Source organism: Camellia sinensis, chromosome 15 (genome assembly GCF_055761805.1).
Source record: "Camellia sinensis isolate YWXY chromosome 15, ASM5576180v1, whole genome shotgun sequence".
Lineage (NCBI taxonomy): Eukaryota > Viridiplantae > Streptophyta > Magnoliopsida > Ericales > Theaceae > Camellia > Camellia sinensis.
The window spans coordinates 16,489,123-16,561,211 of record NC_138975.1 but is presented as its reverse complement, the minus strand read 5'-3'; the positions used below and the strand labels follow the sequence as shown (position 1 = coordinate 16,561,211).

General features: G+C 36.9%; 4 protein-coding genes across 5 annotated transcripts in view; 2 read left to right on the top strand and 2 right to left on the bottom strand.

Annotated features, from left to right (window-relative positions):
• The window catches only part of LOC145812823 (uncharacterized), a 642-nt gene extending 135 nt beyond the window's left edge, over positions 1 to 507 (bottom strand). Inside the window, exon 1 of the mRNA XM_082908048.1 lies at positions 1 to 507. This exon is cut by the window's left edge and continues 135 nt beyond it. Coding sequence (XP_082764174.1) covers positions 1 to 507 — 507 coding nt within the window.
• Positions 508 to 7,220: 6,713 nt separating this feature from the next.
• Positions 7,221 to 9,388, top strand: LOC114316482 (inorganic pyrophosphatase 2). The gene is made up of 4 exons (XM_028263139.2): positions 7,221 to 7,636; positions 8,055 to 8,176; positions 8,272 to 8,473; positions 8,942 to 9,388. Exons 1-4 carry the CDS (start codon positions 7,499 to 7,501, stop codon positions 9,290 to 9,292), a joined length of 813 nt encoding a protein of 270 aa, XP_028118940.1. The 5' UTR covers positions 7,221 to 7,498; the 3' UTR covers positions 9,293 to 9,388.
• A 20,013-nt stretch (positions 9,389 to 29,401) lies between these two features.
• On the top strand, positions 29,402 to 35,717 carry LOC114315020 (C2 domain-containing protein At1g53590). Of its 2 annotated transcripts, XM_082908890.1 has the most exons (8): positions 29,402 to 29,633; positions 30,496 to 30,993; positions 31,258 to 31,410; positions 31,513 to 31,554; positions 32,649 to 32,696; positions 34,621 to 34,783; positions 35,171 to 35,246; positions 35,412 to 35,717. In XM_082908890.1, exons 2-6 carry the CDS (start codon positions 30,901 to 30,903, stop codon positions 34,660 to 34,662), a joined length of 378 nt encoding a protein of 125 aa, XP_082765016.1. In that variant the 5' UTR covers positions 29,402 to 29,633; positions 30,496 to 30,900; the 3' UTR covers positions 34,663 to 34,783; positions 35,171 to 35,246; positions 35,412 to 35,717. The 2 variants fall into 2 exon arrangements, with proteins under 2 accessions (XP_082765016.1, XP_082765014.1); XM_082908888.1 differs by lacking the exons at positions 29,402 to 29,633; positions 30,496 to 30,993; positions 31,258 to 31,410; positions 31,513 to 31,554; positions 32,649 to 32,696 and adding exons at positions 33,048 to 33,634; positions 34,021 to 34,128.
• A 22,418-nt stretch (positions 35,718 to 58,135) lies between these two features.
• LOC114316481 (serine acetyltransferase 5) lies at positions 58,136 to 59,382 on the bottom strand. Its single transcript, XM_028263138.2, has one exon. The coding sequence runs from the start codon at positions 59,148 to 59,150 to the stop codon at positions 58,266 to 58,268; it is 885 nt and encodes a 294-aa protein (XP_028118939.1). The 5' UTR covers positions 59,151 to 59,382; the 3' UTR covers positions 58,136 to 58,265.
• Positions 59,383 to 72,089: the final 12,707 nt, after the last annotated feature.

Sequence of the window (72,089 nt, the reverse complement as noted above, 5' to 3'; positions counted from 1 at the left end):
TAGGGCTCTACACCCTTGAGTCAGATGCCCATTCTCATTATGGTAGGCGCAGTGCTTTCCCAGGCTTCGTCCCATAAACTCGCCAGGAGCCTTCTCTGGTGCCCTATAATATGGTTGGTTTCTGATCCTCTCTAGGACTTTGTAGATCGGAATCCAAAATACAGTAGTGACTGCTTGAGTGGCCCTCAGGCCTGTTTCTTGCTTGTTGTATCCTCCATCACCTTGGCTTCGCTTTGTCGAGCCGTTTTTCTTCTCTTGTTTTGACATCTTTGTTCCCGGCGTATCCTCCTCGGCCCTGGCATATTTTTCTATCCTGGCCATAAGTTCCTTCTTTTTTTTTGGCAATGTTTTCGCCAATGACTTTCGAAGTAGGCAGTCATCCTTCAAGCTGTTCTTAAAAGATACGACCACCACCTCCTGGTTATATCTTGGTATTCGGTTGAATACCTCGTAATATCTTTTAGCATAGGCTCTAAGGCTTTCGTCCTCGCCAATTCTTAGAGCCATCAGAGCGTCCACCCTTAATGGCTGTAGTTTGTTTGTCACGAACATGGCCACAAACATCTTGGCCAGGCCTTCCCAGGTTTTCACAATTCCTTTCGGCAACTTGTGAAACCAATCTGATGCAATTTCCCCGAAGGATGAGGAGAACACCTTGCAGAGCACAGCTCGTTCCCAGTGTACAATGCCATTGAGTTCAGGTACAACCCGACGTGAAAGTTAGGGTCTGACTTGCCGTCGTATATCTGTAACCTCGACATATTAAACCTTTTCGAGGCTTCAAATTTCTCTAACTCCACTGAGAATAGTGTTTTCGGCTTGGCCGGAGAGGTTACCTCGGCATCTTGTTGCTTCCTCTGGAAGTAACCCCTCAAATCCTCCTTGGTCCGTTCAGGAGCTCGGCTATCAACGGATTTCAGCCTTTTTGGTATGCTGCTCCCAGTATCATTGTGAGTTCGTTTGGACCTTTCTCTGTTGGTTGCATCGAAACACAACTCCTTCCCCTGAACATGCCGATGTTCTTTGGGGTCAGCTTCCTTGGTGCGATGCGTCCTCCGTGAATCTCCCTTTCTTGATTCTCCTCGCCCGACCTCCCTTGAAGGCTGGTGAGAATGTTTCTCGGCTCTATCGTGTTGAGGAGCTGCAGGAATTGTCCTTTACCCCCCTGGTTGGGCATCTTTTTTGACCGCTGGAATCGGCGTATCTTGTAACGAAAACGGTGGTTGCATAACGTTGTTTTGCATCATGAAATTGACGACCAATTATAGGTCCTCCAATTTGTTTGCCAGTTCCTTCATCTCGTCGTCCTTCCGCAGGCATCCATCTTTCCATACCTGGAGGTCGTCTTCGTTATAATACCCCCCTCGGTCTGATTTCTTTGGTACGTCGCCCTGCTGGCCGACGTCTTTCTCTCCGTGATTCTTATCACGAGTCTCTTTGTTGTAGTTGTCTTCTTCAACATCAAGGTCAATAGGTTTCCCACTTCCAGTAGGAGTGTCGTTCCCAACCTTCTCTTTCTGTCCATTACTGGCCATCTATTCTCTTTTCTTTCCCACAGACGACGCCAAATTGTGTGAGTAGATTTCTGACCACACTTTCAAATTAGTATTCAACCAGAGAGCACTGGCAGAATAGATGACGCCTGAATGACCTGTAACAGAAAGAAGAGATTCCGGCGGTGGTTCGTCCACCCGGGGGCACTCCGACGGTCAAGTCAGTTACCTCTCAAAGATAGCAAAAGTGTTTGACTCACTATTCAGAGTATAAAATGTGTACCTTAGACCCATGTGGGTGTCTTTCTTTTATAGTCAACACAAACCTAGTCCCAACAGAAGCCTTGTTTCAATAGACTCTGGATTACTGCTAATCTTGGACTCCCAGTAGGATTAGGATAAACTCTCTAAGAATCTTATTTTTACCAAAACTGAAGTCTTCTCCTATTCTAGGACTCTTATCCCTTATCCACTTATCCCGCATTCCGGTATTCTCGCAGATAATCTCGGCCTAACCGAGATGATCTCGGCATCATAACTAGGACACGTAGCACCTCGGCTATCACTTTGATGATACTTTAGCCACGTGTTGTCACTATCTCTTTTTTATTGACATTTTATTTTTCTTACTTATATAAATGCTTTATTATTGCGTCGAGCAAAATCTTTTAAACAAATTAAAGTAATGAGATGAGATTATAGAATTCTTTGAATCACTCAAATTGAGATTCGGAAAAAAACTACATTTCATTGGTTTCATGTTCCAAAACTAGAGATGTATGCATCATGTGAAATTGTCAGTACTATATTTGTTTAATAGATTCATTACACATGATAAACTAAATATGATATAGAAATGTAATTATTGTAACATATTGCAAATATCATTTCAGTGGTGAAATTTGAAGTTCCATCAAAATTCAACAAATGACAAATTATATCGATAGTCTTTAATTTTTATTCATTGTGTCATTTGGACTAATTGATAACGCTATTAGAATTTTTTACGAAAAATAATTATTGAGTTAGTTGAGATTAACTCATTGAATTGAATAATTTTATTATTTTACGTGTAAAAGCATGACATGTTTTGTTTATGTGCATATTTTTTATTAAAAAAATTGATAATTGTAATCAATTAAATCAAATTAAAATAAATTCATAAATTTAAAATCAAAATCGAACTAATAAAAATTATATAAATTAAAATGACATAAAAACCAAAGTTGAGAGACTGTTGGCATTATTTGCCTATCAACAAATCTAATAAACAAATAACAAACGTTTGTCTTGAAGTACAGTAGATTTACATACAAACAATAAAAATGAAAATAATTTAAAATATATTCTCAAGTCATTAATTCAAACTTAAAAATAAATTAATTAAAATTACAAAGATCAAAATGATGGAAGAACTAAAGTTGAGAGACTACTGACGTAATTTACTCTTAAACAAATCTAATAAATATATAAGAAAGTTTAACAAATTTACATACCAACAATAAAAATGAAAAAGACTTACAACATATTCCCAAGCGTTTCCTTGAGATCTTCAGCTTACTTTTTGTCCCTTCTCCAATGCTCATTTCCCATCTCCCAAACATATCTCCCCAATACACTAGTAGCAGTATTTATCTCTCAGATTGTATCTAGATTATAAATTTAAGTAAGAATTTAAAAAGAAAAAAATGAAGAAAGAAATATCTACTCAAATTTATAATTCAAATACAATCTAACAGTACTCATCAAACTAAACACTAGATATGGAGAGAGATTGAATAAATTTTTGAAGGAAGGATTGAAGCAATTACATAGATCTTGATGATAATTGAATTTGGGAGATGTGATATTATACTATGGCCCCGTTTGGTAGAGTTGTGGGAAAGTGATTATATTATAACTTATAACCTAACAGCTTATAGCTTATAACTGTGAATATAAGCTGATTTTTTACTTATAAATTAAGTTTTTCTTCCCCCACTCAAAGAATAAGTTGATTTTTGACTTACAAAAAGTTATAAGCTGTATTATTAAGCTAAACCAAACATATCAAAATAACTTAAATTAAACTAAAAGATGAAATAAGTTAGAAATAAACCCTACCAAACAGGACTTATATGTTTACCCATTTGGCTAATAAAAGTGGACTCATGTTGGATGGTTTAATAGATAACAACTTCAAATTGAACTCGTGTTCTCTCTCTGTGTGTGTATAGTAGTATAATATAAAGTAAAGATAATAATAACAAATAAGAATTATAATTCGTATACTTAATACAATTCACACGTGACACCAAACCTCTTCATTGCAAATTTGATTTAGAATCGGGCATCTTAGTATAATAATATGTATATGAAAATTACGAATGTCGTTTTTATTTTATTTTTTTACCAAATAAACAATTTATTTGATTGCCAAAATGGGGCCTTAATTGTAAATCTATTTAACGTAATTTTCATAGAGATATGTTATATGTCGCTTTTAATTTTTTAATTTTTATTACTGTTTTGTATCACCACCTATATTACTGTTTTTGTTTGAAAACTATCATCTAAAAAATAATAAAAACAAATAATATAGTATCATATAAAACAAGAAAGAAAACAAGTGATACATGAGTTGGATTTGTTTGGTTTATTAAATTGTCACATATATTTTTCTGGTGCCACGATAACTTTAAAAGTTGTAATGAAGATAAACAAAATATGACTATTTTGTTCATACGTATTTAAGAATTTTAAATAAATTAAAAAAGTTATAAATTCTAACTCAAATAAATTATAATTTAAAATTACAATCGAACATTATTAGTGACTTTTTTTAAAATAAATTAATAAATAAGTTATATTAATTGACTTATAAATAAATAAATAATACCAAACAAAATCATTTTCATTTTTCAATTATTTTTGTTTTAATTGTTATTTAATTGGGTGCTTAAAGCTAATTACCAATACAAAATACTGACTCGGATCGGTTTTTACTAAAAAGTTGGGCCGCCATACATGGCCGACAGAACCGCATCGGAATATTCCGATTCCGATTCCGATTCCGATTCCGATTCCAATTCCATGCGAAAAAAGTGCATTTCACAACTGAGAGAATTTAATTCCTCATACCCCGAATATTCCCTCATATTCCCCACTTTCCCTCCCGCCTCAAGGGTCACCAGTGTTTGGGAGGAAGGGGTCATATTATCTTTAAAAAAAAAAATCAAAAAATTAATATAATATATTATTTTTTTTTTACATTTTTTATAAAAAAATTAAAAAATTATTAAAATTAATTAACTTTCAATGAATTTAATGGCTGGTTTGTCATGTTATAAAAAAGATAAAAAGTCAAAAAGTTATTAAAAAAGTCAAAAAATTATTACTATTCACAAAAAAAAAATAAATAAATAAATTTACACAAAAAAATACAAACTAACTTTTTATGACATGACAATTAGAGGTGCAACTCGGGCGGGCTCAACCCGAGCAACTCGAGCCCAGCTCGAGTTTTTTTAGGACTTGGGCAACTATATCTTGTAATCTGGACGGGCTTGGGCAGATTTTTGATACCCGAATTGCAATTCGGGCCGGGCTTGGGCAGAACCAATGGCCAACCCGAGCAACCCGAACCCGAATTGAATTTAATATATTATATAAATTATATAATATATAATATATAATATATATATATAATTTAATAAATTATATAATATATATAAATTAAGTAAAAGAGTTAGTCTTAATTTTTATTTTTTATTTTTTTTTGGTTAGTCTTCTACCATTAGATTAGCATCTTTTATGTCTACCCTTAGATCTACCTACAGGTTTCTGGACTCGGGCAATTCGGGCTAACCCGAGTTCAAAATACAAAGCTTGGGCCGGGCTTGGGCAGCAATGCTCGGGTTCATGGTCGGGCTTGGACGGGCTTGGGCACTGCCAAATACAATTCGGGTCGGGCTTAGGCAGACCCCCAACCCGACCGAACCCGCCCGAGTTGCACCCCTAATGCTAATGGTACAGTCTGAAGTGATGTTTGCTCAAAAGAAAAAAAAAAAAGTCTCAAATGATGGTACAAATTACACAGGTGGTGCACAACACAGGACGGTACTATTAGGCCAGTGGGGGCCTATCACGAGTTTCGTTTTGATAATCTGAACTATCAATATGTAGAACTCGTTGAGTACTATATGCCTCACGTTGATCGGATATCGATAACTATATGATCAAATCAGTTTTGTATAAAAAAAAAATGAACGTTCAACAAATTAACAGTTGACAAAAAACTAATTCGACCAGATAGATATCGATATTCGATCAACGTGATTTTTTACAAACATGTAATACTCGACGACTTCTACATATTGAACGGTTCCGATTATCAAAACGGGACCTGTGGTGCGCCCCATAGGCCGAACAACACCGTCCTGTGTTGTGCTCGGACTGGAGGCACCGTCCAGTTCTGAAGTATGCAACATATGGTACTGACTTCATGGTACAAGGGATGTCAGTACGCATTTATATATTTAGGGGTAATATGGTAATTTTATTATTTTATACAATATTTTAATACACATTTTTTCATAAAAAGTTAAAAAGTTATCCCAAACAATCATATTTTTTTCCTCTATTTTTTTATTCAAAAGGTCAAAAAGTGCACTTATTTAGTTCATTTCAAACAACCCTTAAGTTACGAAATACCATTCAATCAGCACTATTAAGATTTATTTTGAAGGACTTTTTAAATTTGGTCAGATACTTATTGGGGGTATTTGTTTCAGCTTTTCAGAGCTAACTTATGCCTTTTGGCTTTTGGCTTTGAAAAAGTTATTTTGGACTGTTTGGTTAAACTTATTTCAAACAGCTTCTGATTCTAACAGCTTATTTTAACTCAAAAAAGCTGATTCTGAGAAGCTGCTCACCCCTTGCTTCTGATTATCAGCTTCTGCTGTGAACATGTTAATTTATGGTTATACTTTTAAATTTTTTTATTTTTTATTTTTTTTAAAATAGAAAAAGACCTAAATGGACTATAGATTATTATTATTTTTTTTTTATGAGAAATGTAGACAAACAAAAAATAAAAATTATTTGAAAAAGTTATTTCATAGCTTATTTAACAAACACTACTCAGCAACTTAAATCCATAATCCAACAGCTACACCAAACAGATTAACAACTTCTGATTAAAGTCATAATCTATAATCTGTAATCTGTTAAGCTATAATCTATAAACTGTTTTAACAGCTACACCAAACGGGACCATTATAGTTAGCATTATCATATTTTAATATTTTAACGAGCTAATTATTACAATAATAATTTTAATAATTTTTTTTTTAAATTGGTTACATTTGAAGAGCGGTCTTTAAACATTTTGTGTGTATAAATACATAAAATAAAAAATGAATTAGGCAAAATAAAGAATATACAATATTTTTTAATATTTTACTTAGCAAAAAATGAAGAGTATGGTTAGAATTGTTTTTTAAGGCACCTATATTTTCATGTTTTCAACACATAATCATGATCTCACTCCTTTTACCAATCATAACCTCCCTAGAATCTCCTGACCGTGTCTTACGAGCACCGAATAACCTCTCCCCCATCATCACTACCCCCCTCACCCTCCGATTCCTTGACCACTCCTCAGAGTCATCAAATCAAACGGTGTAAAACATAAGAGCCCACACTATCAAGCTATCCACGAAAATAATGGGATATATGTAGACATGTTGATTTCTAGAGAATGTCCCAACTGAGAAAAGAGACTTGAATGGCTTTCCCTAACTTACCACAAACTCATCCTTGTAATATTCCATTGGCATCTTTATAAAAAATTCACACAAAACTGTTATCCATCACATGCTCTATCCTCCTATATATACCCTTCTTTCACGGGACTCTTTCAAAACCAACAACAACAACAACTGTACCTGGTGTGTGTAGCTATATCAAACACCGTTTGTTTCTCGAGAAAAAAAAAAAAAAAACCCAGTATCTGATCTTAGAAAATGGCAGGAATTGTGGTGGTTTTCGACTTCGACAAGACGATTATCGACTTGGATAGCGATAATTGGGTTATTGATGAGTTGGGTGCCACTGATTTGTTCAATCAACTCCTCCCTACTATGCCTTGGAACTCCCTCATGGTCAGTTTTTTTTTTTTTTTTCTTCACTATCATATTGAAACTTTCTCATTTTTAATTTTTTTTACTTTTTGAGTTTTAATGCATTTTAGTCGTACGTACTCAATGCATTTCAATTAGGAGAATCTCATAATTTATGAATTTTGATATATGATCGTATAATTAAAAGTACAGAAAAAGAATATTTTTTAATATTCACTTATTTGTCAACATGATTTCAATTTCGTTTTGTTTTCTAGCATTTTAATTCAACACCACCTTCACATTCCTCTTTGTTATGTATATATATATATATATATATTTGGTCCTTTTCCCATTAATTAGAAAATCATAATTCAAATTTTTTAATTTTATTTTTTTAAAATTTTTTTGTTTCCAAAAAACAGAGGATGAGTGTTCATGTTCTGTTTCACATTTACAGGATAGGATGATGATGGAGCTTCATTCACAAGGGAAAACCATTGATGACGTCGCAGAGGTACTCAAACGGGCTCCGATTCATCCCCGGATCGTCCCTGCTATCAAAGCAGCTCATGCTTTAGGGTATACAAATTTTCTTTTCTTTTCTTTTCTTTTTCCTCTGTTTTGTTTTCCTGGAAAATGTATAGTTATGGTGTGGGGAAATGAATTCATTACAGGTGTGATTTGAGGGTAGTAAGTGATGCAAATCTCTTCTTCATTGAGACAATTTTGAATCATCTTGGTCTAAGAGATTGTTTTGCTGAAATCAACACGAATCCAAGCTATGTCGATGAAGAAGGAAGGCTAAGGATCTTCCCATACCATGATTTCCATTCATCTCCCCATGGCTGCAATCTCTGCCCTCCAAACATGTGCAAGGTATCTCAATCAATTCATTAAAAAAAAAATCCGTCAATATGTTAATTATGTCACAAAACTTCTATAAATAAATCGAGAATTGATTCTAAACATTGGATGATTGGGATTCATTTAAAAATGAGTTTTATTGTAGTAAATTGAATCACGACTACACATCAATATTCTGGGTAAATTTTTATACCAACACGTGAAATATTGTACAAGGAACACTATGGTCACCCTATTAATGGGATTGGCAATTCATATTTTTAGCCTCATATTTTTGAACAAAAAAACTCTAAATATGTCAATAATTTTTCTGCGTTGACCACTCTCATGTTGACTCCACTCACTAACCCTGCATTAACCAAATTTCAAAATTTTCTTTTGTAGCAAACAAATTTAATTTTCCAAGATTATAAAAATGCCATTTAGCTATGTTTACAAGATTAAATCTTGCTAAAGATTACTAGATCTTGTCCATTACAGGGTCTGATAATGGAGAGAATACAAGTTTCTGTAGAGGGGAAGAAGAAATTCATCTATCTCGGTGATGGAAAAGGCGATTTTTGCCCGAGCTTAAAGCTGAGAGAAGGAGACTATGTGATGCCAAGGAAGAACTACCCGGTTTGGGATTTGATTTGCCAAAATCGCGCTCTTGTCAAGGCAGAGATCCATGAATGGAGCGATGGGGAAGAGCTCGAGCGTGTCTTGCTCCAACTTATCAACATGATTTCCATGGAAGAGAACGCGAAGTTGTTCGCGGTTGATTGCAAGTTTGAGACAATTCCAATGTCTGCCCATGAAGCTTTGCCACAGGCTCTTTCGGTTCCACATTAGTGGTTTTAATTTGAATGTTTGCTGATGATGCAAATGCTAAATATTTCAAAATTGTTATCTTCAACAATAAAATATTTTTGATATTTTTTAGTCTGATCTTAAGTGGCTGACAAATAGTCTAATGGTTGAGCCATCTCAACTTACATCTTCATTTACCCCATAAATTCAGTGTAGTAGCAAATAGATGTATTTTTTGAGGTATAGAAGCTTAAAATCCTTTATATTATCTATGAACAACTATCATTTTTAATAGGGAGATTTACCAATAAATCCCAAAATGTAAACTTATGAACCAATTGGTCCCATTTTTATTCTAGTAAACCGTTTAGTCCTAGAAAATTCTGAGAGACGTAATTACCATCATTTAGACACCACTCATCTCTCTCAGCATTCTCTCTCTCTCTCTCACATGGATACCCAGCCACACACATATCTTCTCTCTCTAGTAGACACAAGACACCATGCACACACACACACCAAACCCAGCTATCTCTTCTCTCTCTAAGACACACCTAGCGCATAACACACACACACACTAATACACGTGCGCGCGCGCACACACACACACACACACACACTGATGGCTTCAACACACACCCACACATACACACACTGATACACACATACACACACTGATACACACACACAGCACATACAACACACACAGTATACACGGCACAGACTGGGACATCAACACACATGCATCTACACGCACACACTGATACACACACACACACACTAATGGCTTCAACACGCAGACACACACACTGATGGCTTCTGTCTTCTCTCTCTAAGACACACCCAGCGCATAACACACACACACACTGATACACACACACACACACAGAGCACACACCAAACCCAGCTCTGTCTTCTCTCTCTAAGACACACCCAGCGCATAACACACACACACACACACAAAAACAGAGGCAAAAGCTGCAGTGGCTCCGATCCTCTCGGCGTCGTAGTTCTGGGCGATGGGTGCAAGTAAAACCCCTTCTCTGCAATCGCTTTCTCTTCCTCCGAAGAAGAACTCCCAATCGATGGCGAACAAGACTTGTTAAATGGGTCTTCAATCAATGGCGTCACAGGACTCAGAACCAGCGATGGAAAATCTAGTATACTCGGCGATAAGATCTCAGGGTTTCCGATCAAAAACCCAACTCGATTTTCTCTCTCTATAATTCAATTTTCTAAGTGTTTACTCTTTTTGGTTGTGTGGAAGGGTTTGGAGGGAACGAAATTTTAGAGAGAGAGATGCGCGGGTGGGCTTGCAGACAGAAGGGGGGAAGAGTTATAATGTGGGAGATGGTGAAGTGATGGTGAAGTGAGGGATCACATTGATGGCCCCATCAGTATATGGAAACATAACAATAATGGGTAAAATCGTCCACACAGTTACACTAAATATGGAAAATAGGATCAACAAGAAACAAACTTCCCCACTGATAGGACTTATCCGAACAAAAGAATAAAGTTGGGACTAATTGGTTTAATAGTTTATGAAATGGGATTTATTGGTAAATTTTCCTTTTTAATATATATATATATATTTTTTTTTTTGGGTTTCATTGAAGCTAGAGAATTCAAGCTAGATAATTCTATGGTATTAAGAAATGTTACAAATCTTGAAAAGATGGTAAAAAGTGACTTTTGGTTTTTAATCAAGCTTTTGGCTTTTTTAGACAAATGATTTGGAAAGTTGGTAAAATGTGACTGTTGGTTTTTTTGATTAATATTTATTTATGATGTCAAATCATAATAAAATGACCAAACTACTTTTATTTAGTTTAAAATATTTATAACTTTACCAATGTAATACATTTTGATCCATAAATGGTATAATTGTAATTTTACCATTAGCTAAAAACCAACTTCCCAAATGAAAAAAAATTCAAAAAAATCAACTTTTAATTTTTACTACAAACCCAAAAAATGACTAAAAGCCAACTTCCCAAAACAAGCTGTTCTTTGTCTATTTGCTAATTCTATGATCTGATAAAGTAGGGGTCACAGATTACACAAATTGACACATCTTGGGTAGGTTGGCTCGGTAGTTGAGTCAAATTATGAACCAGAATGTGCATATGAATATTCTGTTCTTGATTTTTGTTGAGTTTATTATTTTTAGGAAAAATTTCAAATTAGTGTATAAGTTGAAAAATAATTACAAATTAATGGTAAATTTTATCAATATTAATAATTAAAATTATAACTTTTCCATACATATCTAATAATTTTTGTAATTACCACCTGTAGGCAATTTTCCCTTATTTTTAACAAAAATTCTTCATACCAATATATATTTTACTTAGAAAAGTATCTAAAATTTCATTATATAGTATATATTTAAAATTGATTTTGTTTTTTTGTTTTTGTTTTTGTTTTTGTTAAACTTGGTGTTACACCACACCAAAAATGAATATAATCTACACATCCGTTTGATTTTGAAATTTTCAAAAATAATTTTCAAATTTTCAACGTATATTTTGATCTCTAGTGAATTTTTTTAACATTTTAATCAAATTTGTTTAATCTTGATTCACTTAAAGAATACTTGTGAAAAAATCTTTTAAAATTTCACTAAATACAAAAAATTCAATATAATTTGGTATTTATTGAACTGTTTTTAGATTTATTTACACAAATATTTTACTTTTTTATGTATATATATTTATATTAGATATATCTAAAAAATTTACAAAAAAATTGACTAAAATACGAAAAAGATTCACTGAAGTGAATAAATCATGAAAAAAAAAACTCAAAAATTATTTTTAAAAACTTAGAATTGGAAGTACCTTAAGAAGGGTACCAGATTTAAAATTTGAGTAGAGATTTATGAAGCCAAAAAGAAAATGAAGTAAAAATTTAGGCTGTGTTGGGTATGGAGTTCTAATTATGACTCTACACTCATATTTTAGTGTGGTATTTAGATATAACTTTTAAAAATTGATTCTACATCTATTTTTGAAAACTCGTTCCAGGCAGGGATTTGAATTTTGAAATTTGGCCTATCAGGTCATCCTCCAAGACGTTCAGCTAGTCGTCCGGCCGGTTGACCAGAATAGTACTATTTTATTTATTTATTTATTATTTTTGAGCAATTGGCACATGTTATTTTTTATATTTTAAATAAAAAATATTTTCAAAATTTTTTAAATTTTTTTATGAGCTTTAAATAGAATTTTGGGTCGTGTGTTTAGTTATGAGTTGTAAGTTTTTTAATCAAATATCATATGTCACATCAAAAATTCAAAACTCTTTTCAAAACTTTTAACCAAACGAATTTTTCACACTCAAATCATAATTTCAAAACTCAAAAACTTAGGTTGCGTTTGGTAGAGCTTTCTAACTATGATTTGAGAGTAGGAGTTGTATTTTGAGATTATGATTTGCAGAGCTGCTACAGGGCTCGAAAAATTTCAGGCTCGAATTTGCCCCGAATCCAAAACGACGTCGTTTTGAGATTTTTTTTTTTTTTTTTGTTCTTTTCTTTTTTCTTTTGTTTTGGAATTTTCTCTTTTGAAGATGAAAAGATAACAGAAGCTGAAGCAGAAAGAAGAAGAAGAAGAAGAAGAAGAAGAGAAGAAGAGAAGAAGAAGAACATCAACATCTTCATCAACACATCATCAACAACCAACATCTTCATCAATATCATCAACATCTTCAGATCGTCAACAGCCAACATCTTCATCAACATCATCAACATCTTCACCAAGATCCAGTAGAAGAAAAAAAAAAAAAAATATATATATATATATATCAACATCTTCATTAATAACAACATCTTCATCAACATCATCATCATCAACACATCATCATCACCCAAAAAAAAAAAAAAGATTCAAATCATCAGCCTAAAAAAGAAAAAAAAGAATCAGGTCCGATTCAGATTCAACTCCAGCTCCGATCACCGCCATCACCGGCGATCTTCCTCCTCCGCCATCACTGCCATCACCGTCTTCTTCTCTTCCTCCTCCTTCTCCCCATCTTTTCTCCTTCTCCTCTCTTTCTCTTCTCTTCTCTTCACTTCTCTCATTTCTCTCTCTCGCCTTTGTGCCTATGTTCCAAAACAAGAAAAAGAAAAAAAAGCAAGAAAAGGAAGGGAAAAAAAAAATGAAATCCAAAACGACGTCGTTTTGGATTTCGAGCCAACGATTTTAGGCCCTCAAACAATTTTTTATGATTTGAGTGTGGAAAATTTGTTTGGTGAAAGAGTTTTCAAAAGAGTTTTGAATTGAATAGGGAATTTTTGATGTGACATTTGATATTTGATATAAAAACTTACAACTCATAACCAAACATAGAACTCAAAATTCTATTAAAACACATAATTTTTTTTTTTTAAAATTCGGAAAATATTTTTTTCAAGTATATAAAAATAAAAATATGTCAATCGAAAAAAAAAAAAAAAAATTTGCACTATTTCGGTCAACTGGCCGGACGACCGGTTAGGCCAAATTTAATTTAATTTTTTTGAAAATCGGGCTCACACATAGAGTTCTCTATAGAGTTATGGAAAATTAGTTCCAAAGCTCTATCCAAACATTATATTGGAATGTGAGGGTAGAATCAACGTTTGGAAATCGTTCCAAACACAACCTTAAAATATAACTCTATTTTCAAATTATAATTCTAAAACTTTACCAAACGCTACTTTAATTTCTATTTCATTCATTTTTATTTTTTATTTATTTATTAAATTAAGAAAGATTGTAGCACGGCAAGACGAGTGGAGATCATGGTCAAGGAAGTTTCTTAACATTAGTTGAATCCAAACACCGCCATAATTTTGTACAATCCAATTACCTATCAGTTTTGTTGCAATCCAAATGGATGTGCAATCTATTCTTAAGTTGCCAAGTGTATTGATAACTATCTCTTCCAATCTTAAATCACCTAACATCGCATCTTCACTTTCAACTATTAATGGATACAAATTGTGACCCAATCTTCAATTTCCCAATTGTGATAATAGAATTTTCAACATTTCTTAGGTTTTGTGCGGCTTTCAATAAGTGTCTCATTTAAGTCAGAGACCGATGGTAGAAATTATTGATCAGGACAAAATCTTAATTTCAGTAACCGTTAAAATTGTTAATAAACTTCTCAAATTTTCACTCGTTTTTCAATTTGATCTCTAGACTTCAATTAATATCAATTTTACATCCAAACTTTTAAAATTTTGATCAATTTGACCATTGTCGTCACATTTCATCTACAATAGGACGAAATGTATTAACGTGACACCAAAATTCATTAGAAATTTTATTTTAACCCTCAAACTATACCTTAAAAACTAATTTATCCCCAAATTAAAAATCAATTTGCCCTCCAAATTATACCTTAAAAATCAATTTACCTCCCACATCAGAATATTTTGTCTAATTGTAGACGAAATGTAACGACATGAGCCAAATTCATTAAAACTTTAAAAGTTCAAATACTAAATTGAAATAAATCAAAATATGAGAGTCAAATTAAAAAATACGTGATAATTTGGAGGTAAAATGATATTTTCCTCTTTATTGAATATGATGGGTTTTGTCACATTCGGAAAAGTTTTGAAATTTTTTTTCCATGTGGAGAGAAAAGCTGCAATGTATAGTTGCACCATCTTTTCTATAAATAGAGAGAGGATGACTTTCAAAACGGTGTGTGATATTTCCTTGAACACCGAGAATTATAAAAATAACTAAGCCTCGTTTATTTTGCAAGATAGAACGGAGGGGATTAATAATAAGGGGATTGTTAGTGAAGAGATTGATAGTGAGGAATTGTTAAATTATTTTTATATAAAATAATAAAATAAATAAAAAAATATAAAAAATTAAACATTATATTTAAAAAAAATTCTCAATATATAAAAAATAAAAAAATTTCTAATCTCCTTACTATTTTCTAATACTATCTCTACCTTCTCCTTACCAAACAGGGGCTTTAGTAATACCTTGGTATTATTAGTCCCAATACCCTCCCTATAGCGCAAAACAAACGGGGCTAAGAACTAACTTTGCTACATTTTGGTGGTCTGATCCTCGTGTATGACTCTCACAAAAATCTCAATTTTCACAATGAATTCATTCAACAATTTTCAATAATAAAAAGTACTATTTTAAAGACTAATACATCTATAAAAATCTTACTAACAACTTCTTGGTTTATAACTCCAACCAGAAATAAAAAAAACCAAGAGAAACTAATTAAATTGGGCTTGCACTACAGGAAAAAGTATTTTTTGCGACGGCAAAATGCCGTCGCAAATGATCCGTTAGCCGTCGCCAATATCTTTTGCGACGGTAAGTTGGCTTTTAGCGACGGCAAAGGGGGGGTCGCGACAGAGGGGGTTGCAAAAGGGATTTAGCGACGGTAGGTGCCGTCGCCATTGTTTTTTGCGACGGGAGGCTGTCTTTTTTGCGACGGTAATGTTCTGTCGCCAATAACGCAAGAAAATCTGACTTTTTGCGACGGCTCAGTATTTCCGTCGCTAAAAAAGGTTTTTGAGACGGCAAGAAGGCCGTCGCTAAAAGTGTGGTAGCTTATACTATTGCCGACGGTAGGCTGAGCCGTCGCTAAAAGTTTTATTTTAAATTAAATTTCGTAGCTTTTGCGACAGGATGTCTGCCGTCGCAAAAGCCTCCAAAAATGTTTTTGCGACGGGTTATTATGCCGTCTCAAAAAATTAAAAAAAAAAAAAAACTTGTTGGAAAATTATTAAAAAAATAAAAATAACCTGTATTAAATGAAAAATAACTATAAAAAAATCCAAAAATTACATAAGAATATAAATACATACATAAATAAAAGTTGACAAATAATAAAAATTCATAATGTTGTTCCATTCATAACAATACAGAAATAAAAATGCATAAAAACAAAAATTATGCCACTACATAATGTCGCATACTACATACATAATGTTATTCACAAATTTAAATAACATAAATCAAAATCAAAACCAAAAGTTTTCGTCTTGATGTTATTCACAAGTTTGCGACGGGTTACAAAAAAAAAAGTTGGTAATAATCTTTGTACGCCCACATTCCCCAAGAAGCAAGCTGCTACTCAGGAAATATCTGAAAAAAACAAGATAAAAATAATTAATAACCATATAATGGTGTTAATATTTTAATTACAGAAAAATATAAAAAAAAAATTGACTACTATATAATTAGAAAGATAATTTAGTAAATAATTTTGACTAGACCGAAATCCGGCTCTAACTCCCAAACTGGGAACCCGATTCGAGCCCCGTCTTCTCCCACAAGTCTCTCGTGCCTAGGCGGACGCGTGTGCCAAGTTTCGTGCTAAAGCGACGCCGTTTGGTGATTTTGGAGCATTAACGCCTCGAATTCAAGTTTCTTAAGGAACTAGTTTGCCTAAAGTGAAATCCGGCTCTAACTCCCAAACCGGGAACCCGATTCGAGCCCCGTCTTCTCCCACAAGTCTCTCGTGCCTAGGCGGTCGCGTGTGCCAACTTTCGTGCTCAACCGACGCCGTTTGGTGATTTTAGGGCGTTAACGCCTCGAATTCAAGTTTCTTAAGAAAGTAGTTTACCTAAAGTGAAATCCGGCTCTAACTCCCAAACCGGGAACCCGATTTGAGCCCCGTCTTCTCCCACAAGTCTCTCGTGCCTAGGCGGTCGCGTGTGCCAAGTTTCGTGCTCAACCGACGCCGTTTGGTGATTTTGGGGCGTTAACGCCTCGAATTCAAGTTTCTTAAGGAAGTAGTTTGCCTAAAGTGAAATCCGGCTCTAACTCCCAAACCGGGAACACGATTCGAGCCCCGTCTTCTCCCACAAGTCTCTCGTGCCTAGGCGGTCGCGTGTACCAACTTTCGTGCTCAACCGACGCCGTTTGGTGATTTTGGGGCGTTAACGCCTCGAATTCAAGTTTCTTAAGGAACTAGTTTGCCTAAAGTGAAATCCGGCTCTAACTCCCAAACCGGGAACCCGATTCGAGCCCCGTCTTCTCCCACAAGTCTCTCGTGCCTAGGCGGTCGCGTGTGCCAAGTTTCGTGCTCAACCGACGCCATTTGGTGATTTTGGGGCGTTAACGCCTCGAATTCAAGTTTCTTAAGGAAGTAGTTTGCCTAAAGTGAAATCCGGCTCTAACTCCCAAACCGGGAACCCGATTCGAGCCCCGTCTTCTCCCACAAGTCTCACATGCCTAGGCGGTCGCGTGTGCCAAGTTTCGTGCTCAACCGACGCCGTTTGGTGATTTTGGGGCGTTAACGCCTCGAATTCAAGTTTCTTAAGGAACTAGTTTGCCTAAAGTGAAATCCGGCTCTAACTCCCAAACCGGGAACCCGATTCGAGCCCCGTCTTCTCCCACAAGTCTCTCGTGCCTAGGCGGTCGCGTGTGCCAACTTTCGTGCTCAATCGACGCCGTTTGGTGATTTTGGGGCGTTAACGCCTCGAATTCAAGTTTCTTAAGGAACTAGTTTGCCTAAAGTGAAATCCGGCTCTAACTCCCAAACCGGGAACCCGATTCGAGCCCCGTCTTCTCCCACAGGTCTCTCGTGCCTAGGCGGTCGCGTGTGCCAAGTTTCGTGCTCAACCGACGCCGTTTGGTTATTTTGGGGCGTTAACGCCTCGAATTCAAGTTTCTTAAGGAAGTAGTTTACCTAAAGTGAAATCCGGCTCTAACTCCCAAACCGGGAACCCGATTCGAGCCCCGTCTTCTCCCACAAGTCTCACATGCCTAGGCGGTCGCGTGTGCCAAGTTTCGTGCTCAACCGACGCCGTTTGGTGATTTTGGGGCGTTAACGCCTCGAATTCAAGTTTCTTAAGGAAGTAGTTTGCCTAAAGTGAAATCCGGCTCTAACTCCCAAACCGGGAACCCGATTCGAGCCCCGTCTTCTCCCACAAGTCTCTCGTGCCTAGGCGGTCGCGTGTACCAAGTTTCGTGCTCAACCGACGCCGTTTGGTGATTTTGGGGCGTTAACGCCTCGAATTGAAGTTTCTTAAGGAACTAGTTTGCCTAAAGTGAAATCCGGCTCTAACTCCCAAACCGGGAACCCGATTCGAGCCCCGTCTTCTCCCACAAGTCTCTCGTGCCTAGGCGGTGAGCCCCGTTTTCTCCCACAAGTCTCTCTTTAACTTAGAATGTCTAAATTATGCAAAGATACATTTTAGCTTAGAATGCAAAGATATATTTTATACCTGATCTTCTGGTGGTGGTGTATATCGATTCTCGTCTTCTGCAGATTCCCTAAATGCCCGGTGGCCACTCGATGCATCAGGAACCTATGATAGTCAATACATAATGTGGTAATCATATTCGAATTTTATACATAATCTTGTGTGAAAATTGAACTATCAAACAATTTAATTTATATCGAACCTGTCTGTTGGGATCCACACTTGCCCCCTGTGACACTAAGGCCATCATCTCAGCTCTCATCTGCTGTAAATGTGTAGAGAACTCTGCTCGCAGCTCCTCCCTCAACTCATCCCTTAGCTCTGCACGAACCTTCTGCGTGATCTGATCAATAGTCGATGGCTGGGGTGTTGATTGTGATGGCCCAGCACCATCTTTATACACCGCTCTCCGAGGCACAATTCTTCTGTATGTGCGACAATATCCATGTCCGTCATGACCTATCAACTCATGGAAAATGGCATTCCTAGCCTCCAAAGTCCGACCATCCTCAGGTAGCATAGAGAGTTGACGATTAAACTCATCTTGTATTGAATAAGACATATAAGTATATGCCAAATTAAGATGGTTGACACACAAAAAATAAACTTTAAATACAATCAAAGGTGTTTGGAAACTACCAAGGTCTGAATAACCTCTGGGTCATTTACTCTACATGTCATAAGCCAAACATTCATCTTATCAGTAGACTCCCCCTTACTGGTCATCTGCATTTTTTTAGAAATATAAAAATTAGAATGTAAATAATTTGTAAATATACAATGTTTATTTATTTACAAAAATATAACAATAAAATGTAAACCTCATGCCGTATCTGAGAGAAAGTAGTACGCCCTGTGGTATGAGCTATGCCGTGAGCTCGCCGATTTTTAGCGTTCCTACTTGCGATTTTCTATAACAGGTTCGACAAATGTGAGTATGTAAATATGATTTGTATGTTTACATATCATAAATATAACTTATTTGTATACCTTAGCATCGGAAGTACGCCAATACTCCACAAGTTCTTCCCACTTGCATGGCACAATGTGCATAGGAACATCATCCTTTAGATTAGGATCAGAACTTCTAGGCTTGAAATACTTAGCCTTAAGCTTGTTCTTGTGATCCTTCCATATGCTGTTGCAGTTTTTCATGCAGATTGGCTTGTACTCCTCTGGACATATATTCAAATTGTCCTATAAAACACAATTTCAAAGTTTAAATAATAATAACACAATTTTGGAATTCGAATTTGTGGACAAAAATATACTTTTACCTTCACATCCTTCCAGATAGCATCAATAATATCATCAGGCACATTGTTCCAGTCAAGAAAAGTAAGAGGAACAATGTTACCATTCCGCACAATAATGCCAAGTTGAGTAGTTAACTTAGCCACGTTATCCCCTATTGGGCAGTAATTTCCATCAAATTGTATGTCTAGCTTTTTACCAGTACCCCACTCTTTAATGCCCTTGGCACATCCTCTACCACGCCTAGTCGAGGTTGATGAAGAACTAACATGACTTGTGAGATACAATAACAATAAACAATATGCAATGGTAATAAACAAATGCAAATTTAAATAATGTGAATACAAATCATATCACATAAACCTGAGGTGGGCTGTGAAGAAGTCGAAGGGTTTGCAAAATACAATGAGAATAAACAAGTTATATATAATGAGCATAAATAAATGTATGTTTAAATAATTTTCATACAAATCAAAGCAAATTTATATACCTGCGGATGGCTCATAAGCTGATGATGATAGCTGCAGTGGTGGCACTGATGGTGGACGCACCGATGGTAGGCGTGGAGGCTGAGTACATGGTAGCTGCTGTGGTGTCACTAAAGGCCCCTCCGATAGTGGCCGATGTGATGCCTCCTCTGATGGTGGTGCTACTGATGTCCTGTTATGTAGCACATCAGACATCATGCGCCGGGGATGATCAGGCTTCCTCTTCCTTCCTATAATAATCTGCAAGCAATATAACATTAATTGACATTAGAAACATAGACAATGGTTTGTTGTCAACTATAATATGACATTAATTGAACTAATACAATTACAAAGACAAAGTAAATTAAGAAATTGATGATTAACTACAACCTTGGCCTTAATTGAATTACTAATGTTTCCACCACTATCAGCCTATTTGAACATCAACTGTTTCCCCTTCTGCGGCTTCCCTCACCCAACCAACTTCTTCATCACGAAGCATTATATTTTCTTCCAATTGTTGGCTCATGTATGGCTCGATTTGTGGATCAGTCGAACTCATATCAAATAAACCTCTTTGAGACATCTTCACCACGACTTGCCAGTCTGGTTGTAACGGGTCTGCAACATACCAAACTTGCTCTGCTTGGGACGCCAAGATGAAAGGTTCATTGGTAATTCGATCATCTCGGTACAACAAATGATTGAAGTTCACCAACGTGAAATTGAAGACATCTTCTTTCTTTCCGTGAATGTTGTCAATCCAATCACACTTAAACAACACATGTTTCTTCTCATTGGAATATCGAATCTCAACAATATCTGTCAATTGTCCATAATAGTACACAGACCCCACACGAGGATTCTTGTCTTTTCGACTAGCATAACTTATGGTATCTGCCTTCAAAGCTACACCACAATTTTGTGTGGCTCGACGATCATCCATGGCCTTTACTCGATACCGAAACCCATTCAGTATATACCCGTTGAACCTCCTTGCCAAGTTATGAGGACCATTTGCCAATAGAATAATCTCTTCAGAAAATATGACATCAGTAGTCCTTCGCAAAGTTTGGACCTATTTTACACGAAAATGTAAAATTTAAAATGTAGTTCGACTTAAGTTAAATACATACATGTTCCTTGAACAAAATGTGAAAAGTTTCAAAATGTTCACGCCGAAGCTGATGATCGTCAACACGAGGCATTTTGAGCTTAAGTACTTCAAGGTGTTCGCTGTGTAGATTGAAATTTTAGCAATACAAAAAATTTTGTAGAAAATTCAATAAAACATAATAAAATATTGAGTGAGTGACTTAACCTACTTTATGAATGGTTGAACCGCGCTTGTATTGAATAAGATGTACCGATGAGCTTGTACCCAAGAAGTATTATCAAGATAAAAGCTTGTGTTTTCACCAATAGCATGACCCAAATTATCATCACCACTATAGTTCCTCACGGGTCGACTAGATTTGGTTTCCACATCATTGAGATATTGTGCACAAAAATTCAGGCATTCTTCCATAAGATATCCTTTAGCAATTGATCCTTCAGGATGAGCTCTATTACGCACGTATTGCTTCAAAGTAAGAAGATACCTCTCAATTGGATACATCCATCGAAACTGAATCGCTCCACCCAATAAGGCTTCATCAGCTAGATGTATAGGCAAGTGCTCCATTATATCAAAAAAACTCGGAGGAAATATTTTCTCTAGATGACAAAGTGTTATAGCGATACGATCTTGAATATATTGCAAATCCGTCGCACGATTCACTTTTGAACACAATTGTCTAAAGAAATTGCTTAATTCAATCAAGGGTTCAATTACATTCTTCGGTAACGATCTTCGAATAGCCAATGGAATAAGTTGTTGCATCAGAATATGACTATCGTGGCTCTTAAGACCCCCAATACTTCTATCACGTGAGCGCACACAACGTGATATATTGGATGAATAGCCGTCGGGAACTCTTACTTCCTTCAACACTTTCAAGAACAAATCTTTCTCATCCTTGGTCATCGTGAATTGTGCTGCTGGTAAATAGGCTTTATTCGACCCTCTTAACTGCAAATATAGGGGTTTTCTAATATTCATATCTTGTAAATCACGCCGAGCATTAATGCCATCCTTCGATTTTCTTGCAACCCCTAATATTGTCCACAACACATTGTCACAAACATTCTTCTCTATATGCATCACATCGAGGTTGTGTCTTATCAGATTGTGCTCCCAATATGGCAATTCATAAAAGATACTCTTTTTCTTCCAACTGTGGGTGCGATGTCCAGTTTTCTCCTTCTCTACCTGTCTCCTATGCCTCTCCTTAAGGTCATCCCTCTTGTATTGGGTTAAAATACCCTCAGATTCTAATTGTAGCAACATCTCAGTTCCAGACAACAATTTGGGTTTGAGTCGGACTTCCCGAGTACCATCAAATGATACTTTATCCTTCCGGAATTTATGGCCAGTAGGTAAAAATCTGCGATGACCCAAGTATGATTGTTTCCTACTATGCTTCAACCAACACGATGTAGGTTCCTTATTGCAACAAGGACATGCATATTCGCCTTTAGTGCTCCATCCTGACAAGTTTGCGTATGCAGGAAAATCACTAATTGTCCACAGTAAAGCTGCATGCATTTGAAACATTTGATTTGTTGATGCATCAAATGTTGACACACCCTTATTCCATAGTTCTTTCAACTCCTCAATCAACGGTTGCATGTACACATCAATCTTGTCACCAGGTCCTTTTGGGCCGTCAATAAGCACGGCTAAAATTAGAAATGGTTAGTTCATGCACATCCATGGCGGCAAGTTGTATGGAACGAGCACAACAGGCCAAGTGCTATGAACTATGTTCATCGTTCTGAATGGGTTAAAACCATCAGATGCTAAGCCAAGCCTTACACTTCGGCAATCATTACTAAACTCAATATTCCGACGGTCAAAATCTTTCCATGCAAGGGAGTCAGCAGGATGCCTGAAGACACCATCATCAGTTCGTTCCTCTGCATGCCATCTCATTAACTTGGCCGTCTTGGATGACATAAACAACCTCTGCAACCTTGGCTTTAAAGGAAAATACCTCATCTGTTTTGCAGCTATTCGTTTGCCACCTTTGTTAGGACCATTTGAACCACCATCACCATTTGATTTCCATCTACAACTGTTGCATATGACACATTTATCAAGATTGGCGTCCTCGTTTCGAAACAACATGCAACTGTTGGGACATGCATCCCACGTCTCATACGTGAAGCCCAAATCTATTGTGACCTTTTGAGCTTTATAATATGAGTCCGGGAGTTTCACACCCAACGGGAACGCCTCATTCAATAACTCAAGCAGCATGTCAACAGACTTGTCTGTCCACTGATTAAGCACCTTCAAATGTAAAAGTCGAACAATGAATGACAAAGATGTGAACTTCTGACAACCCGGATACAATTCACTTTGTGCATCTTGAAGAAGTTTGAAATACTTTGCAGTCTCTGCATTTGGACCGAGCTGGGGTTCAAATGCATGGGGATCAGGCCCCTGTGGTTCATCACCCTCAACACTTGTATCGGCATGTGGATTTCCCATAGCCCCTTATATCATTCCAATCATATCATCCCCAATGTCTGAATTAGCTAATGTTTCATTCTCTCGATTACCATGCAGAGATACGTAAGATTCCCCATGATTAATCCAATGTTTGTATTTTTTAAAAAAACCATTCAAAATCAGATGCTCCCGTACACCCTCTCGTACAAAATAGTATCGATTCTCACACTTCCTACACGGACAACTGATCATCGAACCTTCAACCCTATTGGTGTAGGCAAACACAAGGAATTCATCAATCCCATTAATGTATTCGCTCGACATCCTATTTGGAAAATCGATCCAACTCTTATCCATCATCTGTACACATCCACAAAAATATCTCATCAAAGTAACTCTAAATATAATACCTACGTATTCATGTACCATGATACCTATCCATCCAATTTCTCTGAAATAGGTAGGTAGTCTTATCCTAGTTAGTTATTTACCGATTTAATAGGAGAACATAAAAAATGATATAATTTCATACTTTCTGAGTCATAACTTAAAAAATAAATAAATCATAACCAAACACCACATGAGACACAAGTTGCACCTTAGGATTTCTATTCCATAGAAAGATTTTGTCAATTATCAAAAAGTTGAAATTGCAATATTCAAAGGAAACAACCAGGTAGTTCAAAACCAATATAGACGGATCACAAAACGAAATAGGAGTACCGTTTACATTCGAAAATGCAAGCAGTGTTATTATAGAATACAACAAATAAAAAGAATAGACTCTTCATAGCCCATTTTTGCAATTTACAATTCCGATTACACTTTGGCCTTTCAGCATGAAAATGCACACCCTTCTTCATATAGAAAGTCAAATATATGAAAATAAACATATAGGGAGAAAATATTACAACTACAGAACTACTTTCCATGTTACCTTCCTAATTTTCATAAATGAAATCAAGTAGAGTCACTTCCTCCTGACCAAACTATTCTTGGACTAATTTGGTTGCATTTCGTGTTCAATTTTTTTTCCTAATTTTTTTTTACATATATAAAAATAGGTTGTGAATTTTTAAAAGTTTATTATTTGTCAAAATAATAAATGTTATTATTATTTATAATATTTCCATAAATGTCAAAATAATAAACTTACTAATTTGGTTATACTAATTTTTAATTTGGTTATAATAAACTTAATAATTTGGTTATAATAAACTTAATAATAAACTTACTAATAAACTTGGTTATAATAAACTTAATAATAAACTTAATAAGTTTAATTTGGTTATAAACAACCTAAGTTTAATTTGGTTATAATAAACTTAATAATAAACTTACTATTTTTTTTTTTTACATATATAAAAATAGGTTGTGAATTTTTAAAAGTTTATTATTTGTCAAAATAATAAATGTTATTATTATTTATAATATTTCCATAAATGTCAAAATAATAAACTTACTAATTTGGTTGCATTTCGTGTTCAATAATATTTCCATAAATGTTATTATTATTTATTTAAATATACAGAATTTATAATATCAATGTAATTAGAATTATAATGTATATATATATATATATATATATATTTATATATAATTTACATATTTTTATATATATATCAATATGTATATATATATAAAGATGCTACAAATTTATATATATATATATATATACAGATTTAATAATGTATATATACAGATTTAATAATGTATACATATTAATTTACATATTTATATATATATATATATATATCAATATATATATATAAAGATGATACAGATTTAATAATGTATATATACAGATTTAATAATGTATATATATATAAAGATGAGACAGATTTATATATATACATATTGATACAGATTTATATATATATACAGATTTCATAATGTAAATATTATCAATATATATATATATATATGATACAGATTTATATACATATATATATATATATATATATAGATGATACATGTATATATCTATACAGAGAGAGAGAAAGAGAGAGAGAGAGCATACCGCACCACCGTTCGTCCTTGCCGCAGCACCGCCGCAGCACCGCACCACCGTTCGTCCTCGCCGCAGCACCGCCGCAGCACCGCACCACCGTTCGCCGTTCGGCTTCGCAGGGATTTGGGGGAAAGAAATTGGTTTCACAGATTTAGGGATTTGGATATAGGTTTTACACTTTTTGATCGAGCGGCAAGATGAAGAGCGGGGAAAAAAAAAATTTACTTTTTGCGACGGTAGGTTTTACACCGTCGCAAATGTCAAGTACTTTATGCATAAAACGACGCCGTTTAACTTATACTTATTTGCGACGGACAATTGCCGTCGTAATATGTAAAATATTCGCGACAGCAACCGTACGCCGTCTCCAAAAAATTGCTTTTGGCGACGGTAAAAACATCCGTCGCTAATACTGATGCATTTACTTCCTACCGCGCATTTCTTATTACCGACGGGGACAATGTCGTCGCTAAAGCCCTCATTTGCGACGGTTTAGGCTGCCGTCGCAAAAAACCATTTTTTGCGACGGGAAAATTGCCGTCGCTAATGCTTTCGTGTTTTTTACCCCCTTTTCTTGTAGTGTTGTTAATTTAGAACATCAATTGAATGTTTTTGGGCCCTTCAATTTACAATAGTCAAATTTAAAAATCCAAAAGAATATTTTTGGGCCTGTAATATATAGAAAGTCATATTGGGCCTGAATTGGATTGGGCCTATTTATTTTGGACAAATTATCCTTAATTGCTTTTTGAAAAGTATGTATTCTATTTAATTCTAAAACCTTTTAGATAGACTTAAAAGTCCTATGGCCATTTATCTGCTCTTCTTTTCCTACACCTTGCTTCTTCTCTTTATCTCTCTTTCTCTGATATTGGCGACGACGACGACGACCACACCTTCCTTATTTTCTTTCTTTTTTTAATCTACGGTCACTAGCGACTGGCAACCACCATTTATTGGGGTCCACGGGATAACCACCGAGCACCAACTCCTTACGTCGTGCTCATTGACGGCAAAAGAGATGAGTTTCCGATGAAGAAGATGAGTAGGTCTACGTTAGATTCGGCTACATCTAAATCATAAAATAATTGTCAGAGTATAAGCATTTCTCTATATATGTCTATTTCTTTCGATCTCTCAGTTTTAAACTTTTTCTGTACTACACATTTCTATTTTTCTGTTGTAATGGAGAAGATTTTCAAGTTCTGAATAAGTTATTTTCGAGTTTTAATTACAGACGGTGGAAATTGTAAAATTTTACAGTTTCATTTTTTTTTGTTTTTACTGAAATAAATCATTCTTTAGAACTGTAAAATTTTACAATTTCATAACTTTCTTTAAAACTGTAAAATTTTATAGTTTCATAACATATTTTTCAGTTTGATTAATAAAGATAAATATTTAATAGAATCATACATTGAAACTGTAACATTTTACAGTTTCAAAACTTACTTTTCAGTTTAATCAATATTAGGAATTATTTGCTTAAACGCTTCAAAAATTGAAAATAACATATGTTTTTTTTCCCATTGTTGCTGTTTGTTGTTCTTAGTTTTTTTTCTTCTTCTTTTAGTTTATCAATATTTAGCACATTTTGTTATATTTTTTCACTTTAATTTCTCAATTTATGTTTTTTTTTGAGAATATTTTATACAATCTGGTGAATCTCTGGTGATATTCTTGACGTTCAACGAACATTTTAGACATTTCGACGACTTTCGGTGACGTTCAGAACATTCCGATGATATTCTGGCGACTTCCCGGTGATGTTTAACATTCTGACGTTCAATGATATTTTGGCGATTTCCCGGTAATGTTGAACATTCTGGTGAGTCTTCCATGATCACCTAACTGAAATCCGACAGTGGTGGGATAGAGTAGCATCTTTACTTTTTTTTCTTAAAAAAAAAAAGATTTTTTTGATAATAATAAAAATATATATAACTAATTAGTGTAAATATTTTATTTTAAAACTAAATAAATTTTAAATTTTATATATAAGACTTATCAGTAAATTTCTCATTATTTTTCTCAAACTATAACAGCTTACCGAATTTTTTCGGGCACAAAGCAGCTGACTTTGTGGCGTTAGGGGCCTGCTTTAGTCCACACCATCGTTTCTAATCCGAGCTTGTGGCCTACCATATAGATTCCACTTTCAAATTCCTATGAGTAGATAATTCATACAAATTAAAAAAAAGAAAAGAAAAGAAAGATTGATTTGATTATTGAAATAATATGATTAAATTATATTTATCTTTTAAAAAATTAACTATAATTATGATTTTGAAGTAAAAAAGAAAAAAGAAAAAAATTATAAGGGTGTGTTTGATTGGGGGATAAGGGGGGGAATTATTTACTGTGCGAATTGTAATCTGCACAGTAAATCCAATCCGATGTTTATTTTTTTTTTAGTCTGCCGGACATGGAGTCCGGTCGGACTCCTTATCCCCCATATGGGGGATTATATTATCTTGGGGGGGTGTAGGATAATTTTGGGGGAATTATTTACTGTTGGGATTAGGTGGTGAAATGATCATTTTGACCTTCTACTATTTAATTATGTATTATATTTAATAAAATTTAATAAAATTTAAATGTCTCAATTTAAAAATAAAATAATTTTATTTAACTTTTTATTGATGTTTTATTTATTTATTTTTAAATAATTTTTTATAGATATTTTATTGATGTTTTATTTTAAAATTTTGTTTATATTTTATTTAATTTCATTATTTAAATGTTAATAGATGTTTTATTTAAATTCATTGTTTAATTATTATCACTACAGGAAATATAGAATTTAACGGCGTTTATTTAGCGACTGTTCTTTTAAACACCACTGTTTCTAACCTTTAACGACGTTTTTTAAACGTCGCATTTTATTTTGATTAAAACGGTACCGTTTAAGGAATACAAGTCGTTTTTTAAACGTCTTCACATGTATTACAATAACGTTATTCCTCCGTGTTTCTCTTAGCTCTGTGAGAATCAGAGCCGTTCTCTCACTCTCTTCAAGCCCTCACCAATCCCTCAAATCTCTCACTCACTCACTCACTCGATCGATCGCTCTCTCTCTCTCTCTCTCTCTCTCTCTCTCTCTCTCTCTCTCTCTCTCTAAACCCTTGAGTCTCAGAGATTAAGATTCAACCTTATTCAGCTAGGTTTCATCTCAGATCCAATCTCAGAGTGTTTTCGATTTTGAAGTTCTCTCTCTCTCGATTTCGAAGCTCGACCGCCGCCACCATCACCACCATCGTTGACTAAGGTGAGCACCACCGTCTATAATCTCAATTTCGCATGCTCTCTCTCTCTCTCAAGCTTTTCCTTCCCTCGATTCTTCTCCTAGGGTTTACATAAGTTTTAGATTTCAGATCTGAGATTTCTCGTATGTTTCAGATCTGAGATTTCTCGTATGTTTCAGATCTGAGATTTCTCATTCAAAATAATGTTTGAGATTTGAAATTTCTTATTCAAAAAAACATGTTTCAGCATTTGAATGTTAGCTTCTTCTTTTTTTGTGTGACAATCTTCTTGTAATCAGCCTAAGCCCTCTCTATGATTGGGGGGGGGGGGGAGTTTTGCAATGTATATTTCAAGCTATAAAATATAGTTAATATGCCCCTTCTGGAGTGTTTTAATCTCTTGTACTCATGATTTATTGCACAAACAGGCTTCGCTTGATCAATCTCTACCTTTCCAGGGAAACGGTGCTATTGCACTTCTTCTTGGTGCTTTCTACTTGCTCAGTGGATGCTACTCACTGCACTTGGGTCACTTCAGAGGCATATTCATCTCCCTCAATTGTCTTAGCTGCAAGGGGTGCACATGGTAACAGGGTCATTTTTTATGATTACCGCGAAGCATACTTCTGGCTTTGGCAGAATACTCCTCTAGATGCTAAGGTGATGTCCTGGTGGGATTAAGGATTTGACCGTTTGCTGAAAAATAGCTTAAAGAAATTGTATTCTAATCTTGTTATATATCTTTTTTTGAACCAAACCTTCTTTTTATAGTGATAAAAACACTGAATGGTTCTGTTTTTTTTAAAAAAAAAATAGTTTTTTTTTTAATTTTAATTTAATAATTTAACTTTTAGATGCAAAATCTATGCCATGTAATATTATATTGGTAACTATTGCTGATTACGGCTGCATTCCCTTCTCCCTGTCTCCCTTGTTGCTTGGTATGGTGAAGTGTTTCCATATAAATCAACAGATGGTATAAAATTTGATCCGTTTGCAGAGTATCAAATAAGTACGAGACCTGCCTGTAGTATATAGGTTGTAGAGTATTTGCAAATAAGATGCAAGACCATCTGATGCTTCTTCTGGATAAGCTGGCTGCTTATTAGGGTCATAACAATAGTCCACTTATGGTGACTGGATCATCATACATTTGTCATTTGCCCCTGGGCCACTTAATTGAGGCGAGTAAGGAGGCTATCCTAACTACAAACACAATAATTTCTGGACATCTTACATTTCTATTTGCAAATAAGATTGTAATTGGTTTTTTTGGTTCATAGCCACACCTTTCTTATACTCTGAAACCCTGTCAAACTTAAATTAATATACTAGACATCTTACATTTCTATCTGCTACCGAATTGTGATACTGATTGTCATGTATATACTCATTTGGGTCTTGTTAACTAGTTATTTCTGCTGGATGATATTGCTAAACTTTGTCTATTCTCCTGTGTGTTGTGGTTGCGCATTTCATTAGATTTAATCTTTCTCTTAATAATGCCTGTAAAATATTGCAGGTCCAGATGCCTCAATTGATGAAATAACAGATTTTTTATGTGCTGCTCAAATGGCAAAGGCAGCAGATTATCTACTACCTGATGATGATAAGTTTTTTATTTTTTATTTTAATTTTTTGTATTTCTTCCCCATAATGAAACATCAGGTTTTCAATTAACCCCTTTTCATGATAGGGGCATACATTTTTACGGCTTTTATAGTTTGTCTTTTAATTACTAATGCACCCGGATCCTTGTTTTTATTTTTATTTTTTTTGTTAATTCTGTTCATACTGCCATTAGTAAATCCTCTGCGTAATTGATCTTTTCTCAAATTTCACAGCCGAAGCCAAAGAGGAAATTTTTTGAGAGAGAATTGTGGAAAAGGAAAAGGCAAAGGAGGTATGAGAATTGATCTGTTCATATATGAGTGCAATACTTGCTGTGAAATTAAGTAAGAGATTGGGTTTTGGAATGCGGGAAAAGTTGCATTTGATGGGCATGCATGTTGAAGGGAAGGTAATAAATTACTGTTAAATTTAAATTTTACTTTTAAATCACACATCTATAATGAGCTATCCTTTGTTATACTGTTCTTAATTTCATGTTTTCTCCTTGCATCTGAAATGTGTAATCTGTAGAGTACAGAATCGATCTAGAATGCTTTGTAATGATTTTTAAAATTGGAATAGTTGTCATGTGCCATTGATTGCGAAAAAATGACTAATGCTTAGTAATTTCTTCTTGCATTTAACTGAAAGTGTCTTTCTTTGTCTCTTCTAGGTCTTGATTGGGGTAAAGTTCCATCGTCACTGGCCTTTCCTTGGCCTTTTGAGAGTATGCTTTGTCGAGCCACCATATTTTCAGATGACAGTGAAACCTATTTTCACTCATGGGCTTCATGTTACAGAACTTCCAGGGATTGCTGGATGGTTGGTAAGTTACTGTCATGTTTCATGTGCAGCGATTACTTCGACACGTCTCTCTCATTATCTCTTACTAATTTCTTTTTATTATTAAATCTTTCTTGTTGATTAGGATAAGCTTCTTGCTGTTGCGTTTGAGCAGACACTAGTTGAGGTGAATTTCTCTAGACTTTGATACTCCCTTGTAGTGTTTTAGTGTTTTCCTTATTCCATTGAGACAGTTTGGGCTCTCTTTTTGTATTTTCTCAAAGACATTAGCAGTTGATTATTTAGTTATATAGACTTTTGATTCTTTTTGCAAGTAACAAAACTTTTGATTATTTAGTTTGGGCTCTCCTTCTTTTTATGCTTCATACTTCTTCCATTCTCTCTTTCATACACATGCAAGTCAAAAAAAAAAAAAAAATCTATCTAACTAGAGAAAAGGGCCTAACAGAGGCAAAGGTAAAAAATCCTTTTCACGGCATGAGATGCTGCTTAGATGCTTTAAAGCTGATTGACTAAGACATATCCCTCTCACAATAACCATCAAAGCCAATATATCTCCTCCCAAGTACATTTTTTACAGGTTGCTTTTTTAAATATGTTTACCCTAATTACTTTGTATTCACCAATTATCCCTATTTCTCTTTATGTTTCAATTGAGGTAGGGATCACACTGTTACAGTATTTGACCTGCTCAAGGGTGGATCACAAATAGTTCCTTTAATATTAAGCATCTTCTATGCTAAAATAAATTAGAGAAGACTCTTGGAGCGGGTGTTTGTAGTTATTATTTTAATATAAATATAAGAAAAAAATCATAGTCACTTTAAGATTCTACAAAATTTAAGATCTTAGTGCGATTTAGATCATTTGGCCCGATTGGGTTTGCAAAATTGTAAGATCCAACGATCCAGATTGGGATTCTAATAGGAAAAAAAATGACACTTGGACAGAACCTGTTTTTTTCAGGGTGCTGATACTGTGATCTATGAAAGATTGGCCGATGGAAACAATGATATTTCAGGGTGCTAGTACTTGTTTGTTATGGTACATGTACAATATTTATGTATATTGCTTCGTCTAGGTGTTGAATTAAGCGACAATTGCATATCAATGGACAGTTTAAAAAAAAAAAATTGCATTAGGTGCTGGCACTCGCTTTGGTACTTATGAAATTTTGACAGCTTTTTATGATGGTATATTCTTCATTCTATGTGCAGTTAGAAGTTGTTGTGTTTGTTCTTAATATTATTATATGTGCAGTTAGCAGAGGTGCCTGGGAATGTTGATATGGTTATCTTCCCAAATTATGTGAGTGAATTGGTTTTCTTTTAAATAATTATTTAGTACTTAATACTATGAATTTATCCTACTGTTATCTGGTAAGTAGTTGTATATGTTGTAATGTCAATTCTAGCATTCACTTGATTCATTTGATTTTGTTGTGATATCACTCCATTTCATTTGATTTTGCTGTGATGTTGCTGTGGTGGAGGGCCTGGGAGGAGTCAAATGAGATTTTGCTGTGATTTTGCTTTGTTTCAAAAGCCATTGCATTTGATTTTGCTGTGATTTTGCTCTGTTTTAAAACTCTACCCTTCTTATTTAATATTTTTTAAAGCTTTGTAATAATCAACAGAATTATAAAAGATTTGTAGTGATCTTATTGTTACAGATTATGCTTCTACACATTTAATATTCTTGGCTTTCTTCTTAATATGATGCTTTATGTTATAGAAGAGTTGGTAACACTATATGATAGTATCTATGACATGGTTTTTGGCAAAGTCAGTTTTGGGAAATTTCTTTAAGGTAAATTGTATGGAAAACCATTCTTCCCTGCTATTGGTGATTCAATTCCTATATCATTTATAGAAAGATGAGGTTCAGCTGAGTTTTAATGGATATAGTTGAATCCTCAGATGTATCCATAGTAGAATTTAGAAGTCTTGTGTTTGGTGGCCTTGAATGATATGTATAGATGGAACTGCACCAAGTGCTATCTTGGACTGGTGATAATAAATGCATTGATTGAACTACTTGGGCCTCATTTGGATGTAGTTACTTTTTCAATTCTGAAACTACATCTGAGTGCCACCGAGAACTATGATGTTTGAATTTTTGCAGACAAAGGTATAGAACAGGAACACGAGTGTTTTTTAAGTATAAATTGTGGATCTTGTGTTTATCCAAACTTTCTTTGTTCAATTAGAAGCACTGTGGTTCAGACAACTTCGGAGTTGGACAAGGTTAGTTTTCATTTTCTTTGTTAGGGACCAATATTTTCTAAATGTTTGTTTGACTAAATACATAGACGTCGTTTAGCAAAGCTTTTAAGTGGGAATATTTGGATTATAGCTTTAGAAAGTGAAGAAGAAAATCAAGTTCAGAATAGAATTAGCTTAAATTTATGTGTGTGTTTTAAAAGCAAGGACCATTGATCTCCATTGAGTATGAAATATCATCTAATTGGTTGGTAACTATGTCAAGTTCAGAATAGAATTAGCTTCATTAATTTATTTGTCTATTTTCTTCATGGTTGAGTTAATGAATATTTTTTTCTCACTCATACTTCTGTGTTTTGTTTAATTTTCCTAATTGTTGTTGCTTATTATGAAAAGATTATTTTTAATAGGCCCATAAGGATGCCACCCTAGTGGTTGCAAATCTGCAAAGGCAACAGGTTTATTCATGATTGCATCCCATTGTTGGCTAGCAGAGTTTATCCTTCGAATAATAAATGGTAATCATTTCGATTCTCTGTGAAAGCTCTAGTACTCATTCCAAGTTCTTGATTGTTTTTGGGTGAATTAAGTTCTTGATTGTTCTTTCACTGGAATCTATACTCTGTTTTCTGAATCTGTAACTCTGTCACATATGTATCTGATTTGATTGATTTCTGAATCTATCACCCTGTCATATAGGTAGATAACTAAATTAGTTTTTTTTATTTTTTTTATTGTTTTCTTCCAGGATGATAATAGGAAGTGGGTATGCACACTTCAGGATCTATTTGTTTTCTTTGCTGCATGTTAGTCAAATAATGTTTTCCATAAGCATCTTCACTTCCTAGTTACCAAATGCAAGATCTCTCTTGTCCGATTTTTGTCGAAGCTTTTCACTGAAGAAGGTTTTGATCATGGCATCCTCTTCAATTATTTGTTTTGTCGCATTTGTTTTGTTTTGTTTCTTTTGTTATAAGCAACACTTTTGTCTAAATCCTTAAAATTGACAGGGAATAGCACAATCTGGAGTAATTTTCTTGAGGAACTTCTGAGCTTAATGGTTCAACAAAAGAGGCTCATGCTATCAGACAGAAAAGTTTTGCCTTCATTTTTAACATCTTTGCTTGGCTCTTCGTGCCATAGCCTTTTAGTGCCTCAGACAATTGGACAAAGGTTTTCACCTTTTTGTTATGCTTAGTTTTCATCATATCATCATCATACTGTCATCTTCTTTCTCATAATAACCATCATTTCATTTTGTCCACTTTGTCGATATCCATAGAATAGGAAGATCATGAAGTCTGTAGTTTAAAAAGAGAGTTGCTTCTGTTTCTTTAAGTAGGCCCTATGAGTTGTTGCCTTTAATAAAATAAAATATTTCTTGATATCCTCTTCATCTTATGTATTTCAATTAGTTTTGTTCTCATTAAAGAACTATTGCAATTTTAGCTGTCCTGAATCACTGCTATTATTATCTGTACTAATTTACAAATTGCTTACTGATGTTAACTTTCTGTGTTATAATTTTCTAAATTAACTTGTGCAACTGTCATTTTTCAGATTCAGCCAGTCTATGAAGAATGACATACTAGTTTTCATTCTAGGATTCGCCCTAAATCTTTCTGCATATGCAAAGGTTGGTGATTCTGATTTGGATCTACATAGTGCATGCATTGTATGTCTGTATGCAGAGAAGCTCTGTTTTACTCAAGTGAATAAGATTTTGTAACTACTGCCAAGAATTTTAAAAATTTCCATAATAGCATGAACAGAAAGTAATGGATTGAGTTTTCTTTGGCAGCTAGTCATCCTATCATTGCTCAAAGGAATGGGAAGTGGAATTATGCGTGTTAAAGATGTTGAGTCATTGCTGTCTGAACTTTTAGAAAGACGCCATCAGTGTCATCAAAGGAATGGGAACTGGAATTATGCGTGTTGAAGATGTTGAGTCATTGCTATTATAATTTTCTAAATTAACTTTCTGTGAATGGGAATATGAATATCAAGTTGGCTCAAATGTCCAAATTTGTATTTTGGGGAACTCAGATTCCAATTTGGCTCAAATAGAGGGGCATCCAATTTTGGTGACTCCTTAATGTTATTCAAATGATTTGTGTGAATGTTTTTTTTTTTTTTTTTTGCACAATGATTGTGGTGTGGACTATCATTTGATGAGATTTTACTATGTGAATGAGAGTTATTATTTTATATTAGTGTTATTTTTCAGTTTTATTTTAGGTTTTTTTTAAAATTAGCACAATTAAAAAAAAAAAAAAGAGGGCTATCACGGCGTTTCTCAAAACGTCGTTAAATAGTATCAGAGATACGACGGCGTTTTAAAAATGTCGCTAAATAGCATGGTGACGTCATCTTACTGTTACGGACCTTTCAGCGGCGTTTTTATAAAACGCTACCTATTGTCATATAGCGACATTTCTAAAACGCCATAGAGTTATAGCGACGGCCGCATCTTCGGCGTTTGATGCTAAACGTCGCAAAATGATTTCACGGCGTTTTTAAGATCTATCGCGGCGTTTTTTAAACGCCTTTAAAACCTCAATTTCCAGCAGTGTATTATTTTTAAAAACAAATTTATTTAACATTTTAATTAAAAAAATAATATAAATTTTTATTGATATTTTATTTATTTATTTATTTATTTAAAAAAATAAATTTATTTAATTCTGTAAAAAATAAAATAAATAAATTTTTATTTAATCTAGCTAAAAATAATTAAAATATTAAAGATATGTTTAATATTCCTATTACTTAGTAAACAATTGAAAAAGGGTAAAATAGTCTTTTGTTCATTTATCCTATCCAATCCGTCCAACCAAACGTTGGATTCATTAAAAATAGTCCTTTCCAGACATCTGATTCCATGAAAAAACAAATACAGAATACATATCCAATCCAACCAAATAGTCTGGGGGATTCACAGTCCCATGACTCAAGTCCAATGGATTTTAATCCCCCCTTATCCAGTCCATCCAATCAAACACACCCTAAGTGTGATCTTGAATAAATTGTCCATTTTTTTTTTTTTTGAAAATAGATCTCACCAAATTATGTTGTAACAATTATTGAATAAATTTAAACAAATTAGATTATTCATATATATATTTTTTGAACAGTAATTAGATCATTCATATAGAGTTTGCAAAAAGTCTATGAGCCTAAATTGGACATGAGAGAAACCTCTCCCTTATAGAACCTGTTGCTATTTATACTAGTGGTGGCACATGTGATGTGTGTGCAATTTAAATAATTAATAATCAAAATAAATAATAAAAAATTTAATATCATAATATGTATGTTGCTTAAGTGATAAGTATGTTCTTAATAAAACCTAAGGTGTTTGGTTCAAAACTTGCTTACGTTATGTATGATAATTTATTTTAGCGTATATAAAATTGTCATGTGGTATGAGGAGAAGTAGGTTTCACTAAACCAATTTAGGCTTTCACTTATTAATTGTACGGGAGCCAAATATCCGACGCTGTCCGTACTCCTCGTGTCCAAGCTGCGCTTCCCTTCAATTGACCTGAGAACACAATGATGGTGAGCTATCCGGCGGTGTGCTGTCAGAAAACCCCTCCGACGGTTAAGTTAGCACCCTTAGAGAGAGAGAGAAAAGAGCGAAGACAGAGTGGTAGGTGAGCTCTGACCATAAGATGTTCCAGACCTGTGTATGGAGGCACGACATTGTTTATATAGTTTCTGCGCGCGTTTCTGCATCCATTTCTCGTTAGACGCGTGGACATGTCCTCTTCTTACTTTTTCCTATGTGTCAGTGCAAATATAGCTAAGCACCAAACGATAAAACTGCCAAATAGTACCAACACGTACATAAAGAAGGATCTCCTTCCTGCGGTTTCGCCTTGCCGCATCGACCTTCCAACCGGGCTATACTCGCTGCCTCGGCTTTCCCTTTCTATTGGGGCCACGCAGAAGCCTGGTATCGTTGGTCAGACCCGAATGTGGATTCAATCGAGCTCCACGGTCACAACTGAGTAGCTGCTCGGCCGAATCTGGTCTTAAAAGACAAATTCCATCAAATAGCACTGAGCTAGTGGCCAAGGTTGTCCCAACTTGACCAGAATAGGTCCTTGGTTGAATGTATGCCCATTGTCTGATCGAGCAAGGGCCCTAATTCCAGCCCAAACTAGCTCAACCGTTTGCTGGGTCATAAACACCCTTCCCAATTGCCCCTTAATTCCGTCCGCGCTAGCGTGACTGGGATTACATCTTGCGGCCGAACTCCCTTGCTCGGCTGTTACCGTCCGGCTTCATGCCTAGCCATCTGTGCCCCCAGATTGGTTCACCACCTTCAACCATGCTAGTTATCACGCTCGATTGTGTAGCTTTGCTTGGTTGACGATTTAGGTTTCCAGCTTGTCTTTTCGAGACTGGCACCGATCTCATCATAGATACGCGGCATTCACTAATTGGCCTCATACTGCCTATCCCACTGTCTGTAGACACCCCATTTTTGACCGTCCTCAAGACTTGGACGTCACCGTTTGAACACTCGGTGATTATCCATGTTTGTGTTCGTTTGGAGTTCTCGGAGGTCTCGGCTCGCGCGCCATGCCTCAGGATCCCCGAACTCGACCGTTTAGTGTCTGGTTTTGCACCAAACACTTGCATCTTGCCTTTGAGAGGCAGAGTGGGGCTTGTAGACCATCCCCACCCTTCACCGGCAGTGGCTAGATGCCACCGGCTGGTTTTTGCTGCCACCGGCAATTTAGTTTGCCGGTCGGCACTATTTGTTGCCGGTCGGCACTTTTTTGTGCCGGTCGGCACTTTGTTTGGCCAAGATGGCATTTTTTGCCGGCCGATTGCTGTTCATCTGCTTTTGCAGATATTTTTGGACAGCTGTATAACTTTTTCTCCCCTCCATACACGTGTATGGAGGGATCTCCCTCTTGCAAAGCTTGTTTGATAAGCTTTACAAGAGGCTTATAGAGAGAACTCTCTCTAAGGCAAAAAGGAGGGAGGCTTAGACATTTTTGAGAGAGAAAAGACAGAGGAGAGCTCTGGTTTTCTAGGGTTAGGGTTAGATACACTCACCTATCTCTCTTTCTCTTCCATTTTGTTCACTAGGTGTTTTGTGCCTTACTATTGCACACAAACACCTAGTGTTTCACCTTCCTCTTGGAGCTGAGGTCCTAAAGAGTGTGTTTTGAAGTTTTTGTCTTGGATTCAAGCTCAAGGAGGCCATTGGAGCATCTTTGTTGAAGAAGGCTACAAGGGTGAGAAACTAGTCCCTTTTCCCCCCTTTTTGCATTGATTTTTCATCTATCTTAGAGCTGTTTTTGTGCTTGTTGTATAACATAAAAAAGTTCTATTTTTAAGCCCTCTTTATTGTTTATAAAGAGTGTTTTGTTGTTTGAGGGTTGTTGACCACCCTTAGGCCTCAAAAGGCCTCATTTTGAGCCATTTTGTGCTAGCTCCGGGATTTTGGTGTTGAGGTCTCTTCACCACTGAAATCTTGAGGGATTTCAGTGGTGAAGATGATGCTTTGAAGTCCCAAGAGGGAGAGGGCCACCCCCTCTCCTTGTTGTCCTTGAAAAGGGCATATTTTGGCCTCTTAAAGAAGCCTATGCTTGAGTGTGTGTTGAGCATGTTTGGTATGTTTTTCATGCTTATATATCCATGATATAACATGATTTCAAGTTGGTTTTGGAACCTTATGCATGTTTAGCATAGTTGCCTTGTAATGCCATATTTGTGCCTTAACATGTCTAGGTTGTTAGCCTTTGTTGGAGCATGTTTTAGGCTTGTATTTGTGAAGATTATATGCTTATTTTGCTATGTTTTAGATCTGTCCATAGTCGTTTGGGTCGATTTTAGCATGCATTATATAGCTCCTTTGCATTTGGGCTTGTTGGCCTTGAGTATGTGCATGTGTAGCATGCCATCTTTGCATTGTTTTGGTGATTTGGGATCATTCTATATGTCATTTCAGTCCCATTTCCATGCTTGTTGGATTGCCTTGCATGTCTCTTTAATGCTTTGAAAGCATGTTTTGCAATGCTCCATGTTTTGGTGCCTTTACATGCCTTTGAATTTGGGCCACTTAGATGCCATCTAAGGAGTCTTTTGGCTTTGTTTTAACATGCTAAAAATCTGTTTTTAGTTGTTTAATGCATGCCATGTTTGGTCATGATAAGTGTAGTTCAATGCATTATTGATTTGCCTTGAACACTTGGACTTTTTGTTGCATGCTTGACTTGATTTATAATTTGATTTGGCATCATTTTATAACATGATTTTAAGGCTCATGTTGCATGCTAATTTGTCCATGTTTCCTTCTTTCAAGTGTGCTTGAATGTTGTTTGATTCATGCTTAAGTGTTGGTCCTTATGTGCATGTGTGTGTGCATGCCATTTAGCTCTCACTCTTTAGCACTTTTGGCTACTGTTTTAGGCCTATTTTAGAGTCGCCTAATTCATGTTTAAGTCCATCTTTGCATCCATTTGCATTGCCATATGCATGCTTGTATGCTTGCATGAGTTAATTGCCATGCCATGTTGCATTCCTAGCTTGTATGCCTAGGTTGCATTGCATCTTGCATGCATGCCTTGTTCCTTGAATTGGTGATAGGAATTGGGCCTTATTTGTTTGATTGGTGTGCATACATTTGAAATCAAAGATGCATACTCGGTTCTTTGGGCCACCATGCATGGAAATGCATGATTGGTGGTCCAAGAACCGAGGCACATGTCCCTTTGAGTCATCACAATGATAAGAGACATGGTTGATGCATACATGCCTTGAAATATGCTGCCATGCCTTGTTTTGCCCTTTGTTGCTGTGAGTTGCAGGTTCTGCAGGAATACTCTGCCGACCGGCAGTGTAATGTGCCGACCGGCACATTTTTCTCTGCCGACAGACCCTATTTTGTGCCGATGGCCATACCACACTGCCGGTGGAAGTTCCATTCAGCCGGTGATGATCCCCTCTGTCCAAGGATGTAGTCCTGAGGCTTTGACAGCCTCCAGAGGAGGAAAGGAAGGAAAACAGAGGCAGCTTGTGCATGGTGGCGCGTTTCTCGAGACGCTTTCCTGCTTTAATTAATTTAATTTAATTTGTTAATTAAATTAGTTAATTTGTAATATTAATTAGCTTGCGTAGTTAATTAATTTGTAATATTTATTCGGTCCCTCCGAGCGAGGGCAAATCTGTAATAAGTGTGTGTGGGTGTGTGAATGTCTTCCAATCCCCACTTCTTTCTTCCCTTTTACTTACCTGCTTTGATGGTTAGTATTAGGTCACATTTATTTTAGCATACCTTATGCTATGCATGTGTGCATCCATGCATTTGTATTACATGCATTAGGCTCGGTACATCATGCTAATTGCATCAATACTTCAATTTTCAAATTGAATATGTGTTAATTGTGCATTTTCACATGACATATTTAGGATAGCCGAGCCTATTCTAGCAACATTTTGTATGCGATGCATTAGGCACTTCACATGGACTTGGATCATGCATGTTTGCTAACAAGTTCTTGGTTTTGGCATGGAGTACTATGTAAGTATTTTAATGCTTTAGCATATCGCACGCGTGTGAATGTTACCATGACAGCATGCTTAACATGTGGCTAGCTGCTTATGTGTTATAACTGCTTGAATGCCTGTGGGTGAAGGTTGGGTTGTTTGAGTTGGAAAAACTCATTGAAATCCGTATTTTAGCCTACTTGCGAGTAGCAAATTCCAAAGCATTTTCAAACCAAACGGATATGCAATGTTTATTTCCAAATTAGGCAATCTAGTCTATACTTGTTTGCTGTGCGCATAACATAGTAATTCTAGGCTAATAATTGGTATAAGAACACGTAAAGTTTTCAAAAACGGATATCACGGTTAGTAGAGGCCGGTCTTCGGACCGGGCGAAAGGGGGTGCTCATAGCTGACCTTCCCCGATCGTACCCAAGCTCCCGAGCCGAGACAACTCCGGTGATGACGGACATGTGGCCTTCGGCACCGAGTCAGGGTTTCCTAAATTCTCCCATAAAAAAAATATTTAGGTGGCGACTCTGTATCTGGCAAAGCAGTCCATGTTTGGCACTACTTTTTCAAAAATCTGTTTCTCAAAACGATTTGCCAGATTTGGACTCTTTGGTTCAGATTAAGAACCGTGACACAAATCGAGTCCGAACTGTAGCACGAGGTCCCACGCGGGCGCTGCTACACTGTCCCACGCCGTCTCTCCGAATTCAAACTTTGGTGCCTCTATTCATTCTCATACATATATTGTAGGCCTCTTCACATCCCAACTCTTACTGTTCATCTTCTTCCCCATAGTCAATCTTGAACTACAACGCAACCACCCTCATTTTCTGCGTCTCTTGCTCACATCGAAGCATTTCTCTGGTGGATTTGGCTTTGTCGTTACTGCGGGAAAGCATCTCTCTGTCTGGAGCTCTGATTCACGCCCTAACCCGTAAGTTCTTCGTATTCCCTCTGTTGTTCTTAATTGTTCTTCATGTTTTTGAGCTTGTCATGTTACTTTCCTTCGAAATGGCATGATAACATCACGAAATGTGAAGAAACTAGGGTAGATTTAAACAAAACAGGGCTCTGTCTAACCATCTGCGTTGGAAAACCCTCGCCCTCCCCATTTTCAGCCATTGTTCATCGCCTTCTAAGATGAACAAGGGCAAATTTGGGATAGACCGGGCTAATAGTGCTATCTTGATCTGAAAACGTAAGAAGACTGGGCAAATTCATTGTTTGTGAAACTAGAGTAGAAAGCTGGGATACAGGACACACGAGGTCGTATGATCGGGCTAATATCTGGCCCGCTTTTCGATCGAGTTAGATTTCACCAAAGCCATCTAGACCTAGCTAAAATCAAGCTTATTTGCGCGATTGTGCTCCCGCTTATGCTTGATTTTTAACTGTAGACTCCTAGAGGCCAAGCACACCAACACCAGGGCTTTCAAAGACCAAGCAGCCATCATGCACAGCTTAGTCGACCTAATTCTGCCGAGCTGAACAAGCCGGTCCTTTATGGGGCATTACCGCTTCCTTGTAAACACGCCGCCTTGGCCTCGTTTCGCAAGGAGTATGGTGTCTCCACCGACGTGCACTTGGAGCTCGGTGAAGAGGGCATAAATCCATGGGGCAGATTAGAGTCCTGCCCTTTCACCATGTTAAGCATAGTCGATGGAGGGTTGCGCTTCCCGATGCAGCCCCTAATGTGCGAATTCTTGAGACAAACCAGGCTGGCTCCTATTCAAGTATCTACCAACACTTATAGGATCATAAATGGAGTGGCCGAACTGAATAATCGGCTAGGGTTACAGTTAAGATTGGCTGAGATCCTACGTCAATACACGCTCGGTCGGACGAAGGACGACTACAGTTATTACTTAAAAATAAGACTGGGCAAGGAGTGATTGGTGACCAGGACGCCGGACAAGGATATGCATGATGATGATTTTTTTTGGGTGATAGCAAGGACATCGGTTCTTCTTATAAGCCAAGCTTCTAATTGCTTATTTTTGTCATTATTAATCGTGTCGAGCTAATTGCCTTCTTTTTGCAGCGATCGAAGAGTTACAAGCCAATTACCTCTATCTGAACGAAAAGGCGATCAGGACCGTGCTGAGGTATTGACACCGAGATTGTTACGAGCTCCTCGGGTATACCGAGCTACCGTTACTCAGCTCCCCGCAAGAACCAGGTTACAAATTTTCTCCGGGCTCCTTCTTCTTCGCATGACCTAACTCTGCCAAACGAGTCCTTAATATGATTGATTGAGGAGGAAGAGATGTCAAAGAGAAGCCGGATTAAGAACCTAATTACCGCTACTTCTACCAAGTTGCTAAGTGATCCACTTCCTGTACCGACCGCTGGCTAGAGCTCGGGACCGTGATCGACTTAGCTTCTATGGCTGCACAACATGCTGAGCAGTGCCAGCCTGGTAAAAGGGTTCGCTCGGCTGATCTATCTGTTGAGCTAGCAACCGAGCTCAATACTGAGCATGGATCGACCGAAGTCAAACCGGTTCCTACTTGGCAGCCGAGGTTAAAGTCCCAGGGAGGCCTTATCCTGACCAATGCTTCTGTGAAAGGGGACAAGGAACACCTTCTTGCCTTTAATCTTTCCAAATCCCTGCTTCTACCGGAAGATATGATAAGGACCGAGCATGTTCCGGACACCTAGCTTGTCAAGTCAGCGGTGAAATCGATGACTAGAGTAAGAGTTTTGAATTTTAAAATCTTCTCAATTGTCTGCCTGGTTTGTTTTTTCCTTGGTCTAACCTTCTTTTAGTTTCCTACAATCTATTCAGAAGACCCACTTTGTCATGGACCGCATTGTCAGCTTGCGGCAAAAAGTAACCGAGCTGAACGCTGTCGGGAAGAATGTCTCGGCTGAGCTGGGCCAAGTTAAGGCTTTGCTCGAAATTGCGAATGCTGATAATGCGAGGCTACTTGGTCAGCTTAGGAGGGCCGAGCAAGACAGAGATACCCTAAAAGCCGAGCTGGAGGAGGTGAAAAAGGCAAAGGACAAGGTGGTGGATGAGGCCAACAATCTTGGTTTCAAAGAGGCCGAGGAGAGCTACACAAAACAAGTCGAAGCCACCAAGGACGTCTTCTTTAAGTTCGATTGAAAGGCAGCTTGCGAGAAGCTCGGTCAAGGATCCGAGACCGAGGCGTTCACCTCTCCACTCCCCGCCTTCCTACCGGGCTATATAGTTCCTTATGCCAATGAGGTCTTCAACTCTCTGCAAGAGGAGGCCGATGAGGAGGTCGTAGAAGAAGGCGGTCAAAACCAGACCGGCCAAGGGGATCGCGGTGATGTAACCGCCGTGGTGGATTTGGAGGAGACCATTGCTGGAGCCGGGGACGAATTTGCTGATATTTCCCCTCTCCTCTAGACTGGATCTGTTCTCTTTCTTATTTTCCTTTAGAAGTCTTTTGTAACCGGGCTACTAGCCCCCAACTTTTGTACTTAGAATTATAATCAGTGAAAAATTTATAACCGTTGTTATTTGCAATTGCATTGTGTTTCTTCATTACAACCGTGCTATATACTTGAACAAAGCATCCATTCATGTAACCGGGCAAAATCTCTCGGCTAAAAGGTTAGAAGTTTAGCAAGACATCAACTCTTCTAGCCTAGAAAAACATCTCGGCTAAAAATTAGGAATTAAAAAAAACATCATCTCCTTTAGCCAGGAAAAATGCCTTCTGCAACCAGACAAAGCATCTCGGCTAAAAACTTGGAGTTGAACAAGCTATTAATTCTTGTAGTCAGGCAAAATTACCTCGATTAAATGCTCTAAGTTGAATAATGCATCAACTCTTTTGACCTGATAAAATTATCTCGGTTAAAAGCTTTGAGTTGAACAATTCACCAACTCTTTTGACTGGGTAAAATCACCTCGATCAAAAGCTTTGAGTTGAACATTTCATCAAAGCTTTTAATCGAATGAAATCACTTCGGTCAAAAACTTAGAGTCGAATAATTCATCAACTCTTTTAACCGAGTAAAATCACTTCGGTCAAAAGCTTAGAGTTAAACAATTCATCAACTCTTTTAACTGGGTAAAATCACCTCGGTCAAAAGCTTAGAGTTGAACAATTCCTCAACTCTTTTAACCGGGTGAAATCACCTCAGTCAAAAGCTTAGAGTTGAACAATTCATCAACTCTTTTAACCGGGTGAAATCACCTCGGCTGGGAGACAGTTGCCCCTTTGTTCATTGCAATCCATTAACCACGACAAATTTTCTATGTACAGTAATTCATTTATATTACATATAGAAAATTCACATGGTGACTGAAAGAATTACATTGGTAAATGGAGGGGAATGCTTGTTCCATACAAAAAATGATATCAAAGATTGAAACTAAAAATAATACAACTTTAGATTGGCTGCGTTCCATGGTTGGGGTATAGCTTTGCTTTTTAAGTCCTCTAGATGGTATGCCCCTTTGCTCGCCAGACCGACTATCTTGTAAGGCCCTTTCCAGTTTGCCCCTAGCTTCCCTTTGCCCGTCACAAGAATGTTGTCCATCACCTTCCTTAGGACCCAATCCTCGACCTTGAACAGTCTAGGATGAACTGTTTTGTTATACTTTTTAGACAGTTCTTGTTGGTATGTTGCGACATGGATTAGCGCCTTTTCTCGGTGTTCTTCTGCAAGGTCCAATTTTAGAGCGATGGCTTCGGCGTTTAAGTTTGGCTCAAAATTTTTGCAGCGAATGGTGGGCATACCGATCTCCAATGGAATGACTGCCTCCATGTTGTATGCCAAGGCGAAAGGCGTCTCCCCGGTCGAGCGTCTTGGTGTTGTTCGGTAGGCCCAGAGGACATTTGAAAGTTTCTCAGTTCACTTTTCTTTGGCTTTCTCTAACCTTTTCTTCATCCTATCTAGAATGATCGTGTTTGATGCTTCGGCTTGGCTGTTGGACTGAGGGTAGGCCGGCGTAGAATCATAAAAATTTATCTTTAGTTTCTCACAAAATCCTCTGAACAATCGTCCATCAAATTGGTGCCATTGTCGGAGATCAAAGCTTTGGGGACTCCAAACCACATTATCATGTTTTGCCAGACAAACTTCTTCATATTTTTTTTTGATTGTCGCCAAGGGGTCGACTTCGACCTATTTGGTGAAGTAATCCGTTGCTGCTGTGAAGAACTTGCGATTGCTTGGTGTGGTTAGGAGCGGTCCCACTATGTCAAGCCCTTACATTGCGAAGGGCCAAGGACTTGTGAGAGGAAGGAGCTCTCTGGCTGGCTGATGAATTTGGTAGGCAAACTTCTGGCACTTCTCGCACTTTCTCACATATTTCTGCGCGTCTGCCTGCATGCACGACCACCAATATCCTTGCGAAATAGCGCGGTAGGCTAGAGATCTCCCGCCGATGTGGCTCCTACATATTCCTTCATGGATCTCGAAAAGAAAAGAATTGACTTTGTTTGGGAGAACGCACTTGAGGTATGGACCGGTGAATGACTTCTTATACAAAGCACTGGACGGAACGAGCCAAAACTGCTTAGACTTCACCCAGACTTTGTGTGCCTCTTTTTTGTCGGGCTGCAAGATTCTTTCTTTCAGGAAAAAGATGATAGGGTCCAACCAAGAAGGACCTAGCTCGGTGCAAAGCACTTCCGTCTGCCCTGAGTCTTCAATGTTGGGTCTTGGGAGGAATTCAATCAGGAGAAGGTTGGGATTTGATTTGTTGGCCATGGAAGCCAAACTGGCCAACTCGTCTGCCCGGCCGTTATCTTCTTGGCTAATTTGTTGGACTCTTATGGCTTGGAATTTCTTGATTTGCTCTCTCACTAGAGATTGGTATTTGGCCATTCAGTCATCCTTGGCTTCATCTTCTCCAGACACTTGATTTACAACGAGTTGGGAGTCGCTCTAGACCATTAGCTCGGATACTTGCAATCGGAGTGCGCTCTTCAATCCGGCTAGTAGCGCTTCGTATTCGGCCTTGTTGTTGGATACGGGGAACCCAAGTGTGATGGAATGTTCAATGGTTAGACCGTCCGATGAAATTAAGACAACGCCCAGCTCGGCGCCATGTCTGTTTGAAGTACCATCGATGAAAATTTTCACATTTCGCCGATAAAAAGTTTCCAACATTCCTCGGGGTCTTGAGATTTTTGAAGGTTCAGGTGTTCTAAGTTATTCGGTTGCTCGGCTATTTTCGTGTCAAGCGCACCATCAATGATCGCAACAAACATGCCTTCTTCTCCCTTAGCGATGCGGCGTTGGATCCAACAGGTTGCTCTATTATTCCCAAATCCAACAGCGTATTGCCAGGTTGAAGTGGGCCTTCAGTGATGAGTCGGTAGACGGGCGCGTAACTTCCGCGTCGCCTTCTACGTTTGGTTAGATGGGAGGTTGTGCAATTTTCGCTGTGCCTACCCCCCTCAGCCCGGTTGCATCAGTAAGGACCAAGGGCAAACCGAGTGAGTTCCAAGCGAGAATTCTGCAACGAAGTGGGCTAATGCCTGGGCCTTGATGTCGGTTCGTGGTTGAAATCTGATGTTAAATTGTCCTAACTCGACTGCCCACTTCAAGATTCGACCAGAGAAGTCTGCTCGCTCAAACAAGGCTTTCAGAGGGAACTCGGTAAGCACCACAATCGTGTGAGCATAAAAATAATGTGCCGTTTCCTTGATGTTATCATTAGTGCTAAGGTGAGTTTCTCGAGCGGCAAATATCTTGACTCCGCCGGGAGCAAGGTTTTGCTCACGTAGAAGATCGACAGATGTTGGATGCCTTCTACCCGAACAAGCGTCGTGCTCACAGCATGGTGAAAAACGGCTAGATAAAGATAAAGTTCCTTTCCTTGCTCCGGCGTGACCAACAGCGAAGCGGAAGATAGATATGCTTTTAGCTCGGCTAAGGCTCTGTCACATTCTTCGTCCCAGGAAAACTTAGACCTCAATGCTCAGAAGAATGGGACGATAACGATTTGATGACCGGCTTATAAATCGGTTAAGCGTGGCTGCCATCCCGACAAGATGTTACACGTCCTTTGCTGAGTTGGGCTGCTTCAATTCTTGTATGGCTTTGATTTGAGAGGGATCCGCCTCAATCCCACGGTTAGTGACCACGAAACCCAAGAACTTCCCTGACCGCAAGACGAAGGCACACTTTGATGCGTTCAGACACAACTTGTGTTGTTTGAGAATGGCGAACATCTCTACCAAGTCGGCTAATTGGTCGGTCGCATATTTGCTCTTCACAACCATGTCGTCGATATAGGCTTCCATCTTTCGGCTGAGCAAATGAGCGAACATCTTCGTGACCATCCTCTAGAAGGTTGCCCCGGCGTTCTTTAGCTTGAAGGGCATAACCCTATAACAGAATAAACCTCTTGGAGTCGTGAAATAAGTGATTTCTTAGTTGGGCTCGTGTATAGCAATCTGGTGGTAATTGCGGTAGGCATCTAGGAAACTGAGCCAGTTGTGCTCGGTCGTCAAGTCCACCAGTTGGTCGATTCTAGGCAAAAGGAAATTGTCCTTGGGGCAAGCTCGGTTAACCATTTTGTAGTCGACGCAAACCCGCCATTTCCCATTCTTCTTTGGTACCACGACCGTGTTGGAAACCCATCGAAAGTAGTGCACCTCCTGAATAACCCTTGCATCAAGCAAGTTCTTAACCTCCTTCGCTACTACCTCGGCGTAATGAAGTACTGATCTTCACGGCCTTTAAACTACAGGCCGAGCATCTGGAAAGACATTGAGTTGGTGGCAGATGAAGTTCAGATTGACGCCAGGCATATCGTAAGGCATCCATGCGAACACTTTGATGTTTGTGACAAAAAAATCCACCATGTCCAACCGTTCTTTGGCTATTAGGTTGGATCCCAATAGGAAGAACTTCTCAGGATCATTCTCATTGATCTTTACTTCCACCAGGTCTTCGACATCTTTTTCCTTGGCCTTGGTGCCCACATCTTCCAAGACACTTTGATCTTTCGGTCTTTCGATCATTTGTACAAAGCCTTTGGCAGCTCGGCTGCCGTTCAAGGCCACAAGACATTACTTGGCCATTACTTGATCGCCCCAAACTTCTTCTATCATCCTGGTAACAGATAGAAACCTCATGACTTGATGGTAAGTTGACGCCATTGCTTGCATGGCATGAAGCCATCCCTTGCCCAAGATGACGTTGTAAGTGGAGAGCACTTTCAATACCCAAAACTTTACTTGCTTTACAATGGACCCTGCCTTAATTGGTAAGATTATCTTCCAGACCAGCTATTTTGGTTGCGAGTTGAAGCCGACCAGTGGCGATATTGCTGGGGTTAAGTCCTTTTTTTCAAGTTTGAGCTGCTTGAAGGCGTCGTAATACATGATTTCAACCGAGCTGCCCTGGTTGATGAGAATATGCCTAACATCAAAGTTCCTGACGTGAAGCAAGACCACCAGCGCATCATTATGCGACATTTGAATACGTTCAAGATCTTGGCTTGAAAAGCTGAGAACATCCTTTATCTCGATTCTGCTCTTTTTGACAGCTGGTTGGATTGACAGAACTTCTCGCATGTGTTCCGCCTTCTTTATCATTCCCTAGAGCTCATAGACCCGCGCCGGCTCAGTAATTCCATGGATCACGTTGATTACACCTTTGGGGGCATATCTAAGGTGGCCAAACCATTTGGTTCGGCTGGAGTTTGGGGCGCTGCCTTGACACCTTTGTCAATGTAATAATCCAAGTGGCCAGCTGCCACCAATTTCTCTAGGTGTTGTTTTAAAAGTAGACAGTCCTCGATACGATGCCCTTACTCATCTTGAAAGGTGCAGCGATATCGCGAATTGAATCCCCTTTATGCGTCTCCCAATTTCGCTGGAAACCGGACGTATGCCTCGTTGTGGGTTTCGCTAAGGATGCAGTAGATTGGGACCTTGAAAACTGTGGTGATGCTTGTTTAGGCGTTCAATTTTCTCTTCGTATCTTCCGCGGCATCACAGGAATAGTCAGCTCAGTCGTTGTGACAACCTTTACCCCTGTTGTTACAGTTAGCACTACGGTCTAACTCTCTTTCGCGGTTGCTCGGACTGTTTGCCTTATGTCTGACCACGTGAATCTTTCCGGTTACCTTTTTGTCCATTGCCACCAGATTCACCTTCACGGTGGCCGCGGTAGCATCATCCTTTGCTCAGATGTGCTCATTGATGCGCTGCATTAGTAGCTCCATGGTCGTCGATTGGTTCATGGTGAGTGAGTCCCTCAGTCTATGTCCAATCGGGAGACCGCGCTTGTATTGGCTGATTGCCAAGTTGGTTGGGCAATCAAGACTTTTGTTGAAGGTTTCCCAATATTTGGCGTTGTACGCTTTCAGTGAGTTGCCCGGTTTCATCTTGACGCTCGGAAGGTGGTCGACTTCCTTGGGCGTTTTGGTGTTAGTTTTGAAGCAGGTCACAAACGCTTCCGCCAACTATTGCCACCTTTTGATACTTTCCTCTGGCAGCCTCTCGAACCATTTTAGGCCCAACTTGCCCAAACTTGACGGGCAAATAAGGCACATAAGTGCGTTGTTCCGCCTGTAGCCAGCCATAACCTGCCAAAAGTGGCTTACGTGCATGTATGGGTCGGTTTTTCCGTCATAGAGCATAAACTTGGGCTGGTGAAAGCCTGCAAGGAGCAGGGTGGTCTTTATCTCGAAGGAGAAAGAGGTGGTGCTCAGCCTCGCCAAGTCTCTGTCCAAAGGGACATGTGCAACTGAGTGTGGTGGCGGCATTACGACTTCTTTATTGGGGTGACCTCCATAGGAGAGCCGTTGCAGTGCCAGCATCCTTTGCGCCTCCCGCCGACACGCTCGTTCTTCTAAGACGTCCCTCAGGTCCTCTAAATGGGCAGAGTGAGTGTATCTCGACGTCATCGACGGACGTGAAGGACGGTAATTGCTATCTCGTGCGCATGACTTCTTCGCCAGTAGGTCAGAGTCACGAACCCCATAACTCTTGAAGATTGAAAGAGAAGGCATCCTTCGCTGGTTCTGGCTGCCTGAGCGACAGGGTTGGCTGAGCTCATTGTGGTTTCCCACTCCAACTACACCTTTCCTTTTGACTTGTTGCTTTAGCACCTTCATCTCTGCTGCCATCCTCTGAATGATGGCGTCTTCGTTTCTCAGCTTGTACTCCAGGCATTGAGCGTGCGACTCTCTTCACCGCCAGTGTCTATCTGGACTTCGAGAGTGATTGGTGCTCCTGGCGCGCTTATCTCACGCATCTCTGGGGAGCTCTCTAGATAAGGTCTCCAGGTCCGCCATGTTTGGAACGGCGGGAGGTCCGTCTCTCCTTCGGACCAACTCTGGAGTGATGCTGTCAATGACGGACAACGAAGTTTCATCGTTGTTTGCCATGAAAGATGATCGGACGAGCTTGGAGGGCAAGGTTTTGTCTGTCAAAAGATTTCCCACAGACGGCGCCAATTGTACAGGAGCCAAATATCCGACATTGTCCGTACTCCTCGTGTGCAAGCTGCGCTTCCCTCTGATTGACCTGAGAACACAATGATGGTAAGCTACCCTGTCATGACCCGAACCCGCCCCTATGGATTAAGGTCATAACCAACCAGTAATCAAGAGATTACCTATGGCCTCAATCCTGATTAAGCATGTTTCAAGAGAAATAAGGGGCCAAAACGGAAGCTGACTTAAAAATTTCGTCTAATGAGCTGTGCTTATATGGCATAACAGAATTATTCCAAAAGCATTCCATAATAACTCACACATATAGACAAAATTAACATCTTGTACATCTTGGAACTTCAAACATGTAGTCAGCCAAACAAAAGTTTATGTACATAGGTGATCCAACGTATTCACCAAGATAGCAAAAAGGAAGTAAACAAAAAGACAAAAATAAAGTCTCGTGCGTGAGACATTCGGGCTAACTCCACAAAATTGACTTCCTCTCACATTCTTTACTGAGGCTGGGTTTGGGTATCTCTTTGCTCACTTACATGCATATAAATGAGAGTGAGCGAAAGCCTAGTGAATAATATCAAAATAAAGAAGTTACATGAATGAAATTCGTAATAGACATATCAAAAGGCCTTAGGCCCATTCATGTTTCTATCTAAAACATCAAACGACCTCAGGCCCAAACATATCAAACGGCCTCGGGCCCAATTCATTCTTATCAAACGGCCTCGGGCCCGATTCATTCATGTTAATTGGCCTCAGGCCCAATTCACTCTTATCACATGGCCTCGAGCCTAATTCATTCATGTCAAACGGCCTCAGGCGTAATTCATTCATATTAAACGGCCTTTGGCTCAATCATTCGTGTCAAACGGCCTTTGGCCCAATCATTCCTGTCAAACGGCCTTTGGACCTATCATCTGTGTTAAACGGCCTTTGGCCCAATCATTCATGTTATGCGCATTTCATACTTGAGATCATAAGCATATCATAATCATAATCATATTCCAACGGCCTTATTCAATCATTGGCATAACGAATATTCGATTCAAATTAACAAGTCTGTAGAACTCATACAAAAGTAAGCATTTGGAAAGTAGCATACTTCAACACATTCTTACTAAGATATTACTCGCAGTATTCTGCCGATGGATTTGCCCTTGCGTTTGACCCTACACATTACATAACATATTGGGTCACAAGCGATTCAATCCGTTCTTAATTTATCTACTTCTTTTAGGCCTCTTTCTTCTCTTTTTAGGTCATTTACAATGCTCAATGTATGCCTAAGAGTGTTTAGAAGTGAAAGAGAACGAAAAACAAAACATAAAATAACTTTTCAAAACTTCTGAAACAGAGCTCTCCACTCGAGCGGACTGCAAAACTCTGAAAAGTACTGGTTGCATGAATTTCACGCTCGAGTAAGGAGTTTTGTAAAACAGGGTCCGCTCGAGCGTAAAATCTGCCGCTCGAGCCACTGTGTAAATCTCTACAAAACTCTAGGAGCTAAATTTTCACGCTCGAGCGAGACTTTCCTCGCTCAAGCGGACTGGTCGAATTCTGGGTTTTCCAACAAGCTGTTTAAGCTTCAAAACACAACCCCAAAGGCTCTAAAGTTTGCAAATCAATGCCAAAACATAGAAAAACATTATGTAACATAAAAACTTAGATAATTTGAAATCAATTGTCCCAAAATCATGGTTCATCTCCAAAATTTTCCAAATCATTTCAAGTTCTTCAAAACTCATGCAATAAGGTTACATACCCTCATGAATCATGCATGCATGTAACTCATTGACTCTAATTCCATTTCAAATGGTACAAATGATGCTCATAATCATGGAGCTTAACAAAACTATGCTTGCATGCATGATTTGGTACTCAATTCTTCATGTTTCATGCTCAAATGAACATAATCATTGTGAATGCAAACATGCATGTATATATACAACTCCAATTTCATTACATCCAACTCAATTCTTGTTCTTAATCACATATCATGCTTGGGGTCACCTAGTTATAAACTTAAACTCATGAATTTGAGCTCAATTACTCACCTAGGAGCTTCAACTCTCAACTCTTCCAATTATAACCAATTCTTGATCTAATCCTCACTTGCAAATCCCCAAGGTTGAGCTTCATTTCTCTCTAATTTGGCTCCCTCTCTCTCTCTAAAGTGTATCTTCAGATTTTTTAGGTCAAAATAAGAAACCTAAGTGTTTAACCACATATATATACTAAGTGATTAACTTAAACTAATCCATCTCAATTAAGATTAACCAATTGCTCATAATTTAATTGATTCAATCTAATTATTTTGATCCGAATCAATTTTTACTTAAATTTCACTGTAGGATCTAAGAATCATGTTAAGCGCAAAAATACAGTCAATCTCAGTTTCTGTCGTCCCTACGACCTTTAATGAAATTTTTATGGCAGAAAATCATGCAGATTTTCTTACGGTGAACAAATAGAAATTCAAAAACACATATAACCATACAAATGGCACTCAAAATCATATCAAGCACATAATCATAATCATAATTAAGATTAATTAACATAACACAGGACAGGGTTATCACATACCCGGCGGTGTGCTGTCGGAAAATCCCACCGACGGTCAAGTTAGCACACTTAGAGAGAGAGAGAAAAGAGAGGAGACAAAGTGGTAGGTGAGCTCTGACCATAAGATGTTCCAGACCTGTGTATGGAGGCGCGACATCATTTATATAGTTTCTGCATGCGCTTCTGCATCCATTCCTCCCTGGACGAGTGGACATGCCTTCCTCTTACTTTTTCCCATGTGTCAGCGCAAATACAGCTAAGCACTAAATGATGAAACCGCCAAACAGTACCAACACTTACATAAAGGAGGATCTCCTTCCCGCGGTTTCACCTCGTCGTATTGACCTTAAAACCGGACTATACTCGCTGCCTTGGCTTCCCATTTCTATTGGGACCGCGCTATTTGCCTAGTATCGTTGGTCAGACCCGAATGCGGATTTCACCGATCTCCACGGTCATGACCGAGCAACTGCTGGGCCGAATCTAATCTTAGAAGACAAATTCCATTAAACAGCACCGAGCTAGTGGCCAAGGTTGTCCCAACTTGACCAGAATAGGTCCTCGGTTGAATGTATGTCAATTGTCCGACTGAGCAAGGGCCCTGATTCCAACCCAAACTAGCTCGGCCGTTTGTTGGGTCATAAATACCCCTCTCACTTAATAATAGTATAGAAGATGTTTCTACTTCAATTCGAACTCAATTTGACAAGAAAACACATAGAACATTCTTTCAACATTTCTTTTGAAAATGGTTAGATTTCTCTAAATTCAAAATATGAACCTGAGAGAATTTGTGAATCATATTATGGGTCTCATTTCGATTCAAATGATTCATTTTGTAGAATATTCTATGTATATTATTTATGAAAAAAATTAAATTGAATTTTACTACACAACTAGGCCTCACTACAACATATAAAGATTTATACTTTTTCTAAAAACCTCCACCACAGGCCTCACTTTTGGCCAGTTGGCCGCTGTCTTTGGCTATGGAGGTCAGCTGGCGTCGCTCTTTCCTGTGTTTGTATATTGGTTTTTCTTTTTAATAAACTTGATTTCCCCATTATTTTCCCACCTAAGTGTGCTTTGTGTATTGCTATTGATATTTATTTTTTTGGTGTTTCTGTGCCCACTTTGGATGATTCATTGGGGTTGTAGCAGTGGTGTGTTGTTTTTAATAGGGGATGCTTGGAACATGGGTCAATATAGAAAATGAGGTTGGTGTTGGACCGGCGTAGAGGACGTCTAGATTTGGTTAGGATCTTTATTTGAGCGCTCCTTTGCTAGTAGGAGTTTGAGGGGTGAACTCTGGTTCAGATTAATGGAGAAGTATCGACGCTTTGTTCAGGGGGAAACATGGGTGTCAAAGTCAATCCAGATCTATCTAGGATTTCATTCGAGCGCTTCTCTTTGAGTGGGAGTTTGAGGGATGAACTTCATCCAGATGTATGGAGGTGTCTCAGCGGTTGTTTGGTGTTTGGATCGTTATCATAGGAGCTTCTGTAATGGGTGTGTTCACTGTTTGGATCAAAAAATAAGATGTGTTCCGACTATGGAAGTGGAGATGGTAGTGGGTCTTGTTCGGTTGTGACGGTGGGTTTTGATCGTCTTTAGAGGTGTGGCTGGGGCCAAGGTAGCTTCGGTCATGGATGTTTATCGATCATGGTAGGCGTGGTCAGCAGAGAGGTAGGCGTGGGAGTCCTTGGGTGTGTTTCGGCCATAGTACTTGGCCAAGGGAGTTTTTTGGCCATGGTTTTTTTGGCCATGAGACGTATGATGGTGGTTCTCAATTTGTTCAACGAAACTTCATGGTGGCAGTGTTCCTTACACGTGCGTTACGATTTTTGATACCACAGATCAATGTATTTCAGGCGTGGGGGTCTTGTCTTTGGTTTGTGTGGGTTATTGAAAAGACAAGTGTTATAGCTTTTGGTAGAATAAAAGAGTATGGGTTGGTGAAAAGAATAGTGATTTGGGTTGAAAAGTAGAGTGTGGTTTGTTGAAAAGAAGAGTGCAGCAACATGGGTGTTGAAAAGAAGATTTTGGTTTGTTGAAAAAAGGAATGTAGGAGCAGCATGACTATTTTTGTTTTAGGTTTTGTGGGGAATTCATGTATTTTATTTTTTAGTTAAGTCCTTCTTACCTTTTTATTTTTATTTTTTTTTGTCTATCTTTTATTTTGTTAAAAAAAATAAATAAATCTTGAAGTCAAAGGGTTGGTTGTATGGATGTGAGTAGTAATAGTAGGAGTAATTTGTACTTTCTGAATCTCTCTCGATGTATGTCATTTTCTTGTACTTTTAATTTCATGCTATTAATGAAATTTTTCTTTGATGATCAAAAAGATGAAAATAAAAAAAAAATTGATCTAATAATAATAATTTTTATTTTATCAAGTTTGTTTTAAAAAACTTAAATGATTTATTTTTAAAAATATATTTATCGTCTATATTTTTGAAAATAGAGTTAGTAGTGAGTCCTATGAAAATCTTAGGGTTCGTTTGGGAAGTAGGTTGACTTTTTTGACTTTTTGGCTATTTTAATCTGGAGTCAAAAAGCTTGGTTTATGAAGGAATTTTTGACTTTTTTGACTTTTTGTGAGAAAAAAAATATAATGATTATGGATTGGATGTGATGTTTTGTCTTATTGAGCTAAAAAATTTATTTGTCTTTTTGTGACTAAAATAATCCAAATCCAACCTAATCTTTCTTCCCAAACGAAGTCTTAAAATCTCATAAATTTAAATTTAAACTTCAAAGAAAAATGATAATTTTTATAAATCATGTCAGGAAACATAACTAATACTTTTGGAAACGATAAAAAACAAAGTTTGAAAAACCAAAAAGAAATTAGGATCATGTTTGTGTTTGTTTGTGCTGTGGTTTCGTGTCAAAATGTGTTTGTGTTATTCATGTTAAAATACTCTATTAACAAGTTTTACTAAATTAATCGTATCAAATAATAGTCTAACTTACTTATAAACAATTACTTTAACAGAAATACAAACTAATCATGTTTAAAAATAGAGATTGGAGATTGATATCGGTAACTATATATTTAAATCAAAGCTATTTTAAAATTATACCCATAACTATTGTTTTTTGTTATACAAATATATTTAAACATATAACTATTAATATACGATTATCTTAAGTTTTTTTTGCAAGCGTAGACATTCATTTTTTATAATACAATATTATTCAAATACATAACTACTGAAATCATCCTAATTTTTTGCAATAAATATTTGCATGAATATATTACTCAAAGAGTACTAAAGATGAATGAGAGATTTGTCCCCAAAATAAACCTATTAAATCCAAGCGTTTTCTTAAGTTAAGAAAATCAACTTGAAAGAATCCAGACTCCCAACAATAATATCAAAAGAGTCAATGAAACTAGAAAACAATAATATTGGAAAGAAAGGTAAATTAAAAATTCACCATTTGAAATTCATTGAAAATACATTACTCTTGTAATTTGAAAATTTTCATTTAATTGAAATAAATTTCTGATATTAAAATTATTAATTAATTTAATAATATGTTAATAAAAGTGATAATTTGTTATAAAATTAAAAACTTCAAAGGGTAAAATGTAATTTTTAAAACAAAATTAGACAAATCATATTTTAATCAAACTGTGGTATATTTGTTATATAAAAAATAAAAATTACATTTCACAACCATGAAAAGAAAAATAAAAATAATTCGAACCTTCCACAACCATACATAAACGAAAAATAGTACGAAAATAGATTAAAAAAATAATAAAATAAAAAATGCCATTTTAATTCACCCTAAACAAGTTCATAATAAAATAACATATGCATTCCACGTAAGGCCTCTTTTAAAAGGGCAAAAAAACAAAAGCTAATTTATTAATTTATTTAGATTATATTATTTCTCTTATGTTTTTTATATTACGGTATTTCATGATAAGTTAATAAACTTAAAAAAATAAATGCATAAATAAATAAAGCCAATTCCAGAATAGGCTCAAGTATCAAACTCAACGTCCACACTCCCCCAAAACCAAAGAATAATGTAAGAAATGTTAAAAGTTTTATTAAATTTTTTATTAAATATTTTACATAAAATTTAATAAAACTTTTAAAATTTCTAACATTTTCCGAAACGAAAATCCAAATCCGCGATTCACCACCACCACCATCAAATAACATAATCAGACCAGTGAGACATAAACGAAGTATGATCCATAGACTCCCCAGGCACATCATCATGAACCTTCGGCTGTTCCTTCCCACCCACCAACCTCGCCGGATTCCCCACCGCCGTCGTCCACGGCGGCACATCTATCAACACCACCGACCCCGCCCCTATCTTTACCCCCTCCCCAATCTTCACGTTCCCCAAAATCGTCGCTCCAGCCCCAATCAAAACCCCGTCTCCAATCTTCGGATGTCTGTCCCCACCCACCTTCCCAGTCCCCCCTAATGTCACATGGTGAAGAATCGACACATTGTTCCCCACCACCGCCGTCTCTCCGATCACCACCCCCGTCGCATGATCCAACAAAACCCCCTTCCCGATCCTCGCCGCCGGGTGAATATCGACGGAGAAGACATCGGAGACCCGGGAATGGAGAGCGAGGGAAATGGGTTTTCGGTTCTGGATCCATAGCTTGTGGGCGACCCGGTGGGCTTGGAGAGCGAGGAAGCCTTTGTAGTTGAGGAGGCAGTGGGAGAAGGAGAGGCAGGCCGGGTCGCGGATCCGGGCGGCGCGGAGGTCGGCGACGGTGGCGGAGCGGAGGGAGGAATCGGAGGAGAAGGTGTTGAGGAAGAGGTCGTAGAGGAGGGTGGAGAGGAGCGTGGAGGAGCAGAGCTTGTTGCCGAGGTGGAAGGAGAGAGATCGGGAGAGAGAGGAGTGAGAGGCGATTGTTGAGTAGAGGTAGCTTGCGAGTGCTGGTTCGGATTCGGCGTCACGCCGGGCTTCGGCTTTGATTTGGGTCCATACCCACGTTTCGTCCTCGGTTTCGCCGGCGTTTGACGGCGGTGGTGGAGATGGGGACGGTGGTGGGGGGTCTTGGACTGACATTTAGCGGCGGCGGAGTTGGATAAAACTGAGAGGATTTTAGTTTATGTGTTTTTTCAAACAGAGAGTAGATATAAAGGGTGTTTGGTGGAGGTGAATTTATCTTGGACTTGAAATTGTTGGTGTAAAATTAGTGATGGAGTTATTTAAAAGTTAGTTTGCCTATAATATTTTCTTAATTTAGTGATATTTGAAAATTTTATAAAATTATTTTTTTAATAATATTTTTTAATTTTGTGATATTTTAGTCAAGTGTCATTTGTATTTGTATTACGGTAGATACTAGTGACACTTGTAAGTGTCACTATATACCATCATGATTGAAGACTTTTAATGACACTTTGATGTCATGATAGACACTATTTGTGATACTATCAAGCGTAATTAAAAAAAGATTTAATAATACTTCAGTGACACTTGTAAGTGTCATTACACCATCAAGGTTAAAGACTTTCAATGACACTTTAATGTCATGGTAGACACTATTCGTGACGCTATCAAATACTATTGAAAAAGACTTACAATCTAAAAAATGTCACTATATAGATTTTTAATGGCGCTTGTTATGTCACAATTGATATTTTTAACAATTTCATAAATGTTATTAAATTCAATTCATTTGTGCCATTAAATAGATATAAGTGTCATTGAAGCTTATTCTAGTGACATTTTGCAAAGCCACTACTACTACTACGAAATGCTATTTATATGTTCTTTTCATTGACACTTCTAAAAATCACAACTAAACATATGTAAATACTTGTAAAATTGAATATTAATTGCCACATCATATATTAATTTGAAATCCATTAATCCTATAATATTTTCATAATAATAAACAAATATTACCATCACAGAATCATTACATCCAAAACAAAAAAAAAATTCAAACCACTGACATTTTTTTTTATCTAAAATATGAATTTATTAATATCGCAATACAAATCATAAACAAAATTATAAAAATATTCTACCACACTAATAAAGTTAAAGCAAAAAAAATTTAAAAGAAAATTATTCCAACTATAAGTTCTGAAAAGCCATAGTGATATCTATCTTCCAGAGAGACAAATTATCAAAACAAATTTAGTTCCCAAATTCTCAACCTCACTTGTATAAATATTCTCGGCTAGCATCCATAACTTGCGATATCTGTATCCAAAAGATAAACATATAAATGTAATTGAAACTATATTAAATTAATATAAATTTGTTAATGAAATTAGTATTTACGAAAAAATATACCATAAATGGAGTAGGCCAAGCAACATGACACTACAACAAAAAGCACTTTTGGCGACTAAAATTACATTTTTCGTCACTGAAAGTAGTACAATTGGCGACTAAAATGGAATTAGTCGCCAAAATTGATAACTTTTGCCGACTAAAAGAGTTTAGTCGCCAAATATGAGGGTATTAGCGACTAAAAGACAGTTTAGTCGCCGAATGTAGGGGTTTTAGCGACTAAAAATGATTTAGCAGCCAAAAGTCACGGTTTTTGGCGACTAAAAATGATTTAGTAGCCAAAAGTGATGGTTTTGGCGACTAAATACAGTTTAGTCGCTGAAAGTGAAGCTTTTTGGCTACAAAAAAAAAATTAGTAGCTAAAAACAGTTCATTGCCGACTAAAATTCAGTTTAGTAGCCAAAAGGGGACATTTTTGGCGACTAAAAACAGGTTTAGTCGCCAAAACCTCTTATTTCTAGGCGGAACTTAATTTTTTAGCGACTAAATAATAATTAGTAGCCAAAAATGATAGAATTGGCGACTAAAAATTTAATTTATACATAAATTATATTGAATTAAAAAAATTATATTTATATATATTATTTTGTATTAATATCGGTTAATATACTATATAAATAATATATATTGCATATATATTCATGTGATGTTATAATTGCATAGTGGAGGGAGTGTGTTGCAAAAAGGTTCGGAATGTGGGACGGTTGGGGTTCGAAACTCAGGAAAAGCAAAAAAAAAGTGGGTTTTTTTTTTTTCCGACGCCACCTTTGGCGACTAAAATTATTAGTCACCAAAAGTCTTTATTTGGGCGACTAAACAGTGTAGTCAGCGATTGAGTGAGTATTGGCGACTAAATTATTAGTCGGTAAATGTATGATTTTCAAAAGTGTAAAACACTATTGGCGACTAAAATTTTGGTCGCTAAAGACTTTTATTTTGGCGACTAAAAAAGTTTTAGTCGCCAATACCTCCACCGACCACCTATACGCGACAAATGTGGCGACTAAAAAATTTTGTCGGGGAAAGTAAAATTTCGACTTTCGGCGACTAAAAATTTAGTCACCAAAAGTGTTTTTTTTTTGTAGTGTGAGCTCCAATAGCTTGTCCAATTATTTTGACAAGTCCATATGATCAGATCAAGCTCTCATTAGGTTTGACTGGCACTTGAACATGTACCTCCCAATACTCAGGTCTTAGTTTTTCCCCTTCTACTTCTTTAGATGAGTCTGTGCTTTTAAGTACTCCGATTGTAACTGTTTCTGTTGGCCTAATGATACTTTTAGAACAATTATATCTCCCAGCTGTAAATCAAGATTTAACTATTTAAGTAATTATATATTTACAATTAATAAATAATATTTAAAAACTAAACCAGTTCAAAGTGTCAAAGTGAAAATGATTACAACTAAAAGTGATATATATTTCTCTAGTAGATAAGCACGCCACATGATTTAATCACTTAATTGGAACTTTTAGAAATACCATGTTTACGAATGCAAAAATAAATAAATAAATAAATAAATAACATAGATGGTGTAACGCCCCAATTTCTAGCCCAAATGATAATACAACAATCACAGCTTTTTCAAGGAAAGCCGAATATAATCTTCAAACTTACATTACATGATACAATAGTTCTTCATGCAATAATACATTAATCCAATAACAAGTAAATAAACAAATAAATACCCCCAAGGGTTTACAAGTTTCCAAGGCTTGAGCCTGGTTACACAAAACGGTTATTTAAACTCACACACATACAGCCCTTGGCTTACACACAGAATCATAGCAAAATAAGAGTCTCGTACTCTCAACACACATTTTCTCGCCTTTAGTTAGGCAGCATTACTACATCTTTTCCTGTGCAAAAATCCCGTAGGGTGAGCATAAAGCCCAGTAGAAAATCCTTAACAAAGTATATACATTTTATACAGGTCTCAAGAGATGAAATGCACATGCTATGCTATGCCCTTTTGAAAGAAAATCACATTTTCATCTTTGAAAACCATTATGCTAAATGATGTCATGCAATTTCAATTCTTCAAAACTTAACAATTCATTTCAAGAGCGGTAAATACGACTTTGGTAATCCCTAGGTCGGTGTCTGCAAATAGACTATACAAGTACTACCAACTTGTTATTTTTACCGGTGTACGAGCACTAAATAATTCTTCTCATATGATCCTGTTGATCAAGTTTGCGCTCCTCCAAACGTCGTCACTTTACTTCCTGAAAACACAAACATGAGCTAGCCGGCGGGTGTGTGCCGGAAATCCCTCCGATGCCTAAGTCAGTAACTAGACAATAGGTAATAAGCTCTGTGTATTCTAGAGTAAGAATTGGGATTGTCATTGTGGTACCTGTCCATAGGTCCTGCTATGAGCTTTTATAGACTTGGCTTGGCCCATTCCTAGTAGGATTCCAACTCTCCTTATAAGAATCCTCCTAGGAATCACACACCCTACTCACTACCAACCAAGTGAGATGGTTTGCACAATCCCAGTAGGACTCTACTCTCCTTAGCAGAGTCCTCATAGGAGTCTCATCACTCCAAGCCAAGTGAGATGGCTGAACCCTTTACCTCGGTTATACATTCCTGACCGAATTGCCTTATCTCGGTCCCCTACCATTCGGACTGTGTGATCGAAAGCCGATCTATCGAATGCCACCCTACCGAGCTATACACAGTTCGACCCTCGCCATTGATGTTACCTCGGTTTTGTCTGTTTAGACCGAGTTAACTGCAGCAGTCTCCGACCGAACTAACAAGGACGAGGTCCAACTTGCGAAGCCCAAACACCTCAGCCCATAGTTCGGCCCAAATTCGAAATTTGAGATGTCTTCTTGGCCTAAGACCGAGCTATACCAGCCCTAATCTTGGCCCATTGCGCGGCCCAACTTTCAAAGAAGACTTTTCCTAGCTCGGTCCAATTGTTTACAAATTACCCTCTCAACCGGTATTAACTGGAAGGCTCGACACCTTTTCGCGCGGGTTTTCGATCTTTCACCCCGGACTCTCAGGCCGACTTATTTAATATCATCTACACCACCTATCAAGACTTACCAATGTATTTACCCCAAAATCATTCCATGAAAACTTGTTTCTCAACATTCTTTTCTCAATGCAAGTTTTCAAATCAACTTTTAAAGTTTAATATAATCAAATGAATTGATATGCCAATAACACAAGATGAATATAAATACTTTTATTCCAATTCATCATCCAAGGAATAACACAATTCCCTCTTCTCAAGTATCCTCAACAATTAGTCATTTCAAGACTATTTCAACATTTTGAACAATAATTTCCAAAATGAACAACAATTCTCATATTCCCCGAAATTCATCATTTATATAAATATAAATAAGAAATTTTCTAAACATCCATTTATTTTGACACACAAAATAAATATAACAATATCATTCATGGATTTTCTGTCTCTTTAAAAAAAGTCCACAAATTCTAGGTTTTCTCACCAATACTATACAACTCAAATCTTTTAAAAGAAAATTTTTCGAAATCATATTTTCTTCAATCAACGAAGATCAAAACCCATAAGATCATTTTAAAAGAACAAGAGACAAACCCACTTTCAAAATCGCTCAACTTCTTGAATCAACAATCAATTTTCAAAACTATCGAAAGATGATTTCGAAAATCATATAGATCTTGCAAAAATATATATATAACTCTAAGAAAATCCCTACCTCAAGTTTTGAAGAAAAAATGAGATGAAACCCCCAAAATCAACGGTGTCGAAACTCGATCTTCACCGCACACAACGAAACCCTCGAGAAGTTAACCAACTTTGATTAAGAACCTATGGCAGAACTCTAATAGATCTTGAGAAATCAAGATTTTGAGCCAATTTGGCGTAGGAAAATATAGAGAGAAGGGAGAGGAAAGGGTTTTTAGAGAGAGAGAGACCTAACAAGAGTGAGATACACTCAGCCTAAAGAGAAGAAAATACCATAATTTCATACTCACCTACCATCGCACGTGCGGCGCTTCTTCCGCACTTGCACTCCCGCACCTACATTTATTGCAATAGCCAAACAAGCCCTCTCCTATTTTCCGCACGTGCGGCTCAAGCAACTTCGAATGCATTTTGCATTTTGGCTTCGGGGTGTTGCCCCCTGGACCCCCGCGAGCTGATCGGATAGTTCGATCCCCGATATACTCAGTAAAGTGGCAAAACATGAAACAATGGTCGAAATCGGGATTGCTACATATGGGGCTTTAGAATCTTTCTTGAAGTGATGGTGTGAAAATAGATTAGTATTGTGTGTGTTTGGTTTGAGTTTTTTGGATTAAGTTTTTTGAAATTTGAGTTTTTTATTTTTTGTGGTTTTTTGGTTTTAGTGAATATTTTTTAAATTTTAATCATTTTTTTTTTACTTTTTTAGATGCACCTTACTTAGATGTATCTAAAAAGTAAAAATTTGTGAAAAAATAGTTTAAAAAATTAATAAATACATAAAAATAGAAAAAATATATTGAATTCTTGTATTTTTTTTTTTGTATTTTTGGTATTTAGTGAATTTTTAATTTTTTTTTTACAAAAATTATACTTTTTATGTGTATTTATGTTATGTGCGTCTGAAAATTAAAAATATTGCTTAAAATATTAAAAAAATTAGTAAAAAAAACGAAAAACAAGAAAGTGAAATTTTTTGAAAAGTGTTTTCGGAAGAACAAAAACAAAAAAATTTGTCATATTATTCATCCTTACAAACAGAAAAGGGTAAAAATAAAAAAAAAATTAAAAAAATAGAGCAAAATAATACAAAATCCCATTGAAACATTTAAACAAGCACTTGCAAGACATTATAAAATCACAACTAAACTTTTATATTAAAAGATGAAAATTAATAAATTGATGAGTTAAAAGATTAGATTTTCCAGATTGTATCAAGTTTTATGTCTAAAACACGAAGATCATAAATAAGTAACAAAGATAGAGGTATCGTGTGTGTTTTAAGAGTGAGAAAGAAAGAAAGAATACTTAATGAACTCTAATTGTTGAAGATGAAAACATAGCAAATTTGTGGTGTAGATGGTAGATAAGGATGGCATGAAAGATAAAGAATGATAAACCCTTGCTTCATTGTTTGGCTCACACCTCTTTGTCCCGTCAAAATCAAATTTGCTTCACCAATTTCAGAATTGTTGGACTTCCGCCTCTGTCTCTATCTCGATCTGCTCTACAAATTTTGCATTATCAAATTTGGTTTGTGTCACACCCCAAAATTTAGACAATTAAATATTAAATTAGAACTAAATCCCGATCAATATTCCATCATTCAAATCCTAAGGGTGAAACAAAAATCTAAATGTTTTCGTCCTAATCTGGTTTAACTAAATTTCAATGTTAAAAAAAAAATACAATGGATAAAAAAAAAAATTAACAAAACGTCAACCAAACGATCCATCATAAATTCATGACTATCCAATACCTCCAATATTAAAGTAACAACAAATAGTCAAAACAACTTAAATAATGTAATGTTAGAAAATAACCCACAATGCTAAATTATCAAAATACTAAAGTCATAAAATAAATAAATAAACTAATATTGACCCTAAACTCCACAAAACAAAAAAGAAGTCCGAAAGACATGTGCTGCAATCGTGGTTATTTTCCGTCACCACCGTAGTCCCAATTAATCTTGCAAAGGAAGCTCGGTTGCACTCAAACAGAATGCACCCGAGATATCAAGAGACAAAACGGGTTAGTATACAAGTATACTGATATGAGTACAAGATTCGACACTCACGTGTCCACTAGACACAAACAAAAGTATATTTGATTATTGTTACTGGATATGACAAGTAATTCCACCTACACCGAGACGAATGTGTAGTTTCTTGAGATACGGTGGCATTTAGTTTCTTGCTCTATACACAACAAAATATAAATTGAGTATACAAAAAAAAATAATAATAAAATGGTGGATCGGTCTAGCATAAAAAGTTAGTAATATCCACCATTTTGTAAAAAATAGAGTTAGTATAATTTAATCATAAATAAATTACTGAATAAGTATAAAAATGCATCGTTTCATGCTTAAATCATTTGAATTGACCAAAATTCAAAGAACAAAAGTTGTATAGAATCAAATTTTCTAAAAGAAAACTTGAACGAATTTAGTAGAAACTGAACAAGTTGAGAGAAAAACTTGATAGAAGAACCTAAACGAAATTCAACCGAAAAATATGAAGCTGAAAACGAAAAGAAACTGCCCAAAGATGATTGTTTTCAGAAAAGTTCAAAACACAAAAAGTGTTCAAAATAATGTTGTACTCCAGTTGACACAAAATCAATGAAAATGAACTTGTTTCGTGGGTTAAAATAGCATCTAAAGTTTGCATTACTAAAATGAATAAAAACTATTATAATCAAGACCATTCGATTATAAGTTCTAATTGATCTTTTTAGTAAGAAGTTAAAGTACAAAAGTTGTCTAGAATTACGTATACATGCATCTGCCTAAGGTTTGTAATTTATCAAGGTCGTTTACTATTTGTCGAGATGTACAAATCAATACAATTAAATTATACCAATAAACTCATATTTAATTCTTCGTACTTTTTTTTTTTTTTGAACAAGAGAAATAAGACAAGAGGCAAACAGAACCTAACAAAGAAAATAACTAGGCTAAAGCTAGCAACAGAGCAAGAGCAGGTGGAGGTTGGGAAACCCAATTTAGTGAAAGCCGACCACGCGGAAATTCTTAGGCTACCCAATGTGCTGCTGTATTTGCTGTTCTTGGACTCCAGTTGAAGGAGAAATTCCCTTGATTAGCCAATCTCTTGATATCATCAAACACAGCCCCACACTCCCAATAAGGAACCTTTTTCAGAGACACACAGATGGATGACTTCTTTGTTATCTCCCTCAATTTCCACTTCTGACAGATTTCAAGCTTAGGCGAGTTAGCAAGTGCACTGACAAGCTAAGGCTTCTCCTTGAAAAATGATGAGATGCTCCACTATTTTACTAGGCCATCCAAGATCCGGCCACCTGAGTCCTGAAGGATGGCAGCAACAGTTGCCTTTGCAGTCCCCTTTTTGGTTGCAACATCAAAATTGATTTTGTAATGCCCAGGACTTGGGGAAAGCCACTGGCTTCTCCTTTGGTCTTCCCTAACCAAACGTTGAGTTTGCACTGCTGCAGAGGGAACATTAGCACCATCGAAGTCTGCCTTCGCCACTCGAGCTCGATGCAAAGTTGAGGAGGGCTCAATCGGAATGTGATTGAAAACAAAATTGTTTTGGTCCTTCCAGTTATACCAACCTGTCCAGGCAACCATACAAAAGAAAACTTTCTGCTCATCAACGTTCTGAAAACATTCCATCATGTCACAAGACCATTCCAAGGCTGAGGTTATAGAAGCCCAATCCACTCTGTAGCAAAGCTCACTACCGTACCACACCGCTCTAACCCATTCACAATGAAACATCAAATGTTTAACAGACTTTGGCACCTTCCAGCAAAGAGGACACAGAGGTAAATGTGCACATTTCCTCCTAAACAGATTTTCTTTGGTGGCCAAAGTATTGGTACACACCCTCCACCAGAAATGTCAAATCTTCAGTGGAACTTTGAGGGACCAAATCCTTTTCCAGAAATTACTTGGAGGTTGAAAAGAAGTTGAAGGTCTAAGGGAGAGGTGGTCAGTTATATTCGTCAAAGCGATGTGATGCCCAGATTTCACCGAGTATTCACCATTGGATTTGAAGTGCCACACAAGAGTCTTCCTTATCATTCAAAGCTATTGGAATAGAACAGATTGCTTGGACTTCTACCTCTGAAACCCACTGCCTAAGTGAGACCTTTTTCCAAGTCTTACTTGAGCATGTTATTCCATCTTTGACCTTGTTAACTCGGCTGTCCACCGGCTTTGGAGTGAGCAGTTTAAACCCAGGAAGAGACAGGATCCACTGTCATCCCAAAAATGAGTAGACACACCACTATTTACTTGCCATCTTACCCTTTTGTGTAGAATATCTCGGCCTTGAAGGATGCTAGCCCATGTGCCTTAACTCCACTACTTCGGCCCTTCACTTTCGGCCGACACATATATCTCATATGCCTCCCATATACCTAACACTGCTCCGAAGCCAAACTTGCAAGGGGATATCATCCCGAGTTTGACCCACACTTTTCGGATGGTTAGCATATACTTAAACAGGTAAATCAAAGCACTCGTCTACTCCTGAGGATGAGACAATAATATATATATATATATACAGAACTTTTCATCTACTCATGAGAACAAACATATCAATGCCGAGCCTAAGGAATTCAAATCAATCTCATAATCCTCCGTTTTTTTATACACTTTTTCTCACCAGCACTCAAATAAAACAACAATTCTTGGCGTCATGGTGGAGTATTTGGAATTTATTTATGGGTTCCTCATTTATTTTAATTTTATATATCTATGAGTGTGATTACAACTATAAAATAAATATATATAAAGAACTTAAACCTTGCTTATACAACTAACCAAAATAATTGAAATCAATCCATCATCTTTATGCCAATATAATATCAAACGAACATCAAATACATAAATAAAAACAAAGAAATAAACATAAATTAAGAGAAGTGGATTTTGCACTCACAATTATTTTTCAAAAGTTAAAGAAATACTTGAAGAATTAATGAAGCCATCAAAGTAAAACTCTAATCCCTTTTTTCCCTCTCCTCTGTCTCCCGTCGTCTCTCTTTCTCTCTTTCTCTGCTGCTGCACTCTGGTTTTGATTTTGTTTTGTTTTTTGTTTTTTGTTTTTTTCCTTTTTCTTTTCCTTTTGCTAATGACAGGCGTATTACAACCTAATCATAATTATATAACCTAATTACTATTATATTATATTATACAAATATAACATAAATACAACATATATAAATATGATATATATTTGATCAATATATAAAACATTTTTTTTATATATAAAAATTTGGATTAATTGGATATAATTAAATATTACATTAAATTTATTAAAAACTGTTGGAGAAAATACCAGAAACTAAACTATATTATTGATAAATGATGCAAAGAAAATGAGATACAAATAGATTAGGCTGAGGCACGGATATCTTGTTTTCTTTAAGGAGATCAAGCCCACTGCGGTAGGAAGAATCCAAATACCGATGCAGCAGTCACAACACTATGACTTGTCCCCTCCAGGATACAACAGCCCGACCACTTGTCGTATGGTTCAGGCCAACTCTGCACAAGATGGTGAACCCAAAGCTCCACCAAAAAAATACCTTCTTTGCTAGTAATCTCTTTTGTATAGAAAATAGTTGATCTGTATAGATAGAAAAGAGTAGACTATATATAGGCTATAAGGACCTTACAGTTACACCAAAAATAATGACCATTAAACAAGAAAATGGTTACACCAAAATAATGACCATTAACCAAGTTCATGAATTCTATTTAACCTCCATTTATGACCAAGAGATTACCAAAGTAATAAAACTCCATTTATGAAAAAGATAAACCGATAAATAAATATAAGATATTAAAATGGTCCAACAATCCCCCACTCATTTTAATATCAACAAGGATAAAAGAGATTACTAAACAAAGATAGACTAGTATGCATCATGAAGGTGTGCTCTGTATTTAACCTTCATTAGTGAAACAACAACCTCTACTCCAGAGTCAGTAGTGGTCTCAGACTTGAACTATGACTGCTTAGGGGAAATAAAGTATTACTGCTCACACATAATAATCTAGGTGTTGACATGAGCTTTAATAGCCAGCACATTACGGCCTTGTGCTAATCCCAGTTTTCATGAGCATATTTGAGAATAAGCCTTGTTCTCATAGAAAGCGGCCCCACTTTCATGCTCACATAGGTGAAATCTGTCAAGGACGTTCTTGTAATTTACACACCCCACTCAACAAGAGCTACAGAATTTCATTAAGAGTATAAAAACTCAACCCTCCAACATTACAGGACAAATGCACTTACATCATAGGGATGGATAACAAAATATTAAAGAGTGCATTTTTACAACCACCATATGATTCGTTCTTCCCATTGAACCTAGTTACAGGATCTCTGGTCCCTAGGTTGGGTATCCTCATACATGGTTTTTGATTTTATAGGCTTCAAACCCATCCCCCTCGATATATTCCAGACCCTATCTCTCGCCAAGGCCTTGGTTAACGGATCCGCAAGATTATCGCAAGATTATCACAAGATCTTACATAATTCACAGTTATGATGCCATTACTCAAATATGATCTCACATTATTGTGTTTCCTTCGAATAGGTCTAGATTTACCATTATAAAAAAGATTGTTCACTCTACCAATAGCTGTAGTGCTATCACAACGAATTAACACAGGAATAATTGGTTTTTCCCAAAAAGGAATTTCATGTAACAAATCTCTCAACCAATTCGCTTCCTCACATGCTGAAGCTAACGCTATAAGCTCAGCTTCTATTGTAGAATTAGCAATTATCGTCTGTTTTTTAGACTTCCAACATATAGCACCACCACCCAAGGTAAAAATAAAACCCGAGGTAGAGAGAGAATCACCTGACAAAGTGTTCCAATCGGCATCACTATATCCCTCAAGTACCACAGGATACTTGTTATAAAACAAACCATAATTTTTTGTTCCAAATAAATATCTCATAATTCTTCCCATGGCTAGCCAATGATCTCGACTTGGTTTGCTAGTAAACCTGATAAGTACTCCAACAATATATGCAATGTCAGGTCTAGTACAGTCAGTAGCATATCTCAAACTACCAATCATGCTAGCATATTCCTTATGATTAATCACTTCTTTTTCATTTGTTACAACAGATAAGTGTATGCTTGGATCAAAAGGAGTAGCAACATGTTTACAGTCTAGAAAGTTATATTTCTTTAAAATTTTCTCAACATAATGCGACTGATCAAGAAAAATGCCATCCTTAGTCTTGGTAATTTTAATTCCCAAAATAAAATTGGCTTCACCAAGATCTTTCATATCAACGTGGCTATTAAGCATATTTTTAGTCTCATTTATAATATGCAAATTAGAGCCAAAGATAAGTAGATCATCCACATATAGGCTAATAATCACATGTGCATTCTCACAAGTTTTATAATATATGCACTTATCACATTCATTAGTCTTATAGCCATTCTCAAGCATGCAGGAATCAAATTTCTCATGCTACTGTTTAGGAGCTTGTTTTAAACCATAAAGGGATTTAGTTAGCTTACACACTTTGCTTTCTTGGCCAGGCTCCACAAAGCCTTCAGGTTGGTCCATGTAAATCTCCTCATCTAGATCTCCATTTAAAAATGCTATTTTTACATCCATTTGATGAATTTTTAAATCATGAATTGCAGCCACTGCAATCAACAGTCTAATGGATGTTACTCTAGTAACCGGAAAAAAAGTATCAAAGAAATCAAGATCAACTTGTTGCTTAAAACCTTTAGCGACAAGCCTCGCTTTATATTTATCTATAGTTCCATCCGGTTTAAGTTTTTTACGAAGGACCCATTTACACCCAATAGTTTTACAACCTGGAGGTAAATCCACTAACTTCCATGTTTTATTTGAAAGTAGTAAGTCTATCTCATCATTTACAGCCTCTCTCCAGAAAATAGCATCAGGTGATGATAAAACTTCTTGTACCGTATGAGGAATTTCTTCCACATTGTAAAG

What these genes read in the sequence shown, in the direction of transcription:
- LOC114316482 (XM_028263139.2), top strand. Translation starts at nt 7,499, where the DNA reads ATGGCAGGAATTGTGGTGGTTTTCGACTTCGACAAGACGATTATCGAC. An exon ending in AAAGCAGCTCATGCTTTAGG is followed by an intron (nt 8,177 to 8,271) that starts GTATACAAATTT and finishes AATTCATTACAG; the next exon opens with GTGTGATTTGAGGGTAGTAA. An exon ending in GCCCTCCAAACATGTGCAAG is followed by an intron (nt 8,474 to 8,941) that starts GTATCTCAATCA and finishes TGTCCATTACAG; the next exon opens with GGTCTGATAATGGAGAGAAT.
- LOC114315020 (XM_082908888.1), top strand. Translation starts at nt 34,077, where the DNA reads ATGATTGCATCCCATTGTTGGCTAGCAGAGTTTATCCTTCGAATAATA. An exon ending in CCTCAGACAATTGGACAAAG is followed by an intron (nt 34,784 to 35,170) that starts GTTTTCACCTTT and finishes GTCATTTTTCAG; the next exon opens with ATTCAGCCAGTCTATGAAGA. An exon ending in ATCTTTCTGCATATGCAAAG is followed by an intron (nt 35,247 to 35,411) that starts GTTGGTGATTCT and finishes TTTCTTTGGCAG; the next exon opens with CTAGTCATCCTATCATTGCT.
- LOC114316481 (XM_028263138.2), bottom strand. Translation starts at nt 59,150, where the DNA reads ATGTCAGTCCAAGACCCCCCACCACCGTCCCCATCTCCACCACCGCCG.